Genomic DNA, 72,089 nt, shown 5'->3' on the forward strand with positions numbered 1-72,089 from the left:
TGCCTGTGCTGCCATTACAGTCTGGAACATTCGTCTGGTGACACCAGCTGCTGTGCTCTGTCCTGCAGGTGCATGTCTGCCAGAGGTCCTCCTACGAGCAGCACTGGCCACATGCCTGTGTGGCACATCTGCAGTCATTACACTGACACCATGGTGTGGAGACACACCTTCTGTAGCCACCACATGTTCCTGTTCCGAGCTAACATTCGCTGACTGTCCTTCCTCTATGGCCACTTGTGATGGGGTACGTGTTGACATGAGATCTGTGTGCGGGGAAGAGGGGGACATAGCTGGGATGGCAACCATTGGCACAGATTCAGCCCCTGACAACCCTGCCTGTACCTCATGCATATGTTCATCAATGCTAGTATCTGTGGGGACACTAACATCAGATGGAATGCAGGAGGTAACGCACCTACATCATCTGTGAATGCAAAGAAAGACTCTACATTACAATAGACATACAGACACACAGACACACAGACACACCATGCATGTGATTTGACAGACGGCATGCAGCATGCATGTGATACAGCAGACGGCATGCAGCTCAGACATTAATAGTGGTAGTTAGCATACCTCCCTGGGTTGCACACAACAGCAAGCAGGTGTCATATCAGTAGCCATGCAGTTCACACAATGATGTTAGTAAGCATGCATCCCTGTGGTGCACCATGTGGACCAGCACAGGTTAACAGTACACATGGCTGAAGTGACCTTGGCATGTAATCTGCTGATGTGTGCATTGACATGCATACATGTCTGACACAATGGTGTCCTGACACATGTAAAGCGTTGTAATGGGTTTCACATTGCAGTGTTGTCTGTATGCCCTACAGATAGAATGCACTTTTAGCAAATGTGCATGAGCATTGAAGGGTAGTGTGAGGTGTTTACATTGCTATACAGTGTGAAGTACAGACACTGTACCATTGCATGGCATCATGAGGCATCTATAGTGCTATACAGTGTGTAATACGCACACAGTGCATAGCCTTAACTGCATGCATACACATTACATAACTGTGGATTGTGACCCACGTCGCTAAGGTGTATACGCACAAAACCATGCTGTGTCATGTGACAGGTCACTGGAAGACCTATGGAAGACACCCCTGCACAACTACTACAAAGTCTTAGCTGCCTGGCAACCATGTCCACACATGGCAGACTTGTCAATACACCATGTCCCACATGACATTAATGTACCACACACACGAGGTGCACGGCTGACAGTGATGTCCTACAGCAGCAAGGGAAATGTATGGTATCTGTGGCCTGATGTGGTGTCAATGTCTGTGGAAGCTGTACAGGTGACTACTGTCATGCTATGACACAGTCGGGATGTTCAACACATCTTATAAGGTCGAATTAAGTGACACCTCCACTAGCTGTGCACAGGCATTTAGGATGTCCAGTGTTCCACATCAACTATATAATCAGTCAACTAAGGCTATAGGTGGACCATGTGTGGACAATTTGCAACAGGGTGTATACATATCACAACTACTGTGTGGCTACATGTCTCTGGCCATCCTCCATGGCCATGTGTAAACATGTGTTGGCCAATTGTTTGTGATGGCCGTCTATCTCACATGTCTGTGTTTCTGTGTTGTCCCATATGACATACACCCATAGATGTCAGATATGTCACTGTCCACAGGGCTATGCAGACAACGGGTTGTATGTTTGGTATGTGGGGGTATGTATTATGGGATACTGAGACAATATTGCAGCCAGAACACTACATGTCTAGGACATGTCAGATGGCACATCACAATGTGTGCACCCATTGCAGGGGCATATTACACAATGGTGACTCCTGTGGGCTGCCCATATCCCAGCTCACTGTGTGGTACTGTTTGCGTACCACACATGTGTTGTTCCAATGTATAGTACATATGCCTACATTGAACATCTCCACCATTGTATGCACAGCTGTCCACACATCTAGCAGTGACAGATACTGTGGTTTCATGTCAGTGTTTCAATTAGTTTGTATATATTGCACATGGGTAACCAGTGTGAATGATGACAGATGTGACCTGTATATCATGACTGGACCATACATTATGTGTACATGTGTTAACTGGCCACATGGCATATAGATATATGCATTAACATGCCTGATACTGATAACTGTCTCACCTGCAACAGACTGATGTCTGTGTGGCACGCCAGAGGTATCTGTATAGGGGTGACACAGCAGTTTGAACATTATCCATGACTTTATGGCCACCACAGGGTGCACTGTACATGTTAACACATTCGCCTGTACAATAGCATATAGTATGCACATGTGTGCATACACAGGGTAGCATACTGTAGTATGCAGCATGTGTGTAAACATACCTTGCATATGATGTTATATTACATATTGTACAGTGACACATGCAACTAAATTGGATATAATAGTCATATGTGCAGTAGTGACTTACCAGGCAACTCCAGGCTCATTGGTTGGGAGACACCCACCTCCACGATGGCAGCTAGTGTTTGTGGATGCTGTTCTGAGGGTGTCCCCAGGCTGGCCAGTAGCTTCTCAGTGTGTGTGAGTGGGGGCTGGGTTGGTGGCCCACCACCTGTTCCACCTTGTTCCATGGCGATTGCATTGGCACGCTGTTTCGCATATCATATCAGGTCCATGCAGTGTCTGCGCACCTGCTGGTAGGTGCGGTTATGGCCACCCACATCATTAACCCTCCTGCAAAGGTCCTGCCACAGGTCATCATGCTGCTGGGCAAGCTGTGGCACATGGCTGAACAACACCTCATAGTTCTCATGGAGGTACGGGATGAGGGCATCATCCTCCAGGTGACTATACGCTGGCAGGCATGAACAAGGCATTATCTTGAAGACATAATGATGGAGACAGGTCACAGTATCACAGAGATGTACAGAGATACAGCTGCACATACATTTGTATTAAATCTAGTACATCTGAACAGTTATCTTTGCAAATCGCCATGACACTGGCACGACTGCCATGTTTGTGTCACACACATGTAACACCCGTTATGCATTGGATATCATCACCATATATGTGTGTTACCTCATTACATTGTTCATACTCCATGTGAATGCTGTCTTGATGTGGGCATGTCTGTTTGCTTGTACTGGTGTTCTTACCTATCAGCACATGCCTGGATGTGTCCACAGTAATGCTGTTGACCTTGATGCTGTGTATATGTCACATATCAACATATACACTGCCTCAATGGACATGAGCAGTGACAATGCACACATACACATGGAAACCTTTACATGCATGTGTTTTGCCATATACATCTACACGGCACTGTACAGCAGTTCAACATCCTGCCACGTGTCACCTGTGTTGCACATGTGATAGACATGGGACAATGGCTAGCCGGACGTCATTTGCATGGATGGTTATCAACTATGGCATGTACGAGCAAGGTTTTCTAGCTGTATCTGACAGCCATTATGCCACTGCGAGGTGCATCAGTGCCACATTACTGATCCAGACAGTTAATAATACATCTACCATGCGGTCATCGCACCATGTATGACAGAGTTGACATGTGCAGCTTTGATGGACAGGGTTGCATGGTATGGCAGGAGTATATAACATGTATGGCACAGGGATCTGTCCATCATGTGGCGATCCTTGTAGTAGAACGGTGGCTGTCCATGAAGTATGTCTTTCAGATCAGGATATGTATGTGTAGCATGTCCAACATCACAGTGTAGCACATGTCTTTATGCAAGGTAGCCAGCATGATGCATAGTGGAGGTGAGGATTGTGAAGGCTGGTATCGCCCATCCACACATGGCCAATACCCCTTAAAGGTGATATGTGATCCGATATTGGCCACCTGAGTGCTGATTATGCCTGTCCAATGATCTCCATGCTCATGGATGACACTCTGTCATGACATGGGTGCCTTGTATGACTACCTAATAGGCCTCGAGATGTCACCAACTCAGGGAGGTGAACTGCACAGCACCATCCCTTACACAGTGTCCATAATGTTGACCGCTGCCTAGGTGGTAGTTAATGGGTACAGGGTTATTCACCTAGCGGTGACAATGCTATTATCAGCTGTCAGATTGTGCACATATGTCACACACCTCACCCACAAAGCCCATTCTGTATGTTGCCCACAACACTGAGACAGCTATTGCTCCTAGGTCATGGACATTCACATCCTTACATACACAGATGCCTCCCATTTGTCTGTGTGGTATGGGCTACAATGAGGGGGGAGTACACAAGATTAACCCTGTTTTATGGTAGCTGCCACTGGTGTGATATGCACATGTCACTCAGACACCTTTTGTAGTGTTGCTTCTGTCAACAGGCCACTGGTAGAACACTCCTGTGACATATGAAGGTACATCTAGTATACTCAGTGTAGCTGGAACATGGTATGGGTGATGATGTCCTATGACCTGTCACAGGTATGCTATGCAGTGTGAAATCATCAGTACTGTCATCTACATCTGTACTGCTAACATTTACGTTGATAAAGGTTCATAGACTTGCAGACCATACTCAGCAGGGTAATAGTGCAGTGCCTCCAGTTATGACTGTCGTCTCCATTTGTGGGTTGCAGTGGGTTGATATTATCCAACACCCTATCTGTATTGCATATTCATGCTCAGCACTTGTTCAGAACATGTGAGCACTTCATGAGCTACTAATTACTATAGCACCCATTCCAACTCATGTCTTACAAGTACACTGTCTGTCTTTACATTTCCAGCTTGCTTACAGTACAACAGCTGTTGCACACACATAACTCACATATCTTGTGAGACATGGTTGAATATACAGGCATTTCCAGGTGTCTTGTACCAGTGCTATTGTCTGTCTATATGATGAATATGGCAAACATGTGGCAATAGAGCAATTGTCTTATGTACACAGTCAATGCTCACCTCCCAACATACGACACTACAGCCTGTGGGAGATGCACATATGTAGCCATGCTGGAGGTAATGCTCTCACCAACCCAGACTGGACTTGACATTCAAGTTGGGACGTTTAACATTTGCAACACACCCCACTCATCACATAGTCTCACTAGATCTCCACCACCACCACAGGCCACACATAGTATGAGTACGACATTTGCAGAACCTCTCCATACTCTGTGTAGGCACCAGAGGCAGCCCCCATTACCAAACACAACAACAATTACTTATAGCCCACAGACTCATGTGTGCCCATCAACTACAGCCAATAGGGTGTTATAACATACCCAACACACCAGTCATAGGTGACTCTGTAGGTGGTCACACTGATACACCAGGGATCACTGCAGTGGCTGTACTGTACAGAGGTGCAGGTAACACATGGCTCTGCTGTTCACAGACAGGACACTACCCTAGAGAGGTGCTGCCAGTGTAAACACTATAGTTGGGCTTACACATAGACTTGCCAGACAGCATAGTTCCTCACTATGTACCTGTGAAGCTATTACATGTCCTTTGTGCATGGTTAATTGAGTAGCTCTTCCATTTTGATTAGCTATCATGTTGTTACAGTGTCCCGTGACTACAAGCCATATGTATCCTGTTATTGTGTATTGTACATGCCAATAGACGATACCTTTTGTTTGCATGATATAACAGTTGTGCTGTGTAGAATATCTGACATACCTCCCTACAATACTGTACATTACACATATTTTACACATTATCCCATAATACAAAGCATACTTGCACAGCAGGACCACCTTAGGCATGTTATTTTCGTTATATGCCCATACACATGCCTACTGTGACAGTATATCAACATATACTATCCCCTACTATGGCACGTACTTGTTGGACATACCCTACCACTGACGGCAGGTGGTGTGGAATTGTTCTGTTTAAAGCCCTCATGTAACATCCCTTGTGGTGTATGTGATGTTTACCTTGTGGCCCACAGCAGGGCACACAATTTCTACAAGCATGGCTATGCTCAACAAGACATCACTACAGAATACCTTTTCCCACTTTATGCATTGCGTACACTTTTAATTAATACAAAACAGGCTCTGTGTACACTAACATACTGAGTGTTCTACATACCTTGTTAGCATTCCAAATCTTCATAAATATCTCTCTTACATCTTTACTGTTTAAAAGGTTCTATGGTATGAGCATACAGTTTGAATGTATGGCAAGTCATCCTTACATACGTCGATACCTGTAACATGTGATTTCCTGCTGCCAATTGGTGTTCCTGAGTAAATTATTACATGCACATCAGCTGTACAGCTACTCCATTCGCCAATTACGCGGCAACAGTGGGGTATAATTTAATTCACCACTTGGGCGTTGCCCTTTTGCCCTACCTCCGGGGAGACAGCCTGTATGTGTTTTGTTGTGAGGAATTGCAACTGCTATTTGTAGAGACACGGATATTTTGAATTCATGTTCCCCGTGGATTGTGTGTGATGGCTAGAGTATGTGGTTCTACATGTGAGTGTACCTGTCATCTCAAACGTCTGATAAGGGACTATTGCAAACAAATCCTGTAACATCGCCGTCTGTTCCATTATACAACAGCTACGATTTCACCTTTACAAATGTGTCTCTCACAAGGTATGTTAACACTTCTGCAGATGTAATTGAGTGAGTGGATGTCTGTGATGTTATTACAGTCTGTATTGCAATTGTTTTGGGTGTGGGGGAGATGTAGGTTGGTGTACATAGCATATACAAGTTTGTGGGGACTGTATTTCTACATATTCCTTATATGTGTGTGGGCTCCTTCCCTAATTGAAGACCTATCACTTAGTAGACTGAACTATGGTTGTTACAGGCTTATACATTGAGCCATTGTTAATTGGTTTCTGTATAGTATGCAGGTGAGGTTGATACTTCCATACCTCAGAAAATACAGCGATATGTAAAGGAATGTTACTAAATGACAGCTGTCTTGTGTATTTCTGTCACAGATATTTGCACTCATTGCAGTTGTGTTGGTGACTCAGCCTCTTTGGCATGGGTTGCCACCTTTTCAAATGGCCATAGTGGGACATTTGCAGGACACACATCAGTGTTTACAGGCTGACACATACCCATGGTCAGTACACAGGATAGAACATACATTTATCCTGAATACATACTCATTCTTGTAGCACTTTAGCTACTTATGTTTCATGTAATGTTTACGTTTTGTAGATACAGACATAACTATTTAATGCAACTATTACATAATATATGGGACATAATTATGTCCTACAATCTCGGACATTTGCCCTTTTTAATATTTTTTGTCAGGACACAACTGCCCAGGGTGGGGCTGTCCCTCTTAAAGTGGGACAGGTGGTACCGTATGCCTACGGCCAGGTATGACCACACCTACCGTACTGATCTACCTCTGAGTTAGTACTAACAGACACACGATGCAAACACACACACACACACACACACACACACACACACACACACACACACACACACACACACATTACAGCCCCATGAAAATGCACATGGCACCCTCAACACACATACACAGACTACAGCAATCACAAACACATTTGAACACAATACCTACATGGACTGCAACACCGGCAGCGATAATTAAATGTCCCTTAATATCGTGATAATATTACATGCGGTTCCAGTGTTCCGGTACTGTGTTCTTTTGTTCTTTAAGCCTTGTGATTACACATGTCGGTATGTGACACATTCCATAGTTGGCAGTATCCTATTTATTTCTACCTCCATGATTATGTACATGTCATTGACCTATCTATATATTTGCAGATATAGGTGAATTCGTATATATCAACATATATCTCTTTATCTCCCTTTCTATCTCTATTTTATATATATATATATATATATATATATATATATATATATATATATATATATAAAAGAGAGAGAGTGAGAGGGAGAATACACCTTTCATTGTGTACATGTCGGTGTATACTGTTTCCTGGACTCCGCACATTTGTGTTTGAACCTGTCATATTACACACCTGCTGTTGGTACATCTTGGGTAGCTTAGTATTAGGTGATTGCGTACATGATTGCGTGTGTTCTACTCCTGGCAGTGGTCGTTTTACCCTTCAGAGCAGGCACTTTTAGTACAGGGGTGAATAATGTTAGTTTCACCTGTTCTAGACATCACTGACTGTGATCTGTGCAATATTCAGAGAAGCTTAGCCCTGTTTCACGCATATCCATATAGTCATGTTTAAATGATGCTTACCACCACTGGGCAGCGCATATTCCCGCTAACATGTGCTAAACCTGATCTGATGACCTGCATTCACCATCCATTATTTGTGCCTTTGGGATTACGTAATGTCCCTTGCAGGACATGGTATAGGGAACATGCATGACAGTCAGTGCATTTACCACTTGGGCATCTGGGATTTGTACACGTGTTATGGTGTTTTGTATGTGGACTGTACTATGGCTGTTACTCCATGCTGCAATCAAATGGGTAACTCAGTTAGTTTACATATGGATGAGACCTATTAATGGTATGTCCAAGTGATGTTTAATGGATGTGCTCCAGCATTGGGAATGTATGTCATAGTGAGCCACACACTATAATGTGCTACACCTTCACACAAACATAAGTGGAGCATGCTGGGGTGACAGATACCTGTCATGGGTACACCCCATGCTTTGCCACTACATCCATGATTACATTGTATGGAGCCCCTCATTAACACACCAGGGAATCCATGCAGAGTGTGTGGGGAACAGTGATTACACACATGGATCCCACAATTGGCTCTGCTCCACTGAGGGTCAGTTGGTTACTCGATGTGGTGGCGACAGCAGACATTGTTTGCCTCGATTGATGAATGGCTTCTGACAATCAGGCATGTACCTACCAATGTACCTAGGAACCTATACATACAGTACCAACATATGCTGATAGGTGCGTGCACTGTTCAGGTGTTGACATTCCTTGTTCCAATAGCTGTTGTGTGTGCAATGGTTGAGGGCTGCCTATGTAGGATTCACACAGTAGGCCATCTATACATTACAATTTACAGGTGGTCATGTGTGTGTGCCATTCATTTTACTGTGTGTGTAGGTGGAGAGGTGTGTCAGTCCGTAGGGGCCTACACTGTCAGAGTATGTGCTATACGTTCCCTCTTTGCCAAGGTGTAGGCATATTGGGCATGCCTCCGTCTGCCTACTGGGGCTGGCACAGGGTGTTTGTGGTCTGAATCCCTCTGTGACTATGATGGCCTTGGCAATTGCGGTGGGCTGTGAGGGCCTTCACCATTATGTCCCTGCTGCAGCTGTTTCTGCAGGATCATATTATGTAGCATGGCACATACTATGAAGATGTGGGCACAGATGCCTGGAGAGTACTGCAAGGCTCCACCAGATATGTCCAAGCAACGGAACTGTGATTTCAGCATCCCAAACACACACTCTATGATGATTCTGGTTTGTGCGTGTGCCTCATTATGGCGTTCTTGCATGGGTGTGTGTGCATTTCTGATGGGAGTCATCATCCACGGCTCCAGTGCATAGCCAGCATCCCCCACAAGGTGGCCATGTGGGATGTCCCCCCTGACAAATACCTAATACAGCTGTGAGGCATGCTGGATTTGGGATTCATGGTAGCTTCCAGGACTGCCAGCACACACATCCATGATAATGCCCTGGGCATTGCACACGACCTGGCAGTTGATGGAGTGGTATCCCTTGTGGTTTATGTAGTGCCTACCATGCTCACCAGGTGGTGACTTGATATGTATGTGCGTGCAGTCTATTGCACCCAGTACCTCCAGGTAGTGTGCCATACGGTGGAAGAAACGTATATTGCTGGCCATCTCCTCCTGAGTTCGGGGGAAGTATATATGCTCATTGGCATGTGGTAACATGGCATCCAGGAACTGGTGTAGTACCCTGGATGCCGATGCCTGTGAGATACCAATTATATCTCCAGTTGGCCTTTGAAAGGTACCTGTGGCTAGTATTCGCAAGCTTACATATACCTTCATGTCCACTGGGATAGGTTCCCCTCTGTTGTTTCTGGATCTCAGGCATGGCCAGCACAGCTCAACTATTTGCTGTAAGATGACCCTGTCCACCCTGTAATGCTCTACTATCTCCAGATCATGTAGCCCCTGGTAGGTTACCCTTGGTCTGAACACTCTTCTCCTCCTCCGGGGCCTGTGGTGTTTGTCAGCATCATCCTCCACAACACCTTCAGTCACTAACACATAGTGATGAATCACAGCTATGGCAGCTCCCAACATGTACATTGTAAAAGTTCCCCATCTGTTTACACCTATGGTGCAGTGTTTGGGAATACACAGGTGTGTGTGAGGTGCTTTCACACTTTATACTATTGTGCTGTAAACACTGATGATGTCATATGGTGTGTACGTACGATCATAGCTACAGGGTATCTTATGTGTTTTATGACAGGAACTACTATTGTGGTGCCTTTAGTGTTGAATTACATTTGGCTGCTGTGAATTACCTCTTGCCCTTCCCTTTACATTTCTTAATGTTTCACCTCCCATTTTCTGGCATGCATCCAGCAGCCTGCTTTCATTTGTACTTTCCTAAATCTGGCTTATCTTGCATAATGTGTTCTATGGCCGGTCTACTGCAGGTTTCCTTTGCTCTGCTATGACAGTTCTCTTTTCTTTGCAATCCGACACCTCCCCTATCCTGTTTTGCAGGTTTTTGTGAGAAGACTTGTCAGCTGCCGTCGATTGCCCACTGTGAGTTAATAGGTGTTAATTGCTCAGTTGTACTCCAATTACCCTACTATGGCATTTCCTTATTTTCTTCCCCTGATCTTCCTATTTGAGCTATGGTGCACGGCACGTGCATCCGATTACCGGGTTTCGGGCACGTTTTCATCCCCGTACACATGCGCTTTTGGGCACCATATGTGCTCTCAGCTAAATGATGCTATACCTACCTCCCCACCCCTGTCTTGTGGCTTTGCTTAGCAATGGCCAGGCCGAATTTGCATTGCTCCAATGTGCTTGCAGCTACGGTGGCACACCCCACTGCTGATGTCATATATACCTCTAAACCACTCCTCGGTGTTGCAGCGTTGCGCCATATGGTACATCCTTAGTCCGGCGAGATGTTTGCTATTCACTTTTACCTGCTTCATTTGCATGGCATTGACTACTAATTCCTAGTTACCACGCCGAACACTGTCACAGACCCTGAGCAACCCTTGCAGCTTGGTTGTGGTGTACCATGCATACCATTGAGTATTATGGTGAAATCATGATTTGTATTACATTGCAATTTTATGACATTTGTATATATTTTCTTTGTGTTCCCATTTGCACACACATGCCCTGCGGTTGTACTTTGCGTTACTGTGGACATGACATTAAATGTTGTTTTTTAGGTGTTGTGCATCTTTTCTTATGCCATTGGCTGTATATTTAGCCATTGGCATATGTTAACTTTGTAATACATGAGTCTGGTCCGCTTTCATAGCTCCGATGTTCTGTTTGGAAAAATGTAAACCATGTTTTTTGGTTTACATTTCTGTGGGCTTATGCTACACCTGCACCACTTCATGAATCGCTATGTACCTTCATTTGCATGGTGCGGCACTGCGCATGGGGTGATTAGCATACCTAAGCTGATGGCTGCGCAGATCTGGCATACGCTGGTAGTGCACGTGGAATTGGATTGTACCTGAATCGCTCGGTGGCCATATTTGGCGTTATACCGCCTACGCTATGCCTGCGCCTGGTGCAAGCTTCATGAATTGGGGTAAGACTGCTGTGCATCAGAGCAAGGATAGTTCTTACAGATGTCACAGTCTCAATATTTTATAGAAATTACATCAATCGCATATTAGCCACACATTAGTGACCACACTTTACAGCACTGACCAGCAACGTCTCATATTTTTTTCTGAGAGAGAAGTTGGGAGGGATTGGGAAACAGCACACAGATGCATCAGTAGTAAAACTGCAGGTATTGTAACCCCCTGTGATGATAAAGCCAGAGCTGGATCATGAAGAAAAACTCTTAGTTTACTATTCAGACTATGTTCCTGTCCTTGCCTATGGTCATCACAGATAAAACCATTGGAAATAATATTCCTTCAAAGGGCACCTGGGCTTACTCTCCATGCCACAGTGAAGAGCTCAGCAGTGTAAAGGCTCTTGGAATTTAGATGCCACTCCTCTAGACTAATTAGAGGCAGCTGAACTGGATTGGGCACCTGTGAGGATGCTTTGATGTTGGCTCCCACAGGAAGTGTACGAGGCACAGCCCAGTTTAAGGAAACCTAAGAGAAAATGCAGGACAAACTGGAAGAGTTATCTGTCTCAGTTTGCTGATAAGACTCCAAGCGTGCATGAACTACAAGTACTGTTGGTGATTCCCTGCTAGTTGGAGCTTGGTAGCACTTTGGGATCCTGTAAGATGAGCTGGAAACTATAGTTTTTGTTAAAAAAGTCTTGTCTGTCTTACTCAACTTGCTACAATGATAACAGTACACTGAGTTTAAATTTTTATAGCATGTTTTTACTGTAAAATAAATAGTATTAGCTTCAAAAAAAAAAAAAAAAATATATATATATATATATATATATATATATATATATATATGTTTTGTTTTTTCCTGAGGGAGAAAATAAACACAAAATGACATTTTCCATATTTCTTAAAAAAAACAACGTGACTATCCTTAAAAAAAATGGTAGCAGAAGGAATTAGAAAAATTGAGTAGCATGCATTAGGGTTGCTACCTTTTCATATGCTCAAAGTGGGCTGTTTAACAAAATTAGGTGTTAATAGTCCATTCCTTCAATCAGCATAAATTACTTTTTTGCACTTCATTTCCAGAAGTAAAATTCACTGATGCTCAAATATATTTATTTTCCTATCTGTTTCAGTGTTACAGATGCTGCAGTTTAGCTATCTGCAGTATGTAAAACACAACTGGAAAAATGTCTTCACCCTAAAATATCAGAATACTTGCAATTTTCATATTTTCCTACAGGATACATTTACCTAGATCAGGAGCAGCCTGAATAATGAGGCACAGATGATAACCTTTCATACTGCTGCCTAACGAATATAATACATGCTGTATTTTCTTCTGAAAAAATGACATGGATATGAAAAGATCAGGTTCTCATTTTCTCCTATTGCTTTTGCTTTTTTCCCTAGACTTACATTATATTCATAATTTCGATTGTCAATCTTATAATCTAAAACTTTTAAGGAGCTTGAGTGTTGTAATGACATGGTAATATTTTCTGTTTTTCATATGTGTATATATTTTTGAAATACTTTATCAATATCCATGCAAAAGCTTATTTCATGATATTGTAACGTAGTATGAATCTACCTGTTGATTTTTTATACTATTCTTAAGTTAATATTGTGAAATTCACACAAACTTTTGCTGAAGACATGTTTATTATGTAATGTGGAAGGGTGATATATTCATCATTTATTGCTAATATATCACATTCACAAATTTTCTCTTTCACTTTCCTGATTCACTCTTTTATTCAGTTATTCAGTCACTCCTTCATTCATTAATTAATTTTTTAATTACTCAATCCAACTTGGTATGCACATCTATCTGTCTATATAAAATAGCTGACAATGCTACTTTCTGTTTTACCTGATCCATTTTGTTTAAACTGATAGAGCTGCTTTCAGTTTTACCTTATCCATTTTGTTTTCTGTTTTTAGAAATCTGCTTGCTCTGGTGTTTTTGTTTTATGTGAGAGAGAGACATAAATTATCTTGGCTGTACATTTCATAACTGCTTAAGTTATTTCTTGAGTGATACTTAAATGAACAAAGAATTTATTTGTCTTTGTCTTTTCTAATAAGACTCAAAGCCTACATAAACTCCAAGTACCTCTGGCAATTCCCTGCTAGTTATTTTTACCACCTACATTCCCCTTTGTTGATTTGCTTTTCAGCCTGGTGATTTTAAGCTGCTCACCCTTACTGTAAATTGAGCTTTATAAGCTCTTCCATTACTACACTGCTGTTGATTATCTTGAATTGTTTATGTGTCTTTCCCTGTGCTTATTTTGGGAAAAAAATGTGCATTTTGCCTCTCATCTGTTCTACTGATTTACTTGCTCAGAATTCATTATTTAGCTAGCTGTTGGATAAAGTAGTGTATTTTTACACTCCAAAAAGAAATTTTCTGTGTTTTTACATCAAGACATCAGTGGATTTTTCATATAGTGCACTGGGTGGTAGCCAGGTCTGTTTAGGTTAGGGAAAGACTTGAGATTTCTACATGTAGTTTTATTGGCTGGAGGGCTTAATAATCAGCTTATCTTGTTTTAGTGCCTTTATAAATTCTATACAACTGAGTGGCTCTTGGCTCATTTCTACAATGTGAGGTACCTTTATTGAATAATCACACTTTTATAAACTGTTAAAAGTGCACCGCCGTATCTGTAGCCTTAAATTTGTTTGTGGAAGCATTTCACTCCAGACACTTCTTTATTGTGCTTTTATATCAGAAGGACTGGGATTATTCATCTAGTGGCAGTAGGCATTTATCTGGTCTATCTGAGATGGGAAGCACACAAAAAGGGCTCTAAGTGTAGTTGTTGTATTGACCAGAGGGCTCAGTCAGTTTTATGTATTTGCAGTGCTAGTATACATTTGTCACATTTGCATCGAGCTGTTCACTGTGCCAGAGCCCTCTACAGACACAAACATCTGGAAACATTGCTTATTTTCATTATACTGTGAAAGTTTACTATCCTAGTTACCTTATTATAGCACCTAGGACTATTGCTGCTCAGACAGCCTCTCATGTGGTGCTGAGCAGCATCACTGGTTAGGTTAGCTGCAGATTACACCATGTAAGCACACTTCTCTCATCTAGTTGCAAACACCTTCCACTCCTATTCCTTTCAAATACATATCAGGACCTACAGCCATGGATAGGCACTTTCCTTCTATTTCTGCATCCAACTGGGTGGATATTGGTATCCTGAGGCAGTGTAACAATTGCCTTATTATGCTGACAATCACTTAATTCTCAAACAGACAAATGCAGTATGTGAAAGATGCAGTTACACATTGACAATTAAGGCTAGACTTCACATAACTACACAAAAAGCAACAGACAGGTTGTCAGTGACTCACACGCATCACTCACCACACCCACAAATGACCACAGACATAGACCCACATATGCATAGGTGCTTGTATGTAACTTTACCCAAATCTCATAGACCTCTGAAGCGCAGCCTCAGAAACTCTGCAAGCACACAAACAAGACAGTTCCCCTCACTTCACTTGAAGCCACATCTCATTGTGCCTCAGCTTTCAAGCCCACAAGGTGAAATATTCAACCACCTAATATTCTGATCATAGGAGATTCCATTGTGAGACACACTGATGTCCCTCTTACCAGTCTGGATAAGGGGAAGGTTACAATTAGTTGCCTGTCAGAAGCCAGGATTCACCAGATCACTACCCCTAAGTACCAGTATGATTCAGTCATAGTCCAAGTGGGTGTGAATGACCTGAGAAGTGCCTCCTTGGACTATATGAAGACAGGCATGCTTGAGCTCTCAGAATACATGTCGCAGGCAGGTATGAGCCTAGCATTGAACAGCATTCTATCATCTCCAAGGATGATGCCACAATACCAGCAGAAATTGATTGACTTTAACAATTGGCTTAGCTATTGGTGTCATTGTTCCCCTCTACTCATCACTCATTAGACCCATTATAGAGTAAAACGCCCCTTTTGGAATGTACCTCACAAGACAACTGCAGCAGCTGGAAAGGCCACAGTAGTACCTCACAAAGAGGATTACTGGCCTCAAACAAATGCCCTACACTGACCGCCTCAAAAAACTCCAGCTTTACTCCATAGCATATTGCCTACTCCGAGGTGATCTCTGCCTAACATATAAAGCTATGTCAAACCCAGAGCTGTTGGACATGCTACACTAAAGAAATCCCAATCCCTCCAAGCTACATGCTCTAGGGACCTAAACTTTGTCGCCACAATAAACAGGACAGGCTGGAGGGATAGATTCCTGTCCCAGAGGATTCCTATACTCTGGAACAAGCTACCCATCTATGTCAAGCAAAGTTCTTCATTAGCACTCTTCATGAAAAATCTTGATGAGTGGATGGGAGATAGGAAATACACCCCGGTGATCACTTCTGTGTCTCTGCTGGACAGTGGCACAGGAAAATAATTTTCTTGGGTGGCATAAGCTATGGTACCTTACTGGCTAGGCTTACATAGGCCCTTGGGCCAATAGCCTAGTACCTACCTATGAACCTATGAACCTATTCCTAAGGAGTCCAATACTTATCAGCCTAGGAGAACATGGTTGATAGGTGTAGATCAGAGTGTAGTGTGTGTGCTATATCCTTAAGAAGCATGGTAAGCTGTGCATGCACGTATAAATTCCAGACACGTGCAATCCCTAGTGCTATTTTGAAGAAGGAGCCAGTGTGTAAGCATGTATGATCACAGCAGTTAGTTTGTATACAAGTTACTTAGTCATAGTCAAATAAGCTTTACAGTACCGACACAAAAGCAACATGGTGTCAGAACTGGGATGGAAAAGAACAAAACATTTGGAGCCATGAGATGTGAAGGTAACAGCAAAGGTAAAACCAAGAGAAAACAGTGTGAACATAACCAGAAGGAATTAAAGGTAATGGAAAGGAACATTAATTATTTATTCGATGCAAAGAGACAAGAAAATGCATTACTGGGGCATTAACTGCATTAACTGCATTATCAGGCAAGCAGAAAGTTCAAAAAGATTATTAACTAAAGAAAATGTTTAAGAAAAAAGTGTTTGATGAAATGAATGTGTTAAAGACAAAAAAGAGCATTTTAAAGTACAAAATGAGCATGTTTATCATTTATTATTTATTTATTATTTTACATTTGTTGACCGGGATTGTCCAACTGAGTTGAAGAGCCCTAGAGAAAGTGTGTTTAAGGCATAACAGGGCATGTTTAGAGTAAAACGAGCACAAAGAAAGTATGCTGGGCATAAAAAGAAAATGGTTTACACGAGCACAAAGAATAATAAATAAATGAGAAAGAAAAGGGGCACAGTAAAAAATAAATAAATATAAAGCAATGAGACTGCTATGTTGGGCAAAGTGCTGTGTATGGGCAAACTATGACTTTGATATCAAAAAAGTAACTAAAGTCATTTGAAGTATCTCAGAGTGTGTAAAAGTGCTTACAGTGCGTGCTTATTAGTGTGCATGCATTTTAAAGAGTTCACTGTGTGCAAAGTGCAACTATCTCGTATAATTCAATTGATGCATGGTTGTTTGAAGAAAAGCTCTTGTGCTGGGTGTGGCTGTTCACAGAGTGCCACCATTACAGAGTGTTTCTTGCACTGTAAGGATTTGCCTGGCAAGGTGCCACCATTTTGGGAACATTTTAGTGTATTGCATCTAGTTATTTACAAAGTGCATATATCTCAAAAGGTATTGAATTTGGGCAAACAAAATCTGATTGTTCGCGTTGAGCATTTGCTCAAGGAGTTTCTTGTATTAAAGAAAAGTGTTCCTAATAAAAGATTACAAGAGTATTTCAGTGCTCATAAATTGCTCAGTTGCATTTCAAAGTTCTCAAATGTTTATTAAAGTGACGACTTTAATAAGTGATAATGCATGACTGTTCCATGCCTGCCTCTATCGATACATTTCCAACCAGCTACTTCTGCATTTTTATCTCCACTGAAGACAAGAAAACTATTTAGTACCACAAACAACCAGGAATTATACCTCCAAGTTCTTTTATTTTTACAGCAAGTGTAAAAAATCTCATAAAACTGAAAAACACAGGAATAAATCTCTCTTTTCATTCATATATTTAAGAAATGATTGTTTTTCGTCTTGTCCTCTCTGACAAATAAAAATAGGGTTGTCAATGAACCGGAAATATTTAATGCCAAATTTTTGAAAAAAATTACTTCTATAAACATGGGTATTTTCAACCCATGCCCATAAACAAATTCGCATACTTGGGGACAAAAGCTGCCCCCATTGCTGTTCCCTGCAATTGTCTGCATAATTGACCATCAAATTCAAAAATATTATTAATTAAACAAAAATTAATCAACTCTTTAATGTATTGTTTTCTAGGACTGTCTTTCAAAAAATATTCTATAGCTTGCATACCAAATTCATAATTTATACTTGTATACAAGCTAGCAACATCCAATACTAGAAAATATATATTTCCATTCCATTTTATATCCTTTATTTTGTCAATGAAGTCAAATGTATCCTTTATATAAGAAGATAACTTAATTACTTCTTGTAATAAAAACTGATGCAAAAAATACCCTAAATTATGAGTAAAATACCCACAGGCCTACACTATTGGTCGGCCTGGTGGGTTTAACAAACTCTTGTGTATTTTAGGCACACAATAAAATCTGGCCATAGTGGTATTTTAGCATGAAAACTTGTTAACATCAGATACTGTGAAGTAATTCAAATGAACAACTTTGTGCAACAAAATATCATATTGACTTTTAGCTTGTACATAAACTTCCAGTCCAACTCTTTCATATCCTTTACAATTATTTAAATGGTTCATACACATTCTAAGATAATCATTGGATGTCATGACCACCAATTTTCCACCCTTGTCCGAAGGCTTAAATACAATACTATCATTATTTCTTAACTGCTGTAAACTCAACCATTCTTCCTTCGTCATGTTGTATATAATATCACTTTGATAAAATTCCTCAACTTCTTTCTCTAATGCATACAAAAAAGCTTGATAGAATTTATTTATACTATCATTTTTAAAAGGCAGCATAAACGCCCTTTTTGCCTTTACCTTTGATGTATTTAACTTGCTATAAATGTTAGCTTCATTATCTGAGTTACAAGAATAGTAACTCTCCTCATTAGAGGAAATAGTTTTCTCATTAACTGTTAAACTAGACAATCTATTAATATTACAAAAATATCAGTAATATGCATTTTTCTTACCAATTTAAACAGATCTCCTTTTAATTCATGTAGTCTTGGCAAGACAGTGGGTATAAATTTCAACCCCTTCTCTAATATAGACATTTCTGTTATAGTAAATTCATATCCTGACAAATTAACAACATAACCATCAGCTATACTTGTCGTTTCAAATGTCTCATTAATATGTCCACTTACTGCGTTTGGTACAGGGACCATAGTTCTGTTCTCCGTTAGTATTTTGTCCATGCCAGGAACGTTTGTTTGAACCTGATTTTTGTTCCCCATTATTCTGAAATGTTTTCTGAAAGTTGTCAACATTATTGGGTCTAGGTAATGCAGGAAAATGTTCTTCCTTGTAGTCTCCTTCATCCAGTGACGATACCCCTCTTTCCTCTGAGATATAATTACTTACTCATCTCTGTTGATCTTTCTGATCCATTTGAAACTTCACCTGCTGACGTTTAGGCCACTGATTGGCGATAAGCACAAAAGCCTTTTTACACTCATAGTCTCTCAAATCTCTTTGTAGTTTATTTGTTTTTCTGTTCAGAAGTTCTTTCTCATACCCAGTCAAATGTTCATTAATGCTTGCCAAAAAGGACTCTAATGCTGAATTGCAAGTTTCTATTAAAATATCAGCACAAAGTTTTTTTGTTTCTTCTTCATATTATTTCTTTTTAAAGTGTCTCTTTCTATAAGTATAGTTACCCATTCGCTGCTGCAGTGATGTGCGGCTGCTAGCCACCTTTCGTGGAATATCTGTTCTTGCTCTACTGATAAATTAAAAGGAGTCGATGGGCTTTTTAAGGCTCATAATCCTCTAGGAGTAATTTGCAGTTCTTGATACCTTTTCAGGTTATTAAGATTATAAAATGTAGAGGTTTCTTTGTAAATCAGTTTTTCCATTTGTGCACACAGTTCCTGAACCCCTGGTAAGGAAGATAATTCACTTTTGTTACCCACTGCAGCAAACGGATTTGATGAAAAACAAAGTCTACCTTCTTCCCATTTCTGAAGTGGATTAATTTGAACTTCCATTTTATAACCATTAGAAGAACCAGGTTTTTCTTTTTCCATGCCAGCATACATTCTGGAACCCGAAAGGACACTCAATTCATCATTTGATTGAGACACATCCATGCCTGCCTCTATCGATAAATTTCCAACCAGCTACTTTTGCATTTTTGCCTTTACCAATTCTGATAAAGTCATAATGCATGACTGTTCCATGCTTGCCTCTATCGATAAATTTCCAAGCAACCACGTTAGCATTTTTGCCTTTACCAGTTCCAATAGCTGATGATACAGCTTTGTTGCCATTACTTATCAAAATTTATAAAAGCATCTCAAAGTCCGAGAAACATATCAAAGTTCATAAAGCATTGCAAAGTCTGAGAAAGTATTCTGTTAAGCTCCATAAAGCAGTGAATATGTTGAAAAGCTATTCTGCTGAGCTTTGTAAAGCATTGAGAAAGCTAAAAAGTTATTTCGTGAAGCACAGTGAAGCATTAAGAAATTTAAAAAGTTATTTTGCAAAGTACAATAAAGCACTGAAAAACTTAAAAAGCTATTTCATAAAGCACAGTGAAGCATTAAGAAATTTGCCAAAGTATTTTGCAAAGTGCAATAAAGCACTGAGAAACTTAACTATTTCATAAAGCACAGTGAAGCATTAAGACATTTGCAAAAGTATTTCACAAAGTGCAATAAAGCATCGAGAAACTTAGAAAACCATTTCATAAAGCACAGTGAAGCATTAAGAAATTTGCAAACGTATTTCACAAAGTGCATTAGGGCAGCCACGGTGGTACAGCGGTTAGCATTGCCGCCTTACTGCAAAAGGTTCTCCAGTTCGATCCTCGGCTGGGGTGCCTTCTGTGTACAGTCTGCATGTCCTCCTGTGGTTGCATGTGTTTCCTCTGGGTGTGCCAGTTTCCTCCCACATCCCAGTGATATGCTGTAGGTGGATTGGATACTCTAAATTGGCCCTAGTTGTGAGTGCGTGCATGTGTGTGCCTTCTGTGGAAGGTTGGGCGCTGGGCTGGCAACTTGGCACTGTAAAACTCCACTGCCAATCATGAGCGGACAGGTGATCTGCTGTGGTGACCCCTAACTGGGAAAAGCTGAAAGAAGAAGAAAGATTTCACAAAGTGCAATAAAGCATCGAGAAGCCTGAGAGGTTTGTTTCGCAAAGTCCAGTCAATTGAAAGCACTGTGTGGTTATTTATTTGCATAATACTGACAAGCGCAAAGAAAGAAAGTGCAGTTGTAAAGAACTTTGTAAAAAAATTAAATGTAGATGCCAATTACTTATGCACACACACACACACACACACACACACACACACACACACACATATATATGTGTGTGTGTGTTTGTATATTTGTACATATTTGCAAGACCCTTCAGTGGTATGTGTTAATATGTCAGACGGATTTAGAAAACCACAACATTTGTGTTTGACCAGACTATTGCAGAGAACTGGAGAATATTTGAACAGGACTATGATATTTTTATACAAGCAGCTTATGCAGATAGAGATGCACATACAAGGGCATTTTGTTGACTCTAGCAGTATCTGAGGCTATAGAAAGAGAGTGATCCTTTGTATATGCACCAGCAGTATATGATGGTGAAGGTGCAGAGCCCCATATCGTTGTGCAAGGTGAATCCAGAGAAGAAGGTCATACAAGAAAACAAGCTCATCAAGTAGAGCCAAAACAGTCAGCTTTCTACGTAGATGGTATATCAGTGCTGGGAGAAAGAGTCGACGCAGTAAACTTATTAACAAGGAGTGAAGTGTTTTGCACAGTTCAGATCAATGGGAAATCCACAGACCTGAAAGTAGGCACTGGATCAAAGTGTAATGTTATATCAACAGATACATTTGCAAAAGTGAGAACCAACAAACTACTTAATGTAACCAACAGTGAGAAACTTGTTGCATATGGAGGTGAAGAAATTCAAACCAAAGGTTCAGTAGTATTTCCATGTTATTTGGCTGAGAACTGTTACAACTTATTATTTTATGTAGTCCGACAACCAGTGCAATCTTTATTAGGTCTCAAAGATAGTTTGAGAATGAATCTGATTTCTTTTGCTAAAGAAGTCCATCATGTGAGTGCAGTTCAAAGTTCAAGTTTGGCAGAAGCCATTTTCTCAGAGAATGCTGATGTTTTCGATGACAAGTTGGGCAAGCTTCCAGTTGTGTATTCTATGAAATTAGACCTCAAAGTCACTCCAGTGGTCAGAACAGCAAGAAGAGTTCTGATAGCTATGTAAGATAAAGTCAAAGCTCAGTTGGACAAGATGGTGCAGCATGGTGTGATTTGTCCAGTCACAGAACCACCTGAATGGGTGCCACCCATGGTAGCCACACACAAGAAAGGCTCAGATGAAATCAGAATATGCATTGACCTTAAAGATTTGAACAAAGCAATAAGAGGCCATATCATCCAATGCTCACAGTAGAGGAAGTCGCAGTTCTAATACCAAATGCTACTGTATTTTTTGTTTTGGATACAAAAAGGTAATTTTGGCAAGTGATGCTTTATCGCAAATCTTCATTTCTACCAACTTTTAGTACCCCATTTGGCAGATACAGATTTCTAAAGATGCCATTTGGAATAAATTCTGCAAGTGAAGTTTTCAGCATGCAATGGAAAAACATTTTTTAGGTTATCCTTGTGCCATAATAGTAGACGATCTACTAGTTGACGGCAATGGTGAAGCAGAGCATGACAGAAACCTCAAGAAAGTTCTAGATAAATCACATGAAGTAAATTTTGAAGCTCAACCATATGAAGTATAAATTCAGACGTCCAGAAGTAACCTACATGGGACATTTATTTACAAGTACAGGCTTAAAACCTGACCCAACCAAACAAACAGCTATTTTGGAGATGCTAGCACCAGATAATGTGCAGAGTTCTCAGCGTTTTCTGGGTATGGTCAACTATTTGGGAAAGTTTATACGAGATTTTGATGAGTTGGCAGCACCATTAAGACAGCTAATATAAAAGAATGTCATATGCTCATGGTTACAGCATCATCAGAAGGCGTTTGATGACCTTAAGCAGAAAATTGTGACCCCCCCCCACGTTAAGGTAATAAGATGCGAATAAACCAGTTGTCCTATCGTGTGATGCTCCTAATTTTGGACTTGGTTCAAGTTATTCTACAAGAGGGTAGACCAGTAGCCTATGCATCTAGGACACAAACTGAGATGCATTATGTTCAAATTGAGAAAGAACTTCTAGCCATAGTTTTTGCATGTTCCAGGTTTCTCGATTATATTTATGGTCAGGCTATTCAAATTGAAACTGATCATCAGCCTCTAGTTACTATTCTCAAAAAACTTATGCATTCTGCTCCAGCAAGATTACAAAGAATGATGCTCAAATTGCAAAAGTAAAATTTCAAAATGGTCCACACTAAAGGTAAATTGCTTTATCTGGCTGATACTTTACCCAGATCACCTAGAGGTACAACAGAACTGCTTGATGCTGAAAATTTTGACTTTGATGTAATGTCAGTGCTAATTTTTCCACCACTAGACTTGATGAGATATGAGCTCACACTATGGCTGACCAAATTTCATAAAACGTCAATCATTACATCAGTGTCAGATGGCCATCAAAACAATCTAGTGTACCACCTGAGGTGCAATCATACTTTCCCTACAGAGATGAATTATTGAAACGCACTCTCCAAAGCTAAGAATACAGCATTCATGGGAACAGATGACATCCCGGGCTTATAAACTACATGAACTACAAAATGAATTGGCACCTCACCTAAGTGTCATGTTTAATCATACCCTCACCTCAGGCTCTGTGCTCGCTGAGTGGCGCATTGTTACAGTCATCCCATTCCACAAGGGGGGATCCACCTTGGATCCTGGGAACTACCGACCCATCAGTCTGATGAGCCTGATCTGCAAGGCCATGGAATGTATTATCATAGAACTTATATTATAAACAAAGATATTGGCAACCTTCAAACACTGGACCCCTCCCAGTTTGGGTTTGTGAAGAGCCGATCTTGTCTCCTGAACCTGACTGACTTCTTCGAATCAGTCTCAAGAGCTGTGGATGAGAGTAAGGCAGTCCAAACAGCCTATTTGGACCTTGTCAAGGCCTTTGACACCATCCCCCACTCTGGAATCATAGATAAACTTACTAAGCTGGGCATTAATCCCTAAGTCACTCAATGGGTTGCCAACTGGCTTACTGACAAAACCCACAATGTAAAAGTAGCTGACTCCAAATCCAGCTCCAGACAAGTGACAAGTGGAGTACCTCATGGTTCAGTCCTGGGACCGCTCTTGTTTGGCATCTAATTCTCTGAAGTACAGGCCAACACTAACGGACTCTGGCTAACAAAGTTCGCAGATGACTGCAAACTGGGAACCATTATCAAATCCCCAAATGATGTGGATAGTCTACAAAAGGGCCTTACAGAAACAGATGCTTGATGCCAGAGCCATGGGCTCAAGCTCAATGCCAAGAAATGTATAGTTATCCCCTTTGGGAAAAAACATGTACCTGTGAATTACCACATAGGTGGCAGTACACTAAACACCGAAAGTGTGATAAGAGACTTAGGTACACAGGTGGACAGTGGTCTCACCTTTAATAACCACATCGCCACAACAGTCAGGAAATCCTTCTATGTGGCACACCTCATCACTAAGGGCTTTTCACCCAGAAAAAAGGAGGTCATTGTCCCACTGTAGTCATCTCTCATTAGACCTATTATAGAATACAATGCCCCATTTGGTATGTACCTCTCAAGACATCTGCAACAACTGGAAAGGCCGCAGAAATACCTCACTAAAAGAATCAGAGGCCTAAAGCAGATGTCCTATGCTGACCACCTTAAAAAACTCCAGCTATACTCTGCCGCATATCGTCTACACCGAGGTGATCTCTGCTTAACATACAAGGCCATGTCAAACCCAGAGCTGCTGGACATGCTACACTTAAAGAAATCCCAGTCCCTCAGAGCCACACGCTCCAGGGATCTAAACCTTGTCATCACAAATAACAAAACATGCTGGAGGGATAGGTTCCTGACCCAGAGACTCCCCAGACTCTGGAATAGACTGCCCATACATATCAAGTGCCTCCTTGGCCCTCTTTAAAAGAAACCTTGATGATTGGATGGGAGAATGGAAATTCACCCCGGGGATCATGTCAGTCGCCCTGCTAGACAGGGGTCCAGGGAAGTAAATAGTGTGGGAAGAAATAGCCAGGGAATTGTTATGACTAGGCTTGTATAGACCCTAGGGCCGATAACCTAGTACCAACCTATGAAGCTATGGAAATGGTATTATTTTCAAAGGTCCTAAAATTGTTGTTCCTGCTTCATTACAGCATGAATACATTCAGTGTTTGTATCGTGACCCACCCAGGTTTACTATCCACTAAGAGAAGGGCTAGAGACCTAGTATTTTGGCCTTCATTATCCAAAGACATTGATAGTGTTCTTTCTTCTTGTTCGATATGTAATAGCACTACCTTAGTCTACTGCTGCAACTGATATCTTTGACTGGAATAATCAACACTATTTGGTTATGGCAGACTCTTTCTCAAACTGGTTTGATATTGATCTGCTACCAAACTTAACCTCAATAGCTGTTATCACTAAGCTTAAGCATAATTTTTCAGTTCATGGTAGTCCTCACAAGCTTTATTCTGACAGTGGTACTCAATTTACTAGCCAGTTGTTTCAGAAGTTTGTGAGAGAATGGGACGTTATGCATGTCACAAGCAGTCCTGAATATCCTCAATCTAATGGTCTAGCTAAATGTGCAGTACAGAGTGCAAAGCAATTACCTGAAACGTCAAAGCATGACAGTATCGATGTATTCTTGAACTTACTTAATCTCAGAAACATACTTCGTGATGATATTCTTGGCTCACCTGCTCAAAGACTACTTTCCAGACAAACTAGAACTATGCTACCTATTTCATCAAATTTGTTGCAGCCTAACTCTAAGAACAATAAAACCATCAAAGCTCAATTGTTGAAGAAGCATAATATTTAGAAATCCAGTTATGACAGATTGAGCAGATTTCTTTGTTCGTTGAGGGAAGGAGCGACAGTATGAATCCAGACAATGAAAGGTTTTGATTAAATAGGACAGATAACAGGCATCTGTGCTAGGCTGAGGTCTTATTGGGTAAATTCTGGGGTGTAGATTATAGGAGGAATCGCAGACATCTTCTTCCTATACCAAAATCCTCATCATTGCAGTCACAACATTGTATCCGTGATGCAGACTCTAAATCAAAGACTGGGTTACACATTGTCTCTAGACCAGTTTGTGTTCAAAAGTCTGATTCTGATCCAGAGTAATTCGAACATTCCACAAGTCAACTATTTTGCAGAGACTATTCCAGTTGCTAAAACTGATTCTCAGTTTTATGTCACACGATATGGATGAGATTCTAAGCTTAGTGTGAAATACACAGCAACGTGAACTTGATTGCAGAGACTGTTCCAGTTGCTAAAACTGAGTCTCAATTTTATGTCGCATGATATGGATGAGATTCTAAGCCTAGTGTGAAATACACAGCAACGTGAACTTGATTGCATATAGATGTGTACTTAATATTGTATAATGCATGTCTCTACATTATTTGCATTTTCTGCATGCTAAATATCTCATGACAAATTGAATGATCTATTTCTCAAAGAAGGAGGATGTAGATCAAAGTGTAGCATGTGTGCACTATGTCTTTAAGAAGCATGCAAGGCTGTGTGTGCACGTATAAATTCCAGATACGTGCAGTCCCTAGCACCATTTTGAAGAAGCAGCCAGTGTGTAAGCATGTATTATCACAGCAGTTAGTTTGTATATAAGTTACTTAGTCATAGTCAAATAAGCTTTACAGTAATGTCTTTGTATAGAATAAAGCTGCTTAAACAGAACCCACGAAGACTCATTTATTCGTGTACCCACAAGAAAGCGACAATAGGCCACTCTGCTTTGTCATGGATGGTCTTGACCTGTCACCTCTAGGCTTTCAGATATTGTCCAAAACATTATCCACCCCTATAGTGTCTTTTTTAGGCATTGCTAAACAGACAAACCTTCCAACATCAAAAAATCTACTCAGGACAAGATAAAGGAAATACTGCTCAGTGCTAGGAGCCTCATCAAGAACCTGCCCTCCCTGGCAGCTCTCCTCACCCTGGAGAATGCTGATGTGTGTGCAGTTACTGAAACATAGTTCGAAGCCATGGAAAGCACTCCAGCAGTGCAGGACTATAATGCCTTTCATACATTCTGACCTCCCACTGAACATGAAAGCGCAAAAGGCAGAGGTGTATCTGTCTACATAAAGCCTAAGCACACCTCAAGGCTGGTCAAACAATATGACATGCTTGAGCTACTCCATGTCCAACTAATCATGGGAAAAATCCATTATCATATTCTTGCTAGCTACAGGTCCCCCACTATGAACCAGAAAGCTCATACATCATACCTGAAGTTACTAGAATCACTCACCATCCAGCCAATACCATACTCATGTGTGATTTCAACTACCCTTCCATTAATTGGGAGGCAAACATGACCATTAGCATGGAGGCCCAAAGATTTGTTGCTTTGTAAATTCAAATGCCCTGGATCTGTTGGTCTGCACTCCTGCTAAGGGAACAAATTTCCTAGATCTGGTGCTCACAAATATGGAAGAGTGCTGCACTCCCCTAGTGTTATGCCCTTGCTAGTACAATCAGATCACAAAGCAGTCTCCCTTGAAATAAATCTAAAACTAGTCCTCCACCTAACCCCAAAAACTTTAAGAAGTTCTCTAAGGAAAAATACACCCTATTAAGGGATGACATAGTTTCCAAGCTCCCCCAATCCATAAAACATAGAAACCTATGCAGAGGCATACACAAAAGCCCTGTATGACCATATAAACAACCTCATAAAAACAACAGTACCAGTCAAAAATAAACCCACATCAAACTGCAAAAACAAGCCACCCTGGTGCACCCCTAGTTTTAATAGGTTGTACAACAAAATAACAAAAATTCTGTTGAGAAGTAAGAGGGAATGTGCATAACAGAGAAACAAGTCCCTCATTAATCTAAACAAAAAACTCAGGGTACTAGTCAAGTCTCTGAAAGCAGGGTTTGAATTAAAAATAGCCTCCAAAGCTAAGGATAACCATAAGGCATTTTTCAGTTGTGTCCACAATTTTAAGGGCAACACCCAACAATGTGCAGAATTAGTTGTAGATGGCATCACCTATACTCAACTGGAAGACATAGCAAATATGCTGACTGACAAATTCAGCTCAAATTTCAGCTCCCCATCATCTCCAGTTCTCCCAAAAAAAAAATACCCTCCACCGCCAATTATCACCAAAGAACAGGTTGCCACTGTGCTCTCTAAAGCTAAAAACACTGCTTCAGTGGGGCCTGACAATATACCAGGTTGCCTCTTAAACAGCTTAAAGCAGGACTTACCAGGCCCATTAGGATCTGTATTTAACCTCAGCCTCCAGACTGGTTTTATATCGATAGAGTGGAGGACAGCAACAGTCATCCATCTGCATAAAGGGGGACCATCTACTGACCTGGAAAATTACAGACCCATAAGTTTGACTAGTCTTATATGTGAGGTCATTTATTTATTTTTTTATTTATTTTACATTTGTTGACCGGGCTAGTCTAACTGGATATATGTCCATTTTCAGTAGAGGCCCGGGGAGAAAAGCTCCAGCATAAACAGTTAAAACGTTAACAATTTATAAAAAGGACATGTATATTAAAATTACAGTACAGAGGTAGCATTGTTTATATGAATAAATATAATAATACAAATTATGGATTATAGACAATATATAAAGGTTTGCTAGGGGAAAAGTAAAGAACAATTATTAGACCACAAAAACAGAGCAGGTGTAAAGAGAAAAAGAGTTGATTTGTATGCTTAGGTTAGTGTGCGGGGATGGGATTTGAGCAGGAGGGGCATGGACCTGATAAATAATGACATAGGAAACCTCCAAACACTGTACCCAACCCAAACTGGCTTTGTAAAGGGCAGATCATGCCTAATGAGTCTGTTGGATTTCTTTGAGAAAGTCACTAAGGCCCCAATGATGAGTATAAAACAATGCATACCACCTACATCGACCTGACCAAGGCATGTCAAAATTCCTCACTCAAGTATTATAAATAAACTCACAAAACTGGGAATAAATCCCTATGTCACCAGATGGCTAACCAACTGGCTCATGGATATGATACATGTATTTAAAGTGGGTGAATCCAGATCCAGCAACAGCCGAGTTGCTAGTGGTGTGTCACAGGTACTCAGTACCGAGATCACTCCTGTTAAGAATATAGTTCTTTGATGTTAAGACAAATGCGGAAGGCCTCCAGATGTCAAGGTTTGCTGACAACTGCAAAATGGGAGCAATTGCAGAATCCCCCATTGATATAGGTATCCTTCAGGAGGGTCTAGATCACACAAATGATTGGTGCCAAAACCATGACCTAAAACTAAATGCACAAAAGTGCATTATTATACCTTTTGGGAAGGCAAGTACCTCTGCAAATTACAACATCAATGGCATGCCCCTTAGAATGGACTCAGAGGTGAGATATCTAGGTACGTAGATAGTAGCCTGAACTTTGACCTCCATGTGTTCACAGTGGTGAGGAAATCCTCTCATGTGGCACAACTTATAAGTAAAAGTACATCCACATCTAAGGAAATTATAGTCCCACTATACTCAACCATCATTAGACCAATAATTGAGTATAATGCGCAATTTGGCAGGCACTCAACTAGGCACTTACAGCAGAGGTTCCTCACAAAGAAAATACAGAGTATAAACAACATGAACTTTGTGGACAGACTAAAAGCCCTATCCCTTTACTCTGTCTCCTGCCGATTATTAAGGGGTGACCTACGCCTAACCTACAGGGCACTCACAAATCCAGCCCTGATGGAGCTGCTACACATCCACAAGTTAAACAGGATGAGGGTTACCAGATCTAGGGATCTAAACTCAGCGACTCAAACAAAACATGCTGAAGAGACAGATATGTGTCTTAGAGATTACACCTTTTTTGAAACAGACTTCCTATTCACATTAAGCAGAGCCCTTCCCTGGTCTTCTTCAAACACAGTTTGGATCAATGGATAGGGAATCGCAAATTCACACTTGGGGTAGTGTCTATGTCTCTTATGGACAAGGGCAATTTGTAAGATACTCAGTGCATAGGCACAAATCTATGCCATTCTCTTGCTCCTAGGGGCCATATATTGGGTTAAATCAAGTTATATTAGCTAGGCTTGTAAGGGCCCTTAAGCTGTTAGCCTAGTAATCTCCTATGAACCTATATGGCTTTCCTTACTTCTGAAAGAGGTCTTTTTTTGTCGAATTATCAGCTGGCTAATCTGTTTGATCCACAGTTGATCAAAAATGCACATTGCAGCAGTAGACTTAGTGCAAGATTGGCTCATAGTGGAGTACAGGAAATTTTTCATTTCCCCTACTGTTGTCTACAGGTAGTTTTTCATTTCTCCTACTGTTGTCTGATGTCAAATTTGATATACATAAGTAGTGGGGGGGGGGGGGTGCAGGTGGGCTTGCCCACTTGCAAAAAAGATTTGTTTGGTTTGTTTGTGGGTTGTTTTTCAACGTGTATTACCATGGGCCACTGGAATGTTGACAGTGGGAATGTCAGCTAACTTTTTTTTTTCAAGATTTAAAAATAAAGTTATACATATATAAATCACTGGGCAGGATTCACGAAGGCTTATACGGAGTGTAAAAGACGTGTAAGACTCCATGCAAGCCTCGCGATCCAGGAACAGCCCGAAACTCCGTGTAAGAGTCCAGCTAAAACATCTCTTACACGGACTGGGCGTGGATATGCTAAATACCTCACTTGCAGCTGAAAGGCATGCAAATGAGGTAGAGTAGCAATCCACAAAACAGAAAGCAGCCCATGTAAGAGCCGTTTTAGCTGCAGAAATGTACTCAGTTGACAACTGAGTACGTTTCTGCAAAAATCCCAATGGAGCCATGTCAGCTCCAAATAAAGGGTGCATATGTGACAGGCAGCATGCCAATGGCCAAATATGTGACCATTGGCAAGGTACCCTGATGCAAATATGAAAAAAAAATAATTTTTTTTCGGCGATCGCTGATGTTTAAACGCAGCGCAGCCCCGCGCAAACGGGCTGCGCTGTATAAAACACAAAAAATGAAGGTTATAAACCCACAAATGTGGGTTTTATGCAATACATGGATTTACAATGCAGAGACCAGCAGACCAAAAACAACATGGCCACCGTTTAGTGGTAGCTAAGGGGGGAAGCTGAGTCTAAGACATGTAACTAAGCATTAGTAGGCAATCTGATGTAAATGAGGGTTAGGATACTGAATCCCACTGTCACATAGCAAATGAGCACATTCTGAGTAGTGTAAGAGATACATAAGGGGGGAGGAATAGAGTAGGAGATAGGTGACATCACAGGGGGGAATGGTAGAAAGAAATGCAGTTCATTGGAGGTCAGTGTTACATGACAGATGTCAGACACAGATCATGGAAAGAGGAGTGCCACAAGATAAGCATGGGAAAGTCAAGAAATGGAAGGTGTACACTGTTACTTACACCAAAGTTTCTTGCTGGGAGTGCATGAGCACGTGTGCGTGTCATGAGGTGCGGGTAGGACAATGTTCGCGTGTGTAAGACAGACTGAGCATGTGGGAGTGTGTTGGTAGACTTTGAAGATTGTTTGCACTTGTGTGCGCACGTGTAGGGTAGACTGAGCATGTGGGAGCCTGTTGGCAGAGTTGTAACACTGTTTACGCTAGTGTGCGCGCGTGTAGGGCAGACTGAGCATGTGGGAGCCTGTTGGCAGAGTTGTAACACTGTTTGCGCTGGTGTGCGTGTTTTAACCCGAATAAGCAGATTCCGAACCGTGTAAGCATGTGTGCGCGCGTGTAAGCCACTGTGAGCGTGTTTTTGCTGGTATGCATGTTGCTCCCCCATGAGGAAACAGAAAGGAAAAAGGAAGTAACAGAATTAGTAGGAAGCTAGCAGGGAATACTGCTGGAGCTAGCAGGTGAAAACAATTAGAGGCAGGCAATTACACAGTCAGAATAGTAGCTCAGCCAAGCACTTAAAACTCTGCAAACAGCAGTACAGGATGTATCTCTCAAGGGGCACTGCAAGACAGGAGTAAGCTATTAGAAGTGAAAACTGAAAAAGCTGAACTCAGAGCAGAAATGCTAGGGGCTGCCATAGCTGTCATAAGGAGACATAGGCGACTTGCTGAGGGTGGTGACAATGCAGATGGTGCCAGACAACCCACAGTGAGGAGACGGAGAAGAGTGTACAGGCCCAGGGTCACCTACCACGGGTTACATGAGCTGGAGATAGTAGAGCGCTATAGAGTGGACAGAGACCTCCTGCAGCAAATTGTTGAGCTCTGAAGGCCACGCCTCACACACAGAACCAACAGAGGGGAACCCATCCCAGTGGAAACCAAGGTATGTGTTGGCCTAAGAATACTAGCAACAGGTACCTTCCAGAGACCAACTGGTGATATAATGGGGATATCACAGGCATCAGCCTCCAGGGTACTGCACCAGTTCCTGGATGCCATGTCAGCACATGTTGGTCATCATGTATATTTCCCCAATGCCCGTGAGGTATTGGCCAGCAATATACGTCTCTTCCAGCAAATAGCGGAATACCCTGAGGTAGTGGGTGCAATAGACTGCACGCACATATGCATCAAAGCACCAGCGGTGAGCGGGTAGGGCCTACAGTAACCACAAGGGCTTCCTCCATCAACTGCCAGGTCATGTGTGATGCCCAGGGCATAATAATGAATGTGTGTGCTGGCTGCCCTGGGAGCTACCATGATTCCGCTACACATCCACAAGTTAAACAGGATGAGGGTTACCAGATCTAGGGATCTAAACTCAGCGACTCAAACAAAACATGCTGAAGAGACAGATATGTGTCTTAGAGATTACACCTTTTTTGAAACAGACTTCCTATTCACATTAAGCAGAGCCCTTCCCTGGTCTTCTTCAAACACAGTTTGGATCAATGGATAGGTAATCGCAAATTCACACTTGGGGTAGTGTCTATGTCTCTTATGGACAAGGCCAATTTGTAAGATACTCAGTGCATAGGCACAAATCTATGCCATTCTCTTGCTCCTAGGGGGCCATATATTGGGTTAATCAAGTTATATTAGCTAGGCTTGTAAGGGCCCTTAAGCTGTTAGCCTAGTAATCTCCTATGAACCTATGGCTTTCCTTACTTCTGAAAGAGGTCTTTTTGTCAATTATCAGCTGGCTAATCTGTTTTGATCCACAGTTGATCAAAATGCACATTGCAGCAGTAGACTTAGTGCAAGATTGGCTCATAGTGGAGTACAGGAAATTTTTCATTTCCCCTACTGTTGTCTACAGGTAGTTTTTCATTTCTCCTACTGTTGTCTGATGTCAAATTTGATATACATAAGTAGTGGGGGGGGGTGCAGGTGGGCTTGCCCACTTGCAAAAAAGATTTGTTTGGTTTGTTTGTGGGTTGTTTTTCAACGTGTATTACCATGGGCCACTGGAATGTTGACAGTGGGAATGTCAGCTAACTTTTTTTTTCAAGATTTAAAAATAAAGTTATACATATATAAATCACTGGGCAGGATTCATGAAGGCTTATACTGAGTGTAAAAGACGTGTAAGACTCCATGCAAGCCTCGCGATCCAGGAACAGCCCGAAACTCCATGTAAGAGTCCAGCTAAAACATCTCTTACACGGACTGGGCGTGGATATGCTAAATACCTCACTTGCAGCCGAAAGGCATGCAAATGAGGTAGAGTAGCAATCCACAAAACAGAAAGCAGCCCGTGTAAGAGCCGTTTTAGCTGCAGAAATGTACTCAGTTGACAACTGAGTACGTTTCTGCAAAAATCCCAATGGAGCCATGTCAGCTCCAAATAAAGGGTGCATATGTGACAGGCAGCATGCCAATGGCCAAATATGTGACCATTGGCAAGGTACCCTGATGCAAATATGAAAAAAAAAATTTTTATGCAGCGCAGCCCCGCGCAAACGGGCTGCGCTGTATAAAACACAAAAAATGAAGGTTATAAACCCACAAATGTGGGTTTTATGCAATACATGGATTTACAATGCAGAGACCAGCAGACCAAAAACAACATGGCCACCGTTTAGTGGTAGCTAAGGGGGGAAGCTGAGTCTAAGACATGTAACTAAGCATTAGTAGGCAATCTGATGTAAATGAGGGTTAGGATACTGAATCCCACTGTCACATAGCAAATGAGCACATTCTGAGTAGTGTAAGAGATACATAAGGGGGAGGAATAGAGTAGGAGATAGGTGACATCACAGAGGGGAATGGTAGAAAGAAATGCAGTTCATTGGAGGTCAGTGTTACATGACAGATGTCAGACACAGATCATGGAAAGAGGAGTGCCACAAGATAAGCATGGGAAAGTCAAGAAATGGAAGGTGTACACTGTTACTTACACCAAAGTTTCTTGCTGGGCGTGCATGTGCACGTGTGCGTGCCATGAGGTGCGGGTAGGACAATGTTCACACGTGTAAGGCAGACTGAGCATGTGGGAGTGTGTTGGTAGACTTTGAAGACTGTTTGCACTAGTGTGCGCACGTGTAGGGTAGACTGAGCATGTGGGAGCCTGTCGGCAGAGTTGTAACACTGTTTACACTAGTGTGCGCACGTGTAGGGCAGACTGAGCATGTGGGAGCCTGTTGGCAGAGTTGTAACACTGTTTGCGCTGGTGTGCGCGCGTTTTAACCCGAATAAGCAGATTCCGAACCGTGTAAGCATGTGTGCGCGCGTGTAAGCCACTGTGAGCGTGTTTTTGCTGGTATGCATGTTGCTCCCCCATGAGGAAACAGAAATGAAAAAGGAAGTAACAGAATTAGTAGGAAGCTAGCAGGGAATACTGCTGGAGCTAGCAGGTGAAAACAATTAGAGGCAGGCAATTACACAGGCAGAATAGTAGCTCAGCCAAGCACTTAAAACTCTGCAAACAGCAGTACAGGATGTATCTCTCAAGGGACACTGCAAGACAGGAGTAAGCTATTAGAAGTGAAAACTGAAAAAGCTGAACTCAGAGCAGAAATGCTAGGGGCTGCCATAGCTGTCATAAGGAGACATAGGCGACTTGCTGAGGGTGGTGACAATGCAGATGGTGCCAGACAACCCACAGTGAGGAGACAGAGAAGAGTGTACAGGCCCAGGGTCACCTACCACGGGTTACATGAGCTGGAGATAGTAGAGCGCTATAGAGTGGACAGAGACCTCCTGCAGCAAATTGTTGAGCTCTGAAGGCCATGCCTCACACACAGAACCAACAGAGGGGAACCCATCCCAGTGGAAACCAAGGTATGTGTTGGCCTAAGAATACTAGCAACAGGTACCTTCCAGAGACCAACTGGTGATATAATGGGGATATCACAGGCATCAGCCTCCAGGGTACTGCACCAGTTCCTGGATGCCATATCAGCACATGTTGGTCATCATGTATATTTCCCCAATGCCCGTGAGGTATTGGCCAGCAATATACGTCTCTTCCAGCAAATAGCGGAATACCCTGAGGTAGTGGGTGCAATAGACTGCACGCACATATGCATCAAAGCACCAGCCGGTGAGCGGGGTAGGGCCTACAGTAACCACAAGGGCTTCCCCTCCATCAACTGCCAGGTCATGTGTGATGCCCAGGGCATAATAATGAATGTGTGTGCTGGCTGCCCTGGGAGCTACCATGATTCCCATATCTGGCATTTGACGCAGCTGTACCAGACATTTGCCAATGGGGACATCCCACACGGACACCTAGTGGGGGATGCAGGTTATGCACTGGAGCCGTGGCTGATGACACCCATCAGAAATGCACACACACCTGAACAGGAACGATATAATGAGGCACACGCACAAACACGTAATGTAATAGAGTGTGTGTTTGGGCTGCTCAAGTCACGGTTCCGGTGTCTGGACACATCTGGTGGAGCCTTGCAGTACTCACCAACTACATGTACCCAAATTGTCATGGTATGTGCTATGCTACATAATATGATCTTGCGAAAACAGCTGCAGCAGAACCAGCATAGGGCCGGGCCAAACAGCCCCCCACCATTGCCAAGACCATCACAGGCAGAGCGTGACTCGGAGGAGGAACAACCTGAGCCTGCCCCAGTAGGCAGAAGGAGGCATGCCCAGTATGCCCTGGCCTTGGCAAAGAGGCAACGCATAGCACATACACTGGCTCAGTAGGAACCCTGGGAATAGTACCTCTCTCTGACTCACTCATATAATAACATGGATGCCTAAAATGACATAACCTGCTCTCAAACATGTACAGGGAGTGTAATATGTGCATCCTACAGAGGCAGCCCTGTAGCACCACCTGAGGCATGAATGCCATGTGTTAAGTAATGTAATACCATGTACTATATGCACATTTGAGGACCCTGACTAACATCCACCCTCACCAAGCATGAAACCACAATATGACGATGGGATGATCAACTGCAATAATTGGCTGAAGTAATGCAGCTAGTCAAAGGGGAGCCAATGTGTGCCAGCCTGGGATGACATGCTGAGCATGATATGATGCACCACCTGCTAGGAGTGGCATGCACCTATCAGTCCAGGCCTCATGGATACTGGCAAAGGCTGTCAGTACCCACAGCATGCCCTGAATAGGTAAGGCTCAAAACACAAACCCACCTCCATAGGTACCACAAGGGATAAGAACCTAGATGTAATGCTACCCAATGCCAGAAGTCTAAACAGCAAGCTGCGTGCAGTGTAAACGCACCCAGTATGGAGAATGTTGATATCTGTCCTGTAACAGAAAACTGGGTCAAGGCTCACAACAGCACCCTAACACTACCAGGTTGCACCTCATACTGTGCTGTACAGCCTCAAAACATGGAACAAGCTACAAAAGGAGGGTGACTAGCAATAATTGTCAAGGATAACCACACCCCCATGTTGGCACCACAACAAGAAGCAGCATGGACTAGCCATGGTCAAGTAACAGTGGCTAAATCCGCTTCCCAGTATATAGCCTGCTACAGACTACCATCCTAACACCAGGAACTGCACCTGGCCTATGTTGGAATACATGAATATATCAAGCCCCACAAACCACATTATATTGGTTGACTGAAAATACCCAGACATACACTGGGAGCATTATACTAGCACCAACACTGTAGGAGAAAAGTTCCTAGAATCCATAAACCAAAATGCCCAGGAACAACGTACCACTCCCACAAGAGGGGTAAGCATACTGGATGTGATAATCAGCAACATGGGTACTGGATGGCAAGATGAGAAGTGTATCCCTCACTGGTAAGACCAGACCATAGAGTAATCACACGCGATATACACATCCTGACCACAGTCCCTGGCCAGAAAACCACAGTGAAAAACATGTGTAAAGCATAAGTTGCACCCCTCCAAACTGATGTGGAATCCAGTAAAGGCCCTGTGCAGGTGCAAAATATGGGACACACCACAGAACCTGTTATACAGGCATTCCATGAACACAGCCAGGAATGCTTGGATTATGCAATCACAAATAACAACAAGACACAATGCCATACACGCAGGCATCTGGCATGCTGGACTCCAGCCATTACCAAACCATGCAAGAGAATGAGGAAGCTACTGCATGATAGAGCAAACATGAAAAGGGAAGTAATCGCTGATCAGTAGTATGGCAATAAAATATGTCCACACATACAATCCACTAAGGCCAGCTACAACAAGTAGAATGTGTGAATCCTGAGGCAATGTTACACCTGCCCCAAGTACACAGACAACCCTCAACACCCCCCAATAAATACAAATATATGTGAGAGATGCAACCATTTATCCAAACCGGAGGCTGTGCTCCCTCAACTCAGTACTGTCAAAACTAGTCAGGAGGAGAAGGTAACCACACACACCACAAACCCAGTCCCACATAGACCTATCACAACTATAAACCAAACACATAAACACAGAAAAACATTCCCGGAGGCCCTAATTACAAACATACCACACCAACAGAGGCCTCCAAAGCAGACCCCCAAATAACCACAACCTCCAAACATAGCGCATGCAACATATAGTACACAAAGCTGGTGTGCCAAACAGTCACAGGCCAGAAGGAGAAACAACGTGCATGATACAGTTGTAATAGGTGACTCTATAGGCAGACACACTGCTGTTCCACTCACCAGACTGAACAAGGGAAAGGGTACAGTAAGCTGCCTGTAGGCTGCTACAATATGCCACATAACACAAGTACGCAGGTCACCCCAAAGCAAGTAGAAATATGATGCAGTCATTGTCCATGCTGGTGTGAATGACCTGAGATGTACCTCCCTGGACTACATGAAAAAAGACATGGATGAGCTTTCTGAGTATGTACTCCAAGCCGGTATGACACTGGCCGTTTGCAGCATCCTACCCTCACCATGAATGATGCCACAGTACAAACACAGAATGATCAGCTTTAACAGTTGGCACAATTACAGCTGTCAGTCCAAGAGGATCTAATGTCTGTCTGCTTGAGATGTCATGCATGACAAGCCATGCTGCTGTTCCAGGGATGGCTTGCACCTGTTACCCCTGGGCGTCTGGATATTGGATAAGGCTTTTGCCACCTCCATAGAGCTGTACGTAGGCAAGGCTGAAAAGACTAACCCACCACCCTAGAAAACATAAGTGTTAAGAAACATAAGGGTAATGCTGACCAATGCCAGATGTGTAAACCGCAATATGCATGCTCCTGAGGCCCCCCCCCAGTATGGAGAACATCGATGTCTGTGCAGTGACAGAAACCTGCTGCAAGCCTACTGACAGCACACCAGCACTACCAGGTTATACCTCATATCATGCGTTATGGCCCCAAAACCTGGACCAAAACATAAAGGGGGGGGGAGTATCCATATGCAGCACAGACACCCGTCGTCAGGTAACTGACATTGCACGAAGCATTGGAGACCACCCATGTGCACCTAACTGTAGTCAAAACTGCTGTACAGTCTGTAGCATGCTACAGACCACACTCTCACACACAGGAACCCCACCCAGACATCCTGAAGACACTGGACAGTATGAATGTCACAAATACCAAACAAGGTACTCACAAATTACCACATAGGTGGTAAACCATTATGTATGCAAGGAGTAATCAGGGACTTAGGGACACAAGTGGACAGTAACCTGTTATGTGACACTCACATTGCCAATGTGGCTAGGAAGACTGTCTATATTGGACACCGTATCATGAAAGGATTCACATCTACGTCAACAGAGGTCATTGTGCCCCTGTACTGTTCTCTTATCAGACCCATAATCTAGTACAATGCCTCATTTTGTATGCACCTTACCTGACACTTGCAGCGGTTAGAAAGACCTCAAAGGTACCTCACCAAGAGGATAAAGGGTCTCAAATATATGTCATATGCTGCCTGGCTGTAGACACCCCAGCTGAATGCAGTCACATACTGCCTACACAGAGGCATTGTATGTCTGTTGTACAAGGCCATGTCCAACACAGGAGTAATGGACATGCTCCACCCCAGTAAAACCAAAGCCATTGGAGCTGTGAGAGTGACAGATGTCAACCTCAACACATAATGAAATAGGATGTGCTGGAGGGACAGATACATAACCAGAGGCTCCCCACACCCTGGAACAGGATCCCACTCCATGTTAGGCAGAGCCCCTCACTGACACTCCTCAACAGGAATATTGCCAAGTGGATGGATGATCGTAGATGCACACTGGGGGTCTTCACTGTGTCACGTCCAGACAGAGGCACAGTAAAGTAAATCATAAATGGCCATAATATTCACATAGCAAGGGGCGAAGGAACACACACACACACTCTGGCTAGGCTTACAAATGCCCTAGGGTGGATAGCCTAGTATGAACCTATGAACCTATGAAGATACAAATTGTACAGGACACTAAGGATAATCCCAAGGCTTACTCAACTGATGGTAGGAACTGTGTTGGGAATTCACAGATATGCTCTGAATCACACAAATATTACAAACAACATACCAAACACATACACATATTGCCAACATACAACCTGACAGGTGCAGTGCAACCCCCCCCCCCCCAGAATGCAAAATATCTATCCCAGCAGACTGCTGGCCCCTGACATTGCAGATGCTGAGGTAACAGCCAGCATCTACAAAGCAAAACACACAGCAGCAATGGTATGAGATGGTGTCCTGGGCTGAGTCCAACATGGACTCCAAGAAGAATGGAATGCCAAATCACACTACTGCTCAATGTCAGCCTTACCACAGGATATGTACCCAAAGAGCAGTGTACAACAACAGTGGTCCTTCTCAACAAAGGTGTTGCCTGAATGGATACTGCAAACTACCACCCCAGAATCCTGACAAGCTTGGTCCGCACAGCTATGGGAAGGATCAGCATGTACCGCAGACATAAAGATATCGGGGACCTACTGACACCAGACCCTACCCAGTGTGGCTGTCTTAAGTGCAGATCCTGCCTCTAAACATGTTTGACCCATTTGAAACAGTCATTAAGGTCATTGATGAGGGCAATGTGGTCCACACGGCGTAGCTGGACCTTGCAAATGCTTCCATACAGTACCCTACATGTTCATTATAGATATGTTCACCAGCTTAAATATAAACCCCTATGTCAGGAGAGGGGTTGCAAACCAGACCAAGGACAGAACTGACATGGTCAGACATGCTGCAACCATGTCAGACTACAAACCAGATATAAGTGGCATCCCACGAGGCTTGGTCCTGAGACCTCCCTCGTTTCGTATATATGTCCCATAATTACAGGCCAACATGGAAGGACTGTGACTGAACATGTATGCAGAGGACTACAAACTGCCCACCATATCTGACCCTCAGCTGACACAAGCATCCCACAAAAGGGCCACATAGAAACAGACAACTGGTGCCATAGCCATATCAGCAAGCTAATTGCAGAAAAGTGTATAGTCAAACCCCGTGGATATACAGTAAGTGCCCACCAATTACCACATAGGTGTTAACCCATTACGTACCTAACATGTAATGAGAGACCTGGTGACACAAGGTGATAGATATCCTGCATTGGACAAACATGTGTCTGTAGTGTTCACAGAAACATATCATATACCCACCTAATCATGAAGGTTGTCAGATCTAGATAAGGGGAGGTCATTGTGGCTCTGCAGTCATCCTTCATCAGCGTTACAATTGACTACAATAGCCCCTGTGGGATATACCGCAGCAGACACCTCCATCAACTGTAAAGTCCCCAACAGTACCTCACCAGGAGTAGCAAAGAGCTTGAACAGATGCCACGTGTTGCCTGATTAAACAAACTGCAGCTCCACACACTGCCATACTTCCCACCCAGGGGCAAGCTGTGCCTGATGTATAAAGCCATGTCCAAGCTGGAATCAGTGAACGTGCTGCACCTTGTACAATCTGAATGGCAGTGAACTATGCACATGAGAGACCTGAACCCCAGCACTGACATACATAGGACAAGCTGTACTGAATGATCCATAACACAGAAGCCACCCCCACACCTGAGTAAACTCCCAGTACAGGTTAGCCAGAGAGTCACCCATCGACTCTCCTCAAGAGGAATCTTGATGAGTGGATGGGAGATGGTAGGTTTACCCTGGGTATCACTGTTATGTCACAGGTAGACGGAGGCACAGTATACTAACCATGACATATGTCATGGCAAACTCCAGTTACAATGTGTGTTGAAGGACAAACACACTCTCTGACTAGCATTAGAAATTCCTAGGGCACATCGCTAGTGTTTGCCAATGTCCACCTATGTTGTGGAATACACTACCAATGTTGGACAAGCCTGGTTTAAGTAGTCCATATCTGAACATAATGCAACATGGTCATATGTGCACAACTGGCCCCTAAACAGTCTGTTGTGCTCACTATGAAGATTTAAAGCAGTGATAGGACTAAAGCCCAGGATACTGTCCACCACAGTGAAAGTACTGAACCACTACACTATATGTTACTACAGTGTTAGGTCAGTATGAAAGGATGTTGACAACTGTATGCAAAGTAACCCATGCAAACCCTGCAGGCACAGTATAATCCCTGTTGTGTTCAGACACGAAGCAGTTGGCCAGTAAGTACACAACATGACACCCAACACACAACCATAAACGTGAGATATTGTTGAAGTTCACACTCATCCAAATATGTGGTGGACTGCAGAGTTCAACATATGGAAAGCTCACACTGGGCATGCTCGCACACTTTGATAAATGAGACATTTGTCAGACAACATGCCATGGAAAGGCTGAACTGGGCATGCTCACACACTTAGGCCTTATCTCCGTTTAGCAGTTGGTCACACATATCTGGTATTTGTATGTGTCATTCCAGGAACCATCCACATCACAGCAATCTACCCAGTGCACACAGTTAAATGACTACAGAGACATAAGCGATATAGTGGATCCCCCTCATATTCAAACATCTTCCACAGATACACAAGTTGTTCATAGAAACAGGGAATGCTATGGCAATAAAGACCTGCAAACAGTCTATCAGCAACAAATATTGTGCATCTGACAATTAAACATATGGGTGTAGTGGTCAATACTAGGCTGTTTGCCCTAGGGAAGAAAAGCTTAGCCAGAGTGTGCTTGGCGTCTGCATCCCCAGTACAGCAGGCTACTGTGCCACTGTAAAGTAGGTCACATAAGGCATCATGTGAGGCTAGTGTGCCATGCCTCTGTCAAGCAGGGACACAGTGGAGATTCCAGGGTTTGAATGTGCTAAGCCACATCCATGTTGTTGGTGTGTGCTGGAAGACCTCTAACAGTAAGTGGGCATCAATAACAGACTGAGGGGAGCCCTATCTGCATTGTCTGGAAAACTTCACTGTCAACACTGTGTTGTGATAATTATGTGGGATTGAAGTGTCATGCCGGTACTGTTCAGAGATGTCCTCCCTCTGTGGGCTACAGCTCTGCAATGTATTGCCTGTTGGACAGCTCATATATGGCAGGTGTACACCTGACAGGTGTGCTGTTGTGGAGCAGTCATGGGTATATGTGGGATAGCATGATCAAGGCAAACCTTACACATGCTCATAGAATGCAATTGTCAAGGATTATGCAGAGTGGCCAGTATAGTCCCCCAGCATGGGTCCTTTGAAGTCTTCCACCCCAGTCTTCACAAGTGTAGAGTCTGCTTGTGATAAATACAGTTTGTTTGCAGTGACAACCTTGCCTGGGGGTGGGGATGGGATATGGATGTCGAGGGAAAGGTGGGTATGGTCACATATCAACAATGGTGGTCTACCGCTGGTGTGGAACAGTGAGTACCCATGTTGCAGATGGACAGGTGCAATATGTATTCCCCCATGTGGCTGTAGTGAGTGGTTCTGCCATAGCACATGGACCCACAAATTGTAGTGGCTGTAGGGTAATGTTGTAGAGGCCTGAGTAGTTCCCACACACAATATGCCTGTACCTGACGTTAACAACTGGAATGGTGTATGTGAACACCTGCATATCCCGACACTGTTCCCAGGGAAGCAAAGTGTGTGTCCTGGATGTGGGAGGGGTGTTCTGGACTGGTTGTGTTGTGTGTTACAGGTCCTGTGGTCACGAAGCATGGTATAGAACATAACCTGCAAGTGCGATGTGCATATCTGACCCTGAAGTAGATGGCTGCAAATGCATATATATGCTATCCCCCACCTGACAGGTAGTACTAGATGTACATACCTCTGTAGAAATAAAGATGTCAGCACCCTATAAATACTGCAGGTGCAGAACAGATGCCCAGTAATTCGGATAGCGCGCTCTGCTAATGCGTCTCCCTCAAGTGTCATAATATAGTTAGGTAGGAGTTTGAACCATGCAAATGCTCAGTGTGTGTGTGTGTGTGTGTTTGTGGGTGAGCGGGGTTGTTGTGTGTGCAAGTCTGTGTGAGGGAAATGTCCCTTTTGGCAACTGGGAAAACACTCTACAGAATGCACATTCCCCTTTCTAAACACTGATGATGTCAGCACCCTATAAGTACAGCAGGAGAAGAAAAACCTCCCAGTAATGCGAATAGCGCGCTCTGCTAATACATCTGTCTTGAGTGTCATAACATAGTTAGGTAGGGGTTTGAATCCTGCAAATGCCCAGTGTGTGTGGAGGGGGGTTAGTGTGTGTGCAAGTCTGTGGGAGAAAAATGTCCCTTATGGCAACTGGGAAAACACTCTACAGGATGCACATTCCCCTTTCTAAACACTGATGATGTCAGCACCCTATAAGTACAGCAGGAGAAGGAAAACCTCCTAATAATGCGAATAGCGCACTCCGCTAATGCGTCTGTCTCAAGTGTCGTAACATAATTAGGTAGGGGTTTGAATCCTGCAAATGCTCAGTATGTGTGGAGGGGGGTTAGTGTGTGTGCAAGTCTGTATGAAAGAAATGTCCCTTTTGGCAACTAAGGGAACACACTACAGGATGCACATTCCCCTGTCTAAACACTGATGATGTCAGCACCCTATAAGTACAGCAGGAGAAGGGAAACCTTCCAGCAACGCGAATAGCACGCTCTGCTAATGCATCTCTCTCAAGTGTCATAACATAGCTAGGTAGGGGTTTGAATCCCGCCAATGGCAAGTGTGTGGATTAGGGGAGTATGTGCACTGGCAAGTCTGTATGAAAGATATGTGCTTTTTCGCAATTAGGAGAACACACTACATGATGAACATTACCCTTTCCAAACACTGCTGATGTCAGCACCCTATAAGTACAGCTGGAGAAAAGAAATCTCCCAATAATCCGAATAGTGCACTCTGCTAATGCGTCTCTCTTAAATGTCATAACATAATTAGATAGGGGTTTGAATCCTGCAAATAGCAAGTGTGTGTGTTTGGATGAGGGCTGTTTGTGTGTGTGCAATGCTGCATGAAAGGCATGTGCTTTTTGGCAATCAGGAGAACACACTACATGATGCACATTACCCTTTCCAAACACTGATGATGTCAGCACCCTATAAGTACAGCCGGAGAAGAGGAACCTCCTAGTAATCCGAATAATGTGCTTCGCTAATGCGTCTTTCTCACGTGTCATAACATAGTTAGGTAGGGGTATGAATCCTGCAAATGGCAAGTGTGTGTGTGGGGGGGGTTTGTGTAATTGCAAGTGTGAGATAACAGTTCCTTTTGGCAACTACTACAATACACCAGATCCTGCATATTCCCCCAGTAAACACAGGTGATATCACCACACTATCAGTACAGCCAGACAGGACTAATTGCCCAGTAATGCCAATAGTGCACTCCACTACTGGGTCTATTACCACTGTTAGAGCACAGATAGGTATGTTTTGGAAACCTACAACTGTCACGTGTGGTTGTGTCACACAAAATGACCATGTGTGGGTTGTTGTTCATAACAATGCATGACATTGCTTAAACCAGCAATGGCAATGCACACATGATGTATGTGTGTGACACATACACATATATACCTGTGACCTTCAGTAGTTACCATGTCTGACACGTGCCTCAAGTGGATAAATGGTATTTGCAATGCATAACATTATGACTGTGTCTTACTGTGCAGGGGCGCATGTATGTGTATATACAGTGTGAGTTGTATATGGTATCATCCTAACAGTGGGGGATACACATCTGGTCTGGGCCATATAGTCTACATGTAGTCGATGAACAGGTGCTGCATGTTCCCACCTGTTATGGGAGTGGTAACATGTTGTTCCACTGCAATTCAGTGACTACATGCTGGGAACCTTTCAGCTAGTGTGTTGTAGCTACAGTAATGCTCACACACAATGTTTGGCTGGATGCAGTCCAGCCATATAAAGACATATCTAGAGACTGTCATATTCCCAGTGTTGTTAGGGAGGACAGGTGGATTTCCTGTGTATGGGAGGGTTGTGTGTGCCAGGCTATGAACCAGAAGGCAGTCCAACACACTGTTAGCTGCTCATGGATAGGCCCTGATGCTTTGTGCTGTGCCAACAACCTGGAGGTGTGTGTATCTGTGGTGCCTGGAGATACCACCCCCTTGTTCATGTGTGTTACATGTGTAGGGGAAGACAGGCATGGTATGAGGTATAACCTGGCAGTGATGGGTTTCACCTGTGAGCCGTGAATCAGGAAACTGTTACTGCACAGATATTGCAGTTTACCGTGCTGAGGACAGTGTCCAGTGCATGCATCTTGCGGTGTACACTGCTGGTGGTGTGTAGCATTACTGTTAGTGTCCTATCCCGTGTGATACCTGCGGAGGTGGCTATGTAATCTGTGTCCCGCAGCAAAAGGCACTATGTGTGTATCAAGGGGCTTCGCCAATATACAATGGCCCATGGGTGTCACGTGCAAGCTGCCCCTCGCAAATCATTGTGGCTTCCCTAGCATGTAAGCACACGCTGACAGCCATTGGATACCCTATGAATGACATTGGAGATTGAGCAGAATGTAGACATAGAACACCATTCCTACATATTGTGGTAGCATACCTGGTGAGGGTATGATGGCAACCAAAGTCAGGCTCATACTGGCCCATGCCACATGCTGAGAGAGCCCTTCTATGTTCCCTATCATGTAGTCCAGGGAGGTACATCTGAGGTCATCCATAGTGGCATGGACAATGACTGAGTCATATATGTCCATGCCTCTGACTGACCTGTATGCATGTGTTTTGTGGTGGACCATAGTGCCCCACGGGCATATCACTGTGACCTTCACCATGTACAGCCTGTTGAGCGGGACCCCACTGCAGCGGCCAAGAGAAGTACCTGACACATCTGTAGCAGGTGTGTTGTGTAGACCTACAGGCTGTGAGTGTGTGGCATATGGGATGTGTGTGCCATGTGTGGCATGTGCTCTGTTCCGACTTAACGTATGCCTGTGTGCCAGCTGCGGAGGTGTGTGATGCTCAGGCAGGATGCTATTCTGAGGCTCCAAGTATGCCCCAGTGTGTTCGGATTGCTGTCAGTGCGGGTCTATGTCAGACTGGTATTGTAGTCACTGTAGTATGTCATGCCACCTGACAGGGTATGGCAGTACTGGGTTCAGAGTGCTCAGTCCCCAGATTGGCTATGTGGTTGCATCTCACACATGTGTTGTCGTTCCTGGCCAGGAGAGGGTTGACTGCATACATGTGGCAGCTGTGACATTGCCACATGACTCACATAAACCACAACTGGACCATAGAGGTGATTCACAGGTTACCTTTGCACATGCTACCATAGTAGTGTGATTGCCATGGTGATTACCAACACATAGGGCCAATGGGCAACAACATACTGAAGGTGAGTATGTGTGGGTGTACTGCTACTGATTTCATAGCACTGGCATATATGACTGCACACGTGGGTAAATGCCAGGTAAGTCATATGCAATGTGTCACAGGCAATGTACATGCGAACAGGACAGACAGTGACGTTCTGTCAGGTGGAAAATTGACATACGTATAGTACGCTATGTAGATGTCACTAGGAATCCACAGAAGATCTGTAAATTTGCATTGCAGGTGGAATCAGTGTTCCAGGGAACCTCAAGCAAACATGCATGCAAACAAAGCTACAGTAAACAGGGCTGGAAGTAGTTCATTGTACAACAAAGAAGGGGTATCACTTCCAGTAGGTAACAGTGCAAATATGCAGGCACTATCAACATGTACCCAGGAATGCACAGCTCAGATGTCCATGGTAGAACTGATATTATTTAATATTTAAAATTAAATTGGTACTGCACACATATCAACATGCGCAAACATCCACATTGCATAGTCGTTGTGGGCAACATGCCACCATTAGTGTACATGTCCATCATTGCGTATCACTACTTGCATTAGCTTCTCCCCTGTGCTACCTATGTATGTGGCTATCTGTTGACATCCTTACCGCCGGTATGCAATAATGTGCAGCTGTACTATGGTAGAGGAAAACTCCGCTCGACTATAGGACGCCAAAAAGGTGAAAATGATGAAAGAATGTTCAAAAATGGATAAATCCAAAACGAAAGATGGTAGAAGCAATAAGACTTTATTGAATCAGTTAAGCGCTTTCGGCTGTACCCCAGTCTTCATCAGAACAACCAAATACTCACTAGCAACGTGGTATTTGTACCCCCACATCCAATTAGCAGCCTCTCATACAATTAAAACATTAAAATACGCGCCAAATATTTAAACAGACCCTACACTCAAAATTATGTAAACATTTCCTACACTGGTGAGCCACTAAATTACTTCTATGATAAGAAAAAATGTAATATAATATAATGAAATATAATATAATAAAATGAAATAAATACATTTTATGATTATATATAAAGGCTCACGAACAATATATGCTCTCTCTAAAATTCATAAAATACATTTCCACCTGCATAGGTGGAACATTTGATCAGCATAACATCTAAAATGTAGTATAGAAAATCATTTGATGCTTTAAGAAGTAAACAACTCATACCTCTAATGCATATAAAAATCTTGCGTAAACTATTTTAAATACAATGGAATAAATATAGTAAATGTATTATAAAAATATTAGAAAATATTAAAAATTAAAAATTATATATATTGTGGATATTGAATTACATTATTATAAATTTTACACATTTTGTAGATTTTGTAGATCATGGTGGTGAACCATCCTACCATGATGTACTAAACAATTACTCTAAGGCTAAGAAGGGTTTTATGCTGATAAAATCATTGAGGCCAGGTGGTCTCGTCGAATCTGTTAGGATTTGCCATTTGCTTTCACATGCTGACAGTTTCATTTTCCAATCGCCTCCAAAGACGGTAGTATCCACCTGTTCTATTATAGAAAATAAAAAGCTATGTTCTTCACCCTTTTCCATTATGTGTTTGCACAATGCATTTTTGTTATCACACTTTCTTATTCTGTATAGATGTTCATATATGCGTCTGTTCAGCTGTCTCTCTGTTTTACCCACGTAATGGGCATTACATTTACTACAGACAGCCAAATATACCACCTGTTTGGTCTTACAGTTTCCCTTTAAACATTTAATGGTGGTGTGACAGACGTCATTTAATCTTATGCTTTTATTACTGTTGATATATTTGCATTGTTTACAATTCCCACATTTCACCGTTCCTGTGAAAATAGCTGGTTTAATTTGCACATGACTATCCCTCTCTAATAAAGCTTTCAAGTTGGGAGCTGTTTTATATACACATCTCGGTTGGTTACCCAAGATCTGATCTTTGTCTATGACACTCAGTGTATGCCAATATCTCTCCAAGATATCTTTAATGATATGTGTACTAGGCGAATACATAAGAACACATACCCTACCCACAGATAAATCATGTGTACCCTCTCTAATGGGTGGTTTGTAAGTGCCTAATAATGGGTATATCCCCCATTATTAGGCGCCTAAACTCACCGATGAAAGAAGTATGTTATCTGTGATGTATGTGCATGTCGTGGGGATCTTGGAGATGTGTACACTGTGGTAATATCATATTGCCAGATATAAAGCAGTGGCATCATGCCAGTAGATAATCATGAAATGGCAACGATGTAAACAATGTATCGGCAACATAAATAAAGATGGATAAATGTGTCTGTCGCACAATGACAAATAAATCTGCAAAACATAATGATGTGTGACTTCATGCTCATAATGTAATGTGCACAAATGGTCTGGAGGTGGGTGAACTGTGGCAGCGTAAAAATGAAAAATCTAACGACGGTCTGGCCTCAATGTTTGTCGGCATAAACGCTGGCAGGTAATGTTTGGTACATGGTGGGATGCACCGCCATGATCTGCAAAATCTGCAATATTGACCAATTCGTATCACATGCTATAATTTTTAATTTTAATATTTTTGACCTAATGCTATTATATGTATTCATTATGTTAAAATAATTTACGCATGAATGTGCATGTTGAAAGCATCAAATGATTTTTATACTGTTATGCTGATCAATATTCCACCTATGCGGTGAAATAATATTTACAGAGAAACATATGACCGTGAGCCTTACCGTATAATCATAAAATGTTATTCGTATGTTATATATTATATTTCATTATCGTATAATATTACGACAGCATGATGTTCACCAGTGAAGAATGTTTATAATGGGTATTTATGACTGTTGGCCAGCGCAACTAATGGTGCTAATTGAGCTGCTGGTGTTGTACTCATGTTGCTGGAAGTGGCGCAACTGTTCAATAAAGTGCCTGCCATCTTTGGACTGGACATGAACATCGAACATTCATCATTTGCTGGCGTCTATAGTCGGTAATTCGGTCTACCATAGTACAGTTATAATGTGCAGCTGTTACACTATGGTACTTACTATGGGTGTAGATAAAAATTCAGGACAGTCATACAGTTACTGCATCAGGCATACTGGGATATACACACAATCATATCAGCACACTGTACTGTTACCAACATGATACTAGTAATACACTTCTATGTAGTCACCCTGTGCATCAGCAACATGTTAACCTGTTCCTGCACTGATGTTGGAGATTGCAAGAGGTGGCAATTTCATCATATGCACAGGGTGTGAACTAGGTATGCCTGAGTCTGCCACTGATACCACCAATTGACATGTATGTGTATGTGTGTTGGTGAGGGACAGCAGTACAGGGTGGGGCACTGTTGGTGCAGTGTGTGCATGTATGTGGCAGCCCTAGGTGTTAACATTTTGCATGTGTGTATGGATGCACACAGTTCCACCTGATGGCTGCCATATACTGGAGTTTGTGGACAGCCACAGACTGCACCTGGCAGGTCATACAGATCAGTGTCTGTGGCCATGGACACGGTACCTGTGCCTGGCAGGGGTGCTATGGACGGTATCCGGTACTAAGCCAGACTGGGTACAGTTATCAGAAGCGGGAGTTTGTTGACTGGACACAGGTCCCTGTTGGGACTGTCCAGAGCCACGTGCACGTGGTCTCCTGGGGCAGTCTGATGACAGCACAGACCCAGCATTGCTGGGGCTGCTGCAGGCACTATGGGGGCATCCACGGGCCTGTTGTCATCCGTGCCGACTGCCAGCTGCTGCTGTTGCTGACATACGGCCACGTCGACGCCGCAACCATCCACCATTGCCCTGGCTCATGGACATGTGGTTGTGGAACCGCTGTAATATGTCCCCACAACGTCTGTCTATGACATCGGTGAAATTACGGATAGCATCCGCGATGTCACGCATACTGTCAGTCATGGATGTGTGACATGCTCTCAGCTCCCTCAGACCCTGTCTGGTGTACCTTTCCATACGTGACTGTGCCTGCATGACAGCCTGAAACATAGCTGAGGTTGACAGACCTCTTTGGGCACGTCTGCCAGAGGCAGTACGCCCACGGATGCTCCCACGAGAACCCATGGGCAACTGTCTGTGTGGTACCATCTCAGGACCCTGCCCATGGCTCCTGTGTGGGGAAGCATGTGCCACAGATACCACATTACCCTGGTCAATGCCCACTGTATCCTGTCTATCACCTAGGGACATTGGTGACATAGGATGTGCTGGCAGGATGACTGTGTGCAATGATGGGGTTGACAGCTGTGTACTGTCAATTGGCTGACCATTGACGGACCCTGACACACCTTCCTGTGCCATTACACAGATATCATCATTATCAGTACCTGTGGCACCAGATTCAGGTTCCCTGCTGCAGGACACCAGAGCAGCACCAGAACCTGTGGGAGGAAGACAGGAAACACAGTTTACAATGTCTACACAATGTTACTAGTGATGCACACATGCACACATGCACACATGCACACATGCACACGTGGACACATGCACACATGCATACATGCACACATGGACACATGCACACATGCACACGTGGACACAGGCACACATGCACACATGCACACATGCACACGTGCACCACATGCACATGCACATGCACACCGTACACATGCACACATGCATACCCTGCAGTATACACACAGAGCACTACTGAGTTACACTATTATTACTAGCACTATCAGGACTATTATAGGCATTGTTAAAACACACTCACCAGCATGGATGGGCTGCCTTGCTGTAACACCGGAGGGACCTGCAGAAATGAGGGGATTAATATCAGTGGGCACAACTGTGCCATTGATACTGTGTATGATACAGTTCAGTAGTACACCAGTTGCCTTTCACATGTCAGCTGCTGATATTGGCAATATCACACCTGCACAATTACATACTATGTTGACAGCTACATACCAAGGACACACCTTACACATGCATAAACTAACAGTGTACAGAACAGTCAAGTGTACATATGGCATATTACCTGCACGCTCCATGTCGTGTTGCTGTGTGGATCCAGCCTCTATCATAATGCAGGTGTGTTGCTGTTGATGTTCCTGGGCTGGAGCCACAACACTTAAGAGTAGCCCTTCCAGTCTGGTGAGGGGGGGATGTGTGGCCACCCCACCTCCTGTGGCGACCTGTTGCCTGTGGATATCCGACACACGCTGATGGACATTTCTGATTAAATCACTGCAGTGATGTCGTACCTGCTCATATGTCCTATTATGCGTGCCAATGTCATTTACCCTACGGACAAGGTCTTGCCACAGTGCAGCCCTCTCCTGCTGATTCTGGCTGGTGTGGGAAAACAGTATATCATAATCCCGCACCAGGCTCTGGTGTATCTCTTCATCTTCTGCAGCAGAGTAGGCAGGATTTCGCTGAAGCGCCATGTCCCTGAAGGAGAACACAAACAGGATATCAGCAAACTATGTCAGCAAAATATGGCACACATACTATACATGATACTCAACTGTAGTGATATACTACTACTCCCATATGTAGCACGTGTGTGAATCTTGGTGGATACACATATACATGGCCAGATATCAGTGCTCAGCCAACACCTGTGCAACAATACCTGCCACATTCCATACAACATAGTACCAAGCCCCATTGGTCAGCACACTGAGACAGGTCCAATGCACCACCTCACTCTGGGGGTTCATAACAAGGTACTGTATGTGGAACGTCATCCACTAGTGTGATCTGGACACAAAATAATCAGCCTGGATATACATATCCCACCACCACCACCAGCACAGTAGACTACTTTGATATATATATGTGAATAGACAGATTTTTACTTGTTAGGACTGAGATGGTATCCATGCAGCCCACTGGGCCAGTGGAAGCCACAACCCACAATGCTGACCCCTTTGCAAATGCTTCCCATGGACATCCCAAAGAATGCATGGAACATGTACACACAATTCTAACCCAGACCCTATGCACAAAGGTTAAGCATCCTGTCTGGTGGACCCCAGCCAAAGACAAATTGTATAACGATAGAAGGAGGCTACTGCAGGACAGAGCAGATTCACATAAAGGGAAGGCATCTGTGGTCGGCACTAGTAATAAGCTAAGTTCTCTCAACAACATCCAAGGCCAACTCTGAGAGGGAAATGGCCAAGGACACTATAGATAACCACAAGGCCTTCTTCAGTTTTGTTAGACACATGGACAAAAAGCCTCAGATATGCTCTGAGTTAGTACACACCTACATAAAATTCACTGAACCCACAGATATTGGCAACATTCTGGCAGACAGGTTCAGTGCAAATATCCCCCCTTTCTCTCCCCCAAACTTAGAAATACTTATCACAGCTGAATGTAACCTCCCTATCATCTCAGATGTCCAGGTGAGGGCTGCCCTCAGCAAAGCAGAGCACACAGCATCAATGTGACCTGATGGTATCCCTGGATGTGTGCTACGTGAACTCCAAGAGGAGATACAACCGCATATAAAACTGATATTTAACCTTGGCCTTACTATGGGATATGTACCTGAACACTGGCATACAGCAACAGTGGTCCCACTCCACAAAGGAGGCACCTCTACTGACCCTGGGAACTACCGCCCCATAAGCTTAACCAGCCTGGTCTGCAAAACTATGGAAAGATTCATTATGGGACTCATATACAGCGATATTGGGTACCTGCAGACACTTGATCCCACCCAGTTTGCCTTTGTGAAGGGCTGATCCTGCCTTTTGAACCTGGTTGACCTTTTCAAAACAGTCACTACAGCCATTGATGAGGGCAAAGCAGTCCATACAGCCTACCTGGACTTGCCTAAGGCCTTCAACACAATACTCCACTCAGGCATCATAGACAAGCTCATCAGCTTAAATGTTAATACATATGTCACATGATGGGTTGCAAACTGGTTGAACAACAGAATCCATAAAGTCAAAATTGCGGGAGCCATGTCAGACTCAAAGCCAGTCACATGTGGTATCCCACAGGGCTCTGTCCTAGGACCCCTCTTGTTTGGCATTTACTTCTCAGATGTGAAAGCAAACATGGGCAGGTTGTGGATGACAAAGTTCCCAGATGACTGTGAACTAAGTGCCATAGTCATTACACCAGCTGGCACACACATCCTACAGACAGGCCTCACTGAAATGGACACCTGGTGCCAGAATCATGGCCTAACACTGAATGACATGTAATGTATGGTCATCCCCTTTGGGTAAAACTATATGCACACAACTTATCACATAGACATACATATAGATACAGACCAATAACACATATGGAGGGTTCACAGTATGTAGACTATTAACTTGTTACTTTACATTACCTGTGTTTGTCGCAGCTGGTTGTGTTACCATTAGTATAGCTTCCTGCTGCTGCTAGCCCAGCTTGATACTGACACTGATGACAGCTTCAACTTAGTTTGTCTTACGTGTGGTTTTTGTTTGTGTTTTTATTTTCTTTTTTTCTTTCTTTTTTTCTCTCTCTCTCTTTCTCTCTGCCTCCAGATGGTGCAATGAAAGTATTGCATGTGTGGAGTGAGTGTACAGGATGCTTTTGTAGGTATCTGCATATGTCCATGTGATGACCTCTGCACCAATTGTAAGCCAGCATTTGCTAATTGCATGCAGCCAGTTGTGTACTGATTGCAGTTCTCACTGTGATTTCAGGACAGTGCTATAAAAGGGTATGTGAGATAGGCATTGCCCTTTCAGATTGTAAGGGTGGGGACCATGCTGGTAAGCTGTGGACACTGTTCTGTGAGTGTAAAGGTTAGTATCTCTCTCATATTCAGGCTGTGTTGTAGATTCATATTTCTCCATTCATCTCTCCTGTTTCCTGTACTAAGTGTGTATGTACACTGACACCTACAACTATATATATATATATATATATATATATATATATATATATATATATATATACATATATTTATATATGTATAATAACTGACATTATTACCTACTAGCTACCAACTAGCATGGCTGTTTCTGTTCACACACTACTATTATAGAAATCCACTAGATTTGACAGTAAATATACATGACATGCTTTTTGTACTACACATCCTATATTCCCTTTACATTAATTTCTACTATTACATGATATATTTATTGCAGCACAATGTTCTTATATAACAGTCATGGCTTAGTAGTAAATCATGCAGACTACTGTTTCCAAGGTCCTGGGTTCTGGACTGACAGTGGGATTTTATTTTGCTTTTGAACTGACTACAGGACCTGTCAATCAGTGTGACTAAGGCACTTTTAAGCAGTTGTAACCGGGTTAGCACTGGTTTGCCTGGAGCTCCCACATGCGCACTGGTGTTCAGCTCTGCGCACACCCGCTTACAACCACTTAACAGTGCTTACTCTGGCGCACACCCGTGCTATTTTCTTTGAAAGAAATGAAAATGGGGAGACAGGAAAGTGGTGAAAAAGAGGTCACAAAGAGGGTAAGACAGTAGGGAAACAAGCTTGGGTTTTGCAGGAGGGATGTAGGTAAGGCCCATAGCTGCCCATTTCTTCATCAGCAACAGCTGTGCATATGTTTGTAATTTGGTGTGACATTTGAAAACTTCCACCCCTGAGAGAGGTGTCAGGACAACAATAATACTTGTTGTACAGCCAATTGTAATTGATAGTTTCCATGTCCAGCAGACCTATGTGCGGAATGGGCAGCTATGTATGGGGCATAATTTTTTGTGGGTACAGAGTGCCCTTTTTTTTTTTTTTTTTCAGGTGACAGTGGTATGTCAGGTAAAGGAAGTCAGTATAGCTGGGGAGGTAGGTTGGGTAGGTAAACAGACAAGACAAACAAGATGCATACAGGGGCGGTGTATGACACGTGTGGGGGGGTTACACAATTGACGGGGATGGATGTTTGGATATCCAGAGCCGATGAGCCCACAGATGGCAACAGTGGAACTGAAATCCCCACCCATGGGCAGTTGCCACTGTTCCTTCATTGCCCAGGACAGGGCTGTGCTGGGGGCTGTGTAGGCCGGGCAACAGGCATGCCCATAAGTTGTGCCACCTGTGCCTCCAGCTGGCGTAGGGGCCCAAGAACAGATTCCTGGATCTCCCTACACACCACAGTCCGGACGCTACAGAGGGTGAGTGGTGGTTCTCCTCCGGCCACACTTGCAGAGGGGGGATGAGCCCCATCCCCTGCAGTGCTTCCACCTGCAGGTGGCATAGGGCCACCGGAGGAGGGTCCAGACTGGGCACTACTGCCAGGTGCACTCGCCAGCTGAGGTGGGAGAGGTGGGTCCGCTGGAACCCGCCTTCCCTGTCATCCTATGTTTTGCATTATGTCATGACAGTTTGGGTTAGTAACATACAATACCATTCGCAATTAGTTGTAACAGCATGCATTAGCATTCCCATTAACCAAATACCCAGATATTCACACCATTGAACAGCGAGCATAACACATGCATAATTTGAACAGCAATACACAGTCCAACAACATGCAGGGTTGATTGATGGCAACAGGCCATCAGGTTTGGATGTATGAACAGGGTAGATGCATCAACGTACATGCAAATATGTATGACCCAACAGGACAAATGTCCAGGGGTGTTAATTGTGATTGCACATACCAATTTCACGTGGAATGGATTATATGTGGTTATAGGGTAGGGTGAAGAAATTATAATTAACACCTTCAAATACCAATACATATGCTGTACATTTCTAATAGCTGCAGATATATACACACTACTGTTCTACCTACAGTTTCCTATGTGATAACTACTTCAAGTTGGTGATAGGACTGTTACTGCTACATCAATATACATTTTATTGTTATTCATACACGTTCATATCTGGCTTTGTTCAGCTACATCATCCTGCTACATTTGATTTATATAGCTATAGACAACTGTGGATGTTTGGTATTTCAGACAATCATACTATCTGCATATTGCAGACTGAGAGCAACATATCCAGATTTTGGGATACACATTCCAGCTGCAGCAACATTTTGAACACATTTCGCAGTTTGGTTCTGCTTGTCACATTCATTTCATTCTGTACTGACTGCAGTATACTTTATTTAGGGGTTATTACTACTTTATTGGTGGATTCATAACTCTTTCTCACTCTCTCACTTGTTTTAATTTTACAATTCAGGATGGTACTTACTTCTAGGCTTTATTGACATGTTTTACCTGTAGTTATTACAATCCTTTCCAACAGTCTCACTTCTGTCATGTTTCAGTATTTCAACAGGGATATATTTCACACATGTGATTTGCTCATCTTCTGCAGCTGTACTTTTCAGCCTGCTGCAGGTTGTGTACTATTATATTACAGGTGGGGCATCTTTATTTCAGACTTTATTTCAGACATTTTCATTTTTCTGTTTGGATTACAGACTGCAACACACTTTTGTAATCAAGCAATACTTGCAAACATTCTTACACTGTTACTTGCACATTTTATTACTTAGTGACTACACTGCACTCTTTTGCTAACTGTCATACTTTTATATTTCTTTACAGTTACAGGGAGAGGATTACTGACCTGCCTGGTGGCGCAACCGCACCAGCCTATTGCCATAGGCTCTGCGGTTCGCAGAATGGACACCTGCAGCTGTAATATAAATAAAGTAATATTGGAATACACATCTCCATAATATCAGCTAGGTTAATTTCTTACATACATAATTAAATGTAACTTACTCAGTAGTGGGGCGTTGGGCATTTGCCGGGCCTCCTGGATCCAAAGGTTCAGTTGGTCCTGCTTACATCTCTTCAGGTCCGCATGGTGGTGACGGACCTGCTCACCAGTCCTTGGAATCCCTGTGGCACTGGTGAGATCATGAGCCAACCGGTCCCACGCCTCAGCCCTATATGCTCCCCACAGGACCTGGCCCTGCATGAGTTGGGCCTCATGGTTGTGGACAAGGAGCCAGACCATATATCTGGACTCCTCAATGCCCCACCTCTGTGCTCGGAAGCAACTACCCTCACCTACTCCTGACATTCTGGCTGCAAGTTAGTTCTACAATCGGTTATGCTGTGTATTCCCGCCTATGTGACTTATATATGCCATTTTTCCCGCACTTATCTGTGATTGGCCATTTTGGAATTGTATCAGCTTCACAAAACCTGCTTTGTCATGCTCCTCTTTCTATTCATTCCTATATATTTGCTATTACTGCATTTCTGAGTACAGCTGTCATGGCTTAGTGGTTCAGTACCTTGACTATGGTGCATGGTATCCTGGGTTTGAACCTGACCACTGCTTTTTATATTTTATGACTGTCTAGACAGGCTAGGGGGTGTGTCTGTGTAAAGGCAGTTTTGTTACAGCTTGCTCAACATTGCCCGTCGGTTAGCTTGTTGGCGCCGTGCGCAGCTCCGCGCAAATGGGATACACTGGTTTACACCTCATTTGGCTGTCAGCACGCATATTACGCTCAGCTCAGCTAGGGGCACACAGTTTCAGCGTGTTAAACCACAGCTCACCTATGGGCACTCATTTTGCACCTGTTGAACCATTGCTCACCTATTGGCACTCATTTTGCACCTGTTAAACCACTGCTCACCTACGGGCAGATGCACTCAACTTGTTAAACTATAGCTCAGCTATGGGCACATCTGGCATTTGTTATTATTTTGTTATCTCACATTTCTTCACAATAAATGGCCTATTTCATTACATTTTACATAAAATATAATTTTATATGTGTACATATGTGTCAGGGACTTGTTTTGTGCTTATTTCACTAAAAATAAAAATTGATGTTGTGGGGGCTCGAACCATGACTGCCTGCTCTTCAGCCGACATCTCTACCGCTACGCTATTGCTTTTTGGCTTACTTTGCATAGTTAGTACTTATATGCTTTTCCACTTACTGCTAACTGTGGCTGAGCTGCGGGCACGCCCGTGCAAACAAGCGCACTCACGGGCAAACATCTTTACAGTTTAAAAAAAATATAAAACATGTTCAGTTATATGATTTTATGTTCATAGTCTGTGGGGGTATGTGTTGTGTTGTGTTTATTCACATTTCCATGTACTCTGTCGTGGGGGTTTACTTTGGGCACTTTTACTCTTCTGGGGGTTTGTCCGCTTGCAGGGCTCAGCCTACGGACATGCCCCCTACTGTCTTCCACGGACCGTGTTAGCCGTAGGTGTGATTCAGCATGCCCTCATGCATATGCATGACATGCTGACGTCACACCGTTTAACTGCAGCCTCACTGTAAGCCTTGTATCTCTTACACGGAGGCTTCATGAATCCTGCCCTATATCTATATATATTTATCTATATCTATCTAAATTTATATCTATTTATATATATATATATATATATATATATATATATATATATATATATATATACACACACATGGCTTACAATCACTTTCTCGAACTGAAATTATGAATGCCGCAATGTCGAAACTTACAATAGTGAGCATTCGCTGTTGTAAGGTTTGACACTTTAGTACAGATTGCACTATAGTGGGAACTGGGAAATGTACCCTTTCCCTCACTGTAGTGCGATCTCAGAGTTTGTATATATATATATATATATATATATATATATATATATATATATGTGTGTGTGTGTGTGTGTAGGGTCTACTTCCGTTCTTCGAAAGGACACTTCTTTGACGAACAGAAAGCTGAGACCCACTTTAATGAAACTTTCATGTAAATCTTTTAACCGAAGCATGGTACAGTGGGGATAATGAAATATATCTTTTGCCCACTGTAGTGCAATCTTGTAGTTATTAAATATAAGTAGTGGAGGCATGTCCAGCAAAGTAAAACACATTTTTGCACGGGGGCAAGCCCCCCCCTGCACCCCCATGTGGGGGGCTGTGTCCCCTCACACCCTCACTACTTTTATATACTAACTAACTAGATTACACTACGGTGGGGAAAATAATATATTTTCTTATCCCCACTGTACCGTGCTTCAGTTAACTGATTTATGTGAAAGTGCACTTTCGGTTAAGTGCACTTTCATTAAAGTGGGTCTCAGGTATCTGTTCTTCAAAGAAGTGTGTTTTTAAAGAACAGAAGTAGACCTGTATACATATATATATATATATATATATATATATATATCTATATACATATGGGTCCACTTCAAAATACCTAAACTCAAAAAACCGAGACCAAAATCTCTAAAGCTCAAAATACTGAAAACTCAAAATATCGAAAAAAACCCCACATTACAGCAACACAACTATATTGCATCAGAGCTACATACAGAAACTTATTACTGTTCTGCAAGTATAGGCAGGGGGCATGTCCCCTGCACCCCACATGTGGGGGGCTGCACTCCCCACACCCCCTGCTACTTAAATATATAAACTCTGAGATTGCATTTCACTTCACTAAAGTGCAATCTTGGAGTTGCTATATTTAAGTAGCTGGGGTTGTGGGGGGCACATCCCCCCACAGGGGGAGTGCAGGGGAGCTTGTCCCCCCTGCTTATAGCAGGAGAAGAGTAATATGGTTTGTGTTTTATTTATTTCAGTATGCATTTGCGCTGGAATACAATAAGTGTTGGCATCCTGTGTGTTTTCAGTATTTTGAGTTTACAATATTTTGAGTTTTCAGTATTTTGAGCTTTAGAGATTTTGGTCTCAGTATTTTGAGTTTAGGTATTTTGAAAGTCAGTATTTTGAAGTGGACCCATACATATATATATATATATATATATATATATATATATATGGGTCCTATTTATTTTATCGCCAGTGTGGTTCATTGAACTGCACTTTGTTGAAATTACATTAGCGAAAGTGCATTTTGTCGAACATGCACTTTCGCTAAAGTAACCAAATAAAAAGGAAAACATGCAGTTTGCATGTTGCCTTAGTTGTACATCAACGTATACTGTTGATGTACAATTAAGGAAACTTTTATTGAGATCGTAGTATAGTGGGGGTAAGGGAATATTCCCTTTTCCCCACTGTAGTACGATCTCGGAGTGAGAATATTAAAGTAGGGGGTGTCAGGGGAGCAGCCCCCATATGGGGGGTGCAGGGTGGCTTTTCCCCCTGCATAACACTGTTTAGTGTGTTATTTTACTTTTTTAGTTAGTTTTTGTTTTTTTATTCCGCGAAAGTGCATTTTCAATGGAATGCACCTTCGCGGAAGTGAGTTTGAGGAAGTACGGTTCGATAAACCGTACTTTCAATTAAAAAGTAGATCCATATATATATATATATATATATATATATATATATATATATATATATATATATATATATATATATATATATATATATATATACATATATAGATATACATATATATTTGTATAGACACACACACACACACACACACACACACACACACACACACACACATATATATATATATATATATATATATATATATATATATATATATTCTTTGATCACAGTTTGTCAAGTTTAAACTTCACAGCTCAAGGCAATAACTGGTAATTCCCTAAGGAGTGATTTCTTTGTGCTCACTTGTGTAGTATGTGTGTTATGCTTTCTAAAAATGCTCCCACCAAAGGAAAGAGCAGGACAGCTTTTAATCACGTTACTGATCTCTTTTTCTCTATGGTCCAATGACCTCAAAGTGAGAATACAAAGCTCACATAATTTTATTTTCAGAATGAATACTTTATGGTATTGTAAGTGGCATACTTGCTCAGGTTATCATGCTTTACTTGGTGGAAGTAGTCATCAGGCTAATAACATCAAAAAACTTTTTACACGTGGCCGGGAATAATCCTTCGTGTCTGTCACAGTGACTCAGCTTATGTACAGGACCAAGAGGTTGAGAGGTATGTCTCTGACATGTATTTATACTTCCTAGATTATATACTACTGCCAGCTCATGCTCTAGGTAATTATCATTTATCTTAAAAGGTGAGAATATTTCATTTTCTTAAAAATAATATGGGCAAAGAATTAGTATTTAAAATAACCTTAGTAACTTTTAATATATCTATTGGTGGGCATGTCAAAAGTAACGCATCATGTGGATGGGTCATTTTTAGGCTTAGCTTTCACAAGTTATAACGTTTGAAATAGTATATCTTTACAGAAAAGAAGTTCCACACTACTTTATGTCAGAGCACAGCATGACAAATATCAAAGAGAAAAAAAAAAACTTGTGAAAATAACTGCTAAATGTGTTTCTTTTTATGAAGTCTCCTGAATTGTTTCTAATGGGTGGATCACAGGATTAAAGTAAAACTGAATCCATGTATTGCTACATCCCGTTTAAATGGTCTGCTATAGCTTGATGTGGTTATTCTCACCGTTATTAGTTTAAAAGACTGTTTTTGCAGGATATGGTAAAGTTGAGGTTACATTTCCTTGGGTGATTTCTTTCATGTCACTGAGTTATTCACATTAAGTTCTGGCAGCACTATGTGAACTGTGTGGCAGGAAAACAGATGTGAGCTTGCTGGCTCATTTTAAACAAGAATATCTGGCACAGTCTTCAGAGCCACTTAGATTTACCCAGGCAGTGGGGTCATTGATAGGTAATTATTACTACAAGCCTTCCGGTCTGTGTGTGGGGGTGGGGGTGGGGTATTATCACACAAATGTCTTGCTACTTGCCTGTGTGCTTGTGTTCTCATTTCCTGCCTAATTCTGGAAATTAGGAAGTGCAAATACATTTATATTTAAAAGCTGCTTCTGTTGAATATTTAATTTCCTGCAGTTGCTTCAAATAGCCATGCAACATGGGAACCCATATTTGGTATGTACGTGTGTAGACAGTTATTTTCTTGTTAACCTGTTGCAAGCTCATTACTTTTACAACAAACTGCTTATGCTTACAACTATGTATTCATTTTTTCGAACTTCCCAACTAATATTTAAAACACTGTATGGTAATACCACCCAGTTCATATCACACAAAATCAGCTAAAGATGTTTTAGGTTGTTATATATTCCTGCTGTGGAGTTAATTTTGCTCTAATGCATCAGAACAAGCATACAGATGTGAGCATACAAAGCTGTACCTTGATGTGGTCACTCTCATAGGTTTACTGCACCCACCTGAGTGCTACAGCTAACTCTTAAACATATTCTTCTCTACCAATATCTTATAATTCTGTTGCTCTGACATAGGCATTTGAGAACCCCTGTGATGATTTGCAAAGTCTACTCCATCTGATCAACCACACAATGTCCCACTGCTCTGTCTGACAGGCACGGTACAGCACAATGAAAACACAGTTCCAATGTATTTTTAAAAAGGGGGGACTGTTAATCCCAACGTTGTTGATCTGAACCCACCCCACTTTCTATTTATTTCCTTATTTCACTTCATTCAGTAGGTAGGTGAGATGGTCCAAGGAGCATATTTAGCCACAACCCCCACCAAGCAAAAAAAGTATAATTATAGAACAAGAGAAACAAGAGAATCAACAATATCATAGTTCATTTGACAGAAAGACGCACCAGGCTTTAACTTCTACTGCACTGCCATCAAGTAGATGTGTGACAGAACCTCCAGTATGGGATATGACTCCCGCTACTAATACCAGTTAATATAGAAAGGACCATAGTAGTAAACAGTAGATGTGTGGTTCTGTCTTGAATAACAACCAGCACATGCCATGCCCAAGTAAGGGCCACACTGCACAGGTGTAGATCAGAGGTATAATCACTAAATCCCCAGAACTTCACCTACCATAGAAAGTATGCAGCACCTTTCAGTGCAATCTTACTAGCTTATATATATATATATATACACACACACACACATACACACACACACACACACACACACACACACACACACACACACACACACACACACACACACACACACACACACACACACACACACACACACACACACACACCCACACACACACAAAACGTCATACAATATTTTTCAAAATGGGGGTTAAATGGTAACTCTCAAGCACCATCCCCTCCTTCCCAAGTTTTAAGGTGCACTGCCATCAGTTAGTTAATACTATCAAAACAAGAATACTCATACTGCTTACCCTTAAAAATAAACCAACCTTAAAATATTCAAATTATAACAATTAGCTCTGAGCATTCAACCTTTACAGGGCAGACACCATACAGCAAATGAGCCAAAAAATGCAGAAACCCCTTAAAGCAATAAATAAGCTATAAACCACAAGCATTGAAAGATAAATAATGCAACATTTTTACTTCTAATGAATGAAATAAAGTATTACACTTGAAAACTAAATATACAAATAAAAATATTCTTGCACAATGAATGTGAAATAAAACATTTAAAGATGCATGTATTGTTCAGAAAAAAATCTCTCTGATAGCCAGACTACAGAAAAATATCTGTTTCTGGTGAAAGACACACTGTCCCTTACTGTGTGTGGATTTTATGACCAAAATTAAATTTTCAGAGTCCTTACAAGTGGTGTAGCATGAGCTCTGTCTTGAAGGGAATCTTCCCAATGGAAAAGCAATAACTCACATCACTTCTGTAACTCTTATTATTTTTTTAATAGTCTGTCCCTACGTTTCTACATTTCTAAGTTTCCACCAGGATTTCCTGTGTCCTTAGTTTGAATTGAGAAGATGCCTTCTTGTTTCCTTAACTCCCAGAGGGCAGTGGGGAGGTCCAACAAGCTAATGTCCAAATAAGGTATCATCATCAATGTCATGTGACCTAGTATAGTAACTTTGAGGATATTAGACTTTATAACAGTGTATGCAGGCAGGATGCAAGGCTGAGATTCACTTTTCAACTCTGATATGTTTACAGTGGCAAATGCAGTTATATGATATATCACACATTTTCTTTTGCATATGCTTACTGAAAAGGCAAATATATTGCAACTTCTTTACATTTAGCTTTTGAACAATTATTGACAAAGATTTTAAATATAATACCTTTCTAATATAGCTTATTATTCATGCATTTTTCTTTTGAAATCATTTACTGCAACATTATCACTTTATTACAGATCTCCTCAATAGTATCTCTCCTTCATGGACTCAAGTGAATTCTGTTGACTAATCCTTAAGAAATGAAGCCTGGTGTACAGATATTTATTTTCGAAGTCATGCTGCCTAGTTCCTTGCTTAGAAAGGCCATCTGCATATGTATGTTGGTATCACTGCAGCTCTGGATAGTCATGTTAAAGGACTGCAATCTCCAACTCAATTTAAGAAACTTTCTATTTGGTCCACGGGCTTTGTGTAACCTCATTAAAGGATTATGGTTTGTTACTTCTGTGAACTTTTTACTGTACCAGTAGGTTTAGAGATTTTGGAGAGCTGATACTCTTCCCAAACACTAGTTTTTGGAATGGTTGTAATTGATTCTTCTCTTGGTTGAAGTTTCTGGTATAGACATGCTCATGGAGTTGCTATAGAAATCTAATAGTTACTCAACAGCATTTGTTGGATTGCTTTAACTGGGTGCATTTTCCCCTTTGCAGAATCCTGACAGCCCTAACTTGTGGTCTAAAGCATTTACTTGTACAATTGTAGAACATTTTCCTGGCAGCAATCAAGGTTAGATAACACAGGATTCCACTCAAGGCCTCCTTAAGCTTTAGGAATACTAGCTTTCAAGCTGGTGTCCAGATAATCTTTTCAAGCCTTTCTTTTATGAAATGTCTGTACGTGGAGTAGAAATGGTACTATAGAAGTGGACAAACCTCCGGTACTACCATCTTGTTTCAATGAATGCCTTTATCTGCTTTTTGGTAAGAGGGGAAGACCATGCCTGAATGGTGTCTACTTTTGCAGACTCTGGTTGAATTTTAATATCACACACCCTGTGACCAAGATAAGCTACTTATGACACTCCTGCCTGATGTTTGTTTACCTTGAAAGTTAAGCCCCATCCCTTTTTTAATCTGCCTACTATTGCCATGACCGATTTCACATGTTTTTGCCAAGGTCAACAAAAATGGCAATATCTTCTATGCAGATAAAAGTGTAGTCTCAAGATCCTGATGGATACAGCCCATTAGCCTTTGGAGAGTTGCTTGGGTATTCCTTATCCCAAAAGGCATTTTGTTGAATTTGTACAACCCAAAGAATGTCAGCAAAGGATGTCATCATACTTGCAGTTGGTGTTAAGGATCTCTGCTAGTAGCCCTTGGTTAGAGCAATAGAGGCCTGATACTTTGCTTTATTCAGCTGCACTAAAGATTCATCCATCCTGGGCAAGGAGTATTCACTTGCATCTGTGTGATTATTTTCTATTGTCTGAACAGAACCTGGTCCTCCCATCTTTTTGGTACCTGTGATCCTAAGGGACTAGTAAATTATTGGATTTTCCCCATATTTACCATTCTTGAAGTTCTTGTATACTTTGATTGACTAGTCCAGGCACACTCTAAAGGGTCTATATGGCAGGGCTGGATTCAACACATGGTGACCTACGCAGTTGCCTAGAGCCCTGTGTTGGCTTGAGACTTAGCCATGCAATACAAATGAAAGAAAGAAAGAAAGAAAGAAAGAAAGAAAGAAAGAAAGAAAGAAAGAAAGAAAGAAAGAAAGAAAGAAAGAAAAGGCTTTCCTGCAACATTGAAAAAATACTGCTTATCTGCTTTGCTTGATGTTTGAACACTAAGTAAATACCGTTGCTTTAATGTTTCCTGCTTGGCATGCAACAGCTCCAGCCTTTTCATTCACAAATTCCTTCAGCAATTAAGTCACTGAGAGTGGAGCTGACACACACAGCATATTAGAAATTTTATTGAAACTGAGGTGAGATTTAATCTTGCAGTAGAACGGGCAGGAACTTATATTAAACACAAGAACATTTGCACAGTATAATTGACTTTTTTCTACAGCAATAAGAATGTTATGCTTTGCTAATGGTGCACTATGGGACAGGAACCTTGTGTGTGAGGAGAGAAACTGACTGGTCTTTTGTCGCTTTGCTAATGGTGAGCAAGGAAATAACTTGTCTTCTGCTGCTTTTATCTGTTAATCTAGCAACTTTTAAAATCTTAAGTATTAAAATAATATTTAGAAATTATTCTTGATTTGGGAGCTTTGTCCTTTGGTTCTGTGACTGATTCTGGAGATCAAAGCGTGAGAGTTATATGGGACTGAGAGGCACAAATGAAAAAAACAAAAAACTAGAAAGAAATTTTCCTTCCAGGAACTGATAGTACAGTGTTGCAGTGACTGTGCAAAACTTTCATCAAAGAATTTGAATGCGATATAATAGCTGATTTGCATACCCAAAATTGCAATGCTTTACAATTACCTGTTATGCCTAAATTTGAATTTATTTTAAAATGAAGATGTGTTAAGCAATTTACATACACTGATATTTAAAAAAATATTTTGCATCATCACATTCTTAATAAATTAAATTATGGTATGAAACACCCTTGTAGAATTCTCTCTTATATTGCAATTGGGATAGACTATTTAGTGAAAAAAAAATGAAAAAAAAAGTTTGGAATATGTTTTTAAATGATGTTAGCAGGGAAAGTTATTCTTGATTATCACTGTGAGGTTACAAATGAGGTATAGGTGTCCTGCAAGCCCCCCCCCCATTAAAAAATGTGCTGCATGCAGTAATACTTACAGTTTTTGCATGATTTAAAGATTGTTGAGGAAAATCTGCTGTATCATTTATGTTGACTTTAATTGTTTACTTTATTCATTGGACTAATTCACACATTAATTCATTAACAGGCCTGTATTGCATTATATAGTATAAACATGTTGCATCTTAGTATATACATATTTATAAGTCAAAGCGTACTGCAACTACAAGGTCTAGAGACCTGAACTTTGTCTGTGACATAAGCAGAACATGCTGGAGAAACAGATATATGTCCCAGAGACTGCCCCTCCTATGGAACAGGCTTCCCATCCATGTGAAGCTGAGTTCATCTATTACCCAGTTTAAGCACAACCTAGACAAGTGGATGGGGAATATACACATCTCAACCTCTTAGAGCAAGAAATCTGGACAAACCTATAAATAAAGGGGGACAAAGACCCAGAAATAGGGGCAATTTTTAAGTATTGATCTTATAAAATTTGAAAGTTGATAGAAACAAGTTTAGCATTAGCATGAATTTTCTGAGGGGTATGAAGTCTGAAATTCAAATGCCTGTCATTAATTTCTGAGTTCAATCCTCAATTATTTGCCAATGATTTGCCCAAAAAAATCAAATTTTTATGAGAAACAGACCAAAAATATGAGTCAAAAGTCTGGGCATTCTGTGAAAATCTGGACAATTGAGAGGTATGATAGGAAATAGAAAATTTACACCAGGCCTGGAACCCATGTCACTTATAGACAGAAGTAGTTTATAAATGATTGGCCCTCAATGTCCTATTTGACTGAAGGACATCATTATTTTTTCAGGAAAACTTGGCTAGGCTTACAAAAGCCCCCCCCCCCCCCATGTCACTAGCCTAGTAACAGTGTATGAATCTATGAATCTATGAATATTTTCATACTTTCTTTACACCCTCCAGAAGTGCAGAGGGGTTGACATTTGTCAGATCATATAGTCTGAATTAGTTGGAGCGATGATCTAAACTGTCTGATCTTCAGCATTCAAAATGTAGTCATTGTTGCATATTACTATCATATTCTTCTCTAAGAAACTGGATTTAAAAGAATTTATACATTTAGTTAAAAACTGTTACTCTAGTATTTGACACTGAGGACTAAAGCTCTTACTTGATAATGAGCTGCTTCCTGAGGCAACAGTGTAAGGTTTGAATCTTTCCACCTCCATTTACCTGCTGTGGGACATTGAGCAACTCTCTTAACCAGGCAGTGCTTTAAAGCATTTGGGAATTTGGGCTAGGCTCCTTAAAGTTCTCTAGTACTGTATGCCTAGTAACTATGAACCTGTTGCTGTTGTTATTGTTGTTTATCAGCCATTCCCTATTGCATAGCTGATCACGTTTAGGGAATGTTATAGCAATATCACCAGCGCAAACATTTTTTAATGCAACTTGAGCAATTAATTTTTCAAGGGCAGCAGGCACTGCATTTGTAGATGAAGCACTGAAATGGAAAGTTGTTTGCCAGCAGTAACCTGTACATTAATACTAGTTCTCTTTAGTGTGGAATTATTCAAATGACTTTCACTTCTACAGAGGTTGTGCCTATTGACTTAACATCTAGACAGCATATATTATCAGGTGTATAATATTTCTTGTATGCTCATAACTACTCATCTATTTAAACTGTGCTATACATGGCCAGATCTTATGGTATGATGATATTAGTGACTGTTAATACAATTTCATGAAGTTCATCCAAAGTTACCAATATTCATCATCATCATCATCATCATCATCATCATCATCATCATCATCATCATCAACAACCCCCCTCTTTTCTCATTTTCTAAATGGAGTCAGGGTGTTGTATCAACTGTTGCCATCTCTCTCTATTCAATGGCACTCTCCGGCCTTCTTTGACACTCACACCTGACTGGTGTAGGTGTTCTCTTACATAATCCATCCAGCTCTTTGCTGGACAACCTCATTCTCTCTTCCCTTCTTCCTATATGTTGCAAATGTTCTTCACCAGATTGTCTTCTATTTTTTTTGTACATTTGCCCAAATTGCCATAAGCTGTTCTCTTTGATCTCTTCTGCAATTGGAGCTGCTTTGACTTCCACCCTCATGTCTTCATTTTGTTGTCTGTTCTGCAGTGTGCATCCTACCATCTCTCTCAGGCACTTCATCTCCATCACTTCTAGCTTCTTCAACTGCTCTGCTTTTATTGTCTAGGTTTTGTACCATACAGTAGTACTGGTTGCACCACTGTTTTGCACACCTTACTTTTCAGCTTCTTTGACATTCTTCTGTTATATACTACACTTGACACTCTGCCAGCTGGCTATAGCCTTGAGCTCGTCATTCAGACTTCCCTTCTCCTCAACCACCCCTCCCAGATACACAAAGCTGTCAACCTGTTCTACTATTTTCCCTTCTATCTCAGTTCTCAGCTTCTTCTGATTTCCTGCATTTGCTGCCATTACAACTGCATTATGTGTACTCAGTTTCATCCCATGTGCATTCTATTCCTGTATCCTCTGCTCAAGTTCTTGTTCTGAGTCTGCCTATAATGTCACATCATTTGCATACAGTAACTTAGTTGATTTGTCCCCACCGATGCGTAGTCCATCACCATTATGAACAGCTGTAAGTTTAGAGCTGAACCTGATGCACACCCACTCCCACTGGGGAACCCCTCCGTGAGACCAAATACCATTTATACTTGAGTCATTGGGTCTTTGTACAAGGCTTGCACTAATTCTACCAAAGTTTCTGGGACTTCAGACTAATGCAGGACTGCTCAGATCAGCTTTTTTGGGACCTTATCATATGCTTTCTTCGGGCAGCTTCTTCTCAACTACCTGTCTCATTGCAAACATCAGGTCAGTTGTGCTGCATCCTGATCTGAATCTTAACTGCTGATCTCCCATCTTACTTTCAACTACTCTGTGTATACATTTATCAATCACCTTCTCTAAAACTTTCATGCAGTATGAGAGGAGTTGGATACTTCTATACTGCCCCCAGTTGTGAATGTCCCCTTTGTTCTTGAACACTGGCCAAGTATGTTTATTCTCCAGTCATCTGGGGTACCCCTTTCTCTCCACACTACTTTGAGTACTCCCAAGAGCCATTTCTTCCCTATCTCACCCAACATTATCATTGTTATCATATCTGCTGTGATCTCATTTCAGCCAGCTGCTTTCACTTGCTTCCGTTTCCTTAGTGCTGTTCTTACTTCTTTTATGGTGGACTCCTGCTCTTCTCTCACTGTAGAGCAGTACAGCTTCTGTGGGGTTTTCTTCATTCAGAAGCTGCTGGAAATATTCCTTCCATCTGCCTTTGATGTCCTGTGGACTAGTATGCAGGTTGTTGCTGGCATCCCTTATGAGGGGTGTCTGACTATCTTCTTTATCTTTATGTCTTTGCATTGCAACCTGATATAGTTTCTTTGCGACATCTAAACGTAAATAAAGTGTAACTCATAAACCATACAAAATAAAAATCCAGACCACAAATGCAGGTGCAAAATCTTTTATAAATCCACAATTAATCCACAAATGAGCACTTTTGTCTGATCACAAGACTTCTTCAGATGAAAGCACTGGTGCTACATACAACCTTATATAGTTAAACTTAATTAACACCAATAAAAAATGTAAAATTTAAAAGAACATCACAATAAAATACACTGTCTTAAAATGTAATGTAGTAAAAAAACTCATATACGAATGTATGAACATTATGTAAATTAACTATAAAATGTAATAGAATACTAAATTCAGATACTTTCAGCTTTTGTCAGTAATACAGATTTTATACTTATATAATCATTAAGACCAGGTGGAATGTTTGATTTTAACCTAAGTTGCCATATAGGTTCCTTGTACAGCAAAGCATTTTTCAGGTCTCCCCCTCCCCTATCTTGGTATTCCTTAACAATATCAATAATGCTAAACTCGTAACCTCAAAAGGAAGAACACAATAAGCTATGCTTAAATAAAGCACTGGTCTCCTTGTATGTCCTAATGTCATACAGATGTTCATAAATGCGGTCTTTAAAAGGTCTTTCTGTTTTTCCTATATAGAATGCACAACAATTTGTGTATACAGCCATATAGACCACCATTTTTGTTTTACAATTTCCTTTACAAAATCTAACTGTGCTTTTCAGACCGTTGTTCAACGTTATCTTTTCCTCACAATAAATGAAGGAACAAACACTGCAACTACACAGGGTGCAGTGCTTTTATACTGAAAGACTTCTCTATCATTCCGTTCGAACATTCTCTTAAAGTTCCTTCCAACTTTATATGTGAACAAGGGTTATTCCCCCACTAAG

This window comes from Protopterus annectens, chromosome 8.part0, assembly GCF_019279795.1.
Source record: "Protopterus annectens isolate FY-2018-M chromosome 8.part0, PAN1.0, whole genome shotgun sequence".
Classification (NCBI taxonomy): domain Eukaryota; kingdom Metazoa; phylum Chordata; order Ceratodontiformes; family Protopteridae; genus Protopterus; species Protopterus annectens.